The following is a 72,089-nucleotide window of genomic DNA, read 5'->3' as shown; positions in this document are numbered from 1 at the left end:
GGGTAGGTGTACAAATATCATCCGACAGTTGCGGAAGCTAACCCCTGTCCTCTCCCAATCAATGATGCGCTCAATCGTAGCAGCAACCGTCATCTCAAGGATAGATTACGGAAACGCTCTCTATCTTGGCCTACCTAAAACTCTCACTAACAGATTGCAGGTCGTGATGAATGATGCTGCACGACTAATTTTTAGACTCCCAAGGAGAACTAAGGCCTCTCCTTTGCTCCACAGTCTGCACTGGCTCCCCATCAAAGAGCGAGTGGAATTTAAGGACTTATGCACGGCTCATAAGGCAATATACGGTCAGGCACCAGCTTACATCACAGATCGTTTGGAGGTGTACAGCCCAGTGAGAACACTTAGATCCTCAGATTCTCAGTTATTGGCCTACCCCCGTTACAAACTTGTAACTAAGGGAGGAAGAGCCTTCTCTGTATTAGTCCCTCAACTATGGAACACGCTGCCTGAGGTGCTGCGCAGGGAGGGGAACCTCCTGCGGTTTAGAAGGATACTAAAAACACTACTGTTTAAAAGAACCCTGGGTGTAAACTAGACCAGGAAGTGCCTTTCATTTTGTGTTTGCCTAGTTTATTGTTACCTCCGATTTCCGAGCGCCTAGAGACCTGTAGGTGATTGGGCGCGATATAAATCTAATATAACAATAACAATAACAATAATTGAGAGCATCTGTCTTAGCTATAGATGCAGTCAGACGAATGCCCATGTACATGATGTCCGTGTGCATCCATTGGAAATCAAAGTCTTGTTGTAGATCCTGCACCTCAGTTGCCGGCACGGAAATATTAAGGATTTGCGACTTTGTAAAGTTGACCTTAAACCCCAATTCATTCTCAAAGGCAGTTTGCTCCTTGGTCAGATACCGTAGAGTTGACCGAGGCCGTGTAAGAGAGAGGATGCCATCATCAGCATACATGGTAATTTTGTGTGTGTCAGCACCGAATTTAAGGCCCACAATGTCAGGGTTTGACCGAATACGCTGGGCGAAAGGCTCCATATAGAGCGCAAATAAGAGTGGAGATAGGGGACAGCCTTGCCTCGTGCCCCGGGCAATGGGGAAAAGGGACGACTTACAACCATTTAACCGCACTGCCGCTGTGAGGGAGGCATATAAGCAACGGACCCACCGAATAGAGTTATCTCCAAACCCGAAGGTGCGCTATACCGCAAATAAGTACTACCAATCAACACGGTCAAAGGCCTTCTCCGCGTCGATCGAGAGCAGGAAGGCCTGCATGCGCGATCGGTGTGCAAGATCAATGAGGTGCAGTATGCGCTTAGTGTTATCCTCTCCTTGCCGCGTCGGAATAAAACCGGACTGATGCGGATCTACAATATCATCCATAAGAGGGCTAAGTCGTGCGGCCAAAACTCCCGCGAATAGCTTCGCATCAATGTTAAGGAGCGAGATTGGCCGGTACGACCCACACTCTGCAGGTTCTTTCCCAGGTTTGAGGATTACAGAGATTGCCGCCTCAGAGTCTAGGAAGGAGTAAAAAAGCCTTGTTAAAAGGGGAGCCAGCTCCACGTAAAATGTTTTATAAAACAAGGCCGGGAAGCCACCCGGGCCTGGAGATTTGGCAGTTTTTAGCCGCGCTATCGCCGAGATGACCTCTTCTACGTGAATGGCGGAGTCCAGCTTGGCTGCCGACGATTCAATTAAAGGAGTAATATCGCAAGAACGCAAGTATTCCCCTGGGTCTTGCATGTGAGCATCATCTTTCGCATAAAGGCGCTGGTAAAACTGTCGAAAGGTCTCGACAATAAGGGCATCTGTGGTATGCTCCACCGCATTCTGGTCCCGAATGGAGTGGATTGCAGACATCTGCGCTTGTGCCCGCAGCCTATGTGCAAGCATCCTCCCACATTTATCGCCACTGAGGGAGTAGTTTTGGCGTAGTCGCAGGAGAGCATGCTCAGCCCTATCCAGGTTCAGATGTTTTAGCATGCGCCGCCGCGTCTCCAACTCCCTCCACACTCTTGGCGCTCCGGTCCGTTTATGAACTGCTTCTAATTCTCCCACCTCCCTCTCCAGCTCTGCGCGCTTCTCTTTGCGTAGGTTCGTATAGGACGCTGCAATCGCAATGAATTCCCCGCGCACCACTAGTTTCAAAGTTTCCCACACCGACGCTAGGGGTGTACCCTTCTGGTCATTCTCAGAGAGATAATGCACAATAGTATCTTGGACCCACTTAGCGACTTCATCAGAGTGAAGAAGGGAATCGCGGAGTCGGCAGCCTGGGGGTGTTGAACGCGCGCATCGGGCAGGGAGCAGGACTGAAATAAGAGCATGATCTGAGAGGGAGCGGGGGGTAATATCCGTCGTGAGGGAGAAGAGACGAGAAGGCTAAAAAGTGATCGAGACGCGCATATGTTTTGTGTGCCGCCGAGAAGTAAGTGTAATCACGCACATTAGGGTGTTGTACTCGCCACACATCACATAACCCACAGTCGGACAACCACGGCTTCACCGCCTGCGACAGTGCCCCAGTCTGATTAGACCTCTGCTCCGACCTATCTAGTACTGGATCCATTACCACGTTGAGATCCCCTCCGATCAAAAGTGCCGTACCCGGGGAAGCAAGCACCTCGGACAAGGTAAGGCGTAAAAAGGACTCTTGACGCTCATTCGGGGCATTTAAGGACCCCACTGTCAAACATGCATCACCCCATTGTATCCTGACAGCCAACAGCCTGCCCCTTACGTCCGCCACCGTGGAAATTATTTTGCATTGCGACTTTGCACTAAAGAGAATCGCCACCCCGCATTTCTTAGACGGTCCCGAGGACCATATCTGCTGCGGTAACCGTCTATCCCTCATGCGCCTAGTATCCTTAGCTAGCAGGTGGGTTTCTTGGAGCAAACAGACATCACCCCCAGCATTCTCTAAAAGGGAGAGGATTTCAGATCGCTTTACAGGATTATTCAACCCACGTACATTCAAGCTAACAATTTTCAGGTCCTTACCCATCGCAGTAGTGGGGAGGCGCAGGGCTATTCATCCGCTCCAGACCGCCCGCCTCAGAGGTAGTGAGGACCAACTTACTCAAACTAGTGACCTGCCACTCTAACCCGTGAACTGATGCGGAGTCTCAAAATAATACCCAATAAGACCCTGTACTGAACCCAGAAAAAACCCTGAAAAAAACAAAACAGTGAGCAAACAAGGAAACATGACAAAAGTTTGTCTCAATGGTCAGCGTCTGGGGGAACGTGGCGCAGGTCCAGTCCGCAACAGGATGTACGCATCCGCCAACTCGATGACCAGGTCACAGGGAAACCGCACACAGTCGAAACTTCTCCCCCCTCCGGCGCCAGATCAAGCACCCAACTATCCGCCATGTTTAGTACCTCAAGGTGTCGCCAGGCTTTCTGTTGCATGCGTTGCCGACGTGAGTGCCGCCTCCCGTTCCAGCTTGCTAGCAGCTATGATGTCAGGGGCGGGGCTCGTTAGCGATTTCCCCACTCGCTGCCACCCCGAGGAGCGACGGCGCCTGCGAGGGGGTGAACCCCCCAGCCTCCACCCCATCGGGAGGCTTCTCAAGTCATACGCTTCCTCCAGAGACCGGAGCTGATGCAATGTGCCTTTGTGCTTGAAGATGAGATGGAACGGATGGCCCCAGGAGTAGGGAATTTTTTGGTCACAGAGGTGGTTAGTAATGGGCTTAATGTCTCTGCGCTTGCTCAGTGTGGAAGCGGCCAAATCCTGGAAAAGCATGGGCTGGTGGCCACGGAACTGCACTGATTTCATGTCTCGTGCCCTACGCAGGATGCGTTCCTTCAATTGAAAGTCATGGACGCAGACAAGGATATCGGGGGATATTTGGCACCACACGGCAGGCCCACTCGATGAACACGGTCCATCTGAATCTCCGTTATCTCCTCATCCCCAAGGATCTGCAGGAATAAGGCACTGACGTAGGCCCAGAGATCGTCACCTTCACCCTCCCAAGGAACCGCACGGATCCGAATGTTATTATGTCTCGAGTGATTCTCCAAATCTTCCACGTGGGCCTGCAGGTCCACGTTCTGATCACACAGACGTAGCATCTCCTGTTGAAGCTGATGGAAATCGTCTTCCCTGCTCAGATCGTGCTCCTCCAACGTCGCCACCCTTTCCCCAATGCCATCAACATCACGCCGCACCTCGCGCAGGTCTGCAGAGAGTTGCGAACGTAGGTCCTGAATGTCCTCCATGATAGCAGAGAAGAGTTCGATCATGAAGGCTTTAGTCACTGGCGCGTCCTCCTCGTCCACCGGCGGTGCCCCGGCTGCAGGCTGTGAGGCCGAGTGACCTGACGTCTTCTACAGAAGGTCCTTCAGAGATTTGTCTCTCCTCCCTCTGGACGTTGACATCTTAGCTCCGGGCTAGCTCCTCTGCCACTTTTCGTACAGCTTCTCACAAAACCTCCGCGGTGCGCCTGACCTCCCAATAACGCCTGGACCCTACTGTCAGGACCGGTCAAGCAAGCCCGCACTCCGCCGTGACGAAGGGAGAACCGCACTGTCCGCTCCCACCGCAGCTCCCTTTCAGCCTTATATCCGCTGCCTATCAGCTGAGGCTCACCTCTGAGATCGTCGTGGACCAGCAAGGCAGCGGGTTCCAGAGAACAATAAAACCAGCAGGTCCAAGGAGAACCAGGATCGATATGCGTGGCCACCCCTTTCCAGCTCACAGCAGAGATCAGCACCGGTAGGATATCAGGGCACCGCAGTCTCTAGGTCACTCTCCCGTGGCCTGCCCCACCACCGCCTGTTCGGGAAGGGATCCTTGCCTGTAAGCCTTGTCTGCCTTCAGCACGCGACCTGGCAGGGCAGCGGCAGTCACGCGTGCAGCCCCAGACACACCAGCCACTGCTTAATGGGATAATCACTTAGGCCGCAACAAGCAAGGCCTTGCAGTCACCGCCAGGTAGGCCCCTCCTTTAGCTCGTAGCGCAGGCCTTCCAAATGTCTCCTCCCCCTCACTGGGCCCAGGACTTAGGCCGGCAACTTTGCTGTCTTGACTTGCTGTTATCGCCCCACCAGCACTCTCAGCAGGGCAGCGTGCCCTTCCCCAGACCTCTGCCACACGCACCTGCGGCCTTCCCAGTCAGGCGCTGCTCCGTCCGCCGATCAGCGGACCGTGTCTCGTTGTCACAGGCAGCGCCCCCCTCTCCCTGGCCGATCCTCCTCACCTGCGAGTCTTCAGGGGGAAACGCCGCTTCAGCAGGCACCACCGGAGCATAGCCACACCGCCACCGCTTGCGGACCCAAGCAGGGAGCGCGGCCGCAGCTAAACCCCGGCTCTGTCACAGTCCCGCAACTGCGGCACCAACCGCAGACCTCCCTCGGACGCGGTCACGCCAGGCTCATGCAGGGTCCGCCACCAGTCGATCGGGGCTTCAGACAGCGGGTGCTTGTTCCTACCACCAAGCACTCCCGACGCCGATCACATCAGGAATGAAGGTCGGCTACTCAACAGCTCACCTCCCACCGGGCCGTAGCGATGCCAGGGCCGGGAGGGACTCACACAGCGGGAGCAGTCACAGGCAATGCAGAATGGGACGGGAGTCGCCACCAGCTCCAGGACAGCTTCAGTCTACCAATGCACCCTCCGGTAAGCATGGATGGGCGCCAGAAGGGATGGTATTACAAGGCTAAGAAACGGCGGCGCCGGAGGGATAGAGACTCACGTCCTATCTCGCCGCCATATTGGCCATGCCCCCAACACTTCTACTTTTAATGGTTCGCAGCCAATGAACATTCAGCTTGGGAAGGTCCTGCTTGGAACACGTCAGCCAATCAGATGTCCCTGCTACTCCGCGGACGGGGAGGAAATGGCTGGCAACACTTCTACATTTAATGGTTCGCAGCCAATGAACAGTAACCACTGGAAGGTCCTGCATGGAACATGTGAGCCAATCAGATGTCCTTGCTACTCCGCGCAGGGGGGGGGCGAATGGCTGGCAACGCTTCTACTTTTAATGGTGCGCAGCCAATGAACATTGACCTCGTTGTTGGAACACCTCAGCCAATTAAACGATAATTTTGTTCCGCGCCCAGGAACAGAACATGCCATCCCACATAATATTACATTTCATCTAAGAAAGTGACACTGTCCGTGATAAAAGTGTACACCGCATTATAAGTAAACATTACTGCGCAAGGAAGGCTGCAATATGGCGCATTGTTATTTTCCTGATATGATTTCCACAGCCTACTGAACATTGCCGCAATACCGCACATTCACACTACCTGTGTGTGCACCCTACACACTGCTTGCCACAATACGGCGCATTGTTTTCTAGGCGGGATTTCTAGACCCGACGCAACTTTGCCGCAATACCGCGCACCGTTGTTCTGCGGACGTGATTTCCACGGCCTACGCAACATTCAAACTCACTGCCTCTGCATCGTACAGACTGCTTAAACTAAGACCACAGTGTTCCTACTATACCCTCCTATACAATTATTCTCTTTTCTCCCCTAAGCCTTTCAACTTAGTCACAAAATGGCTGCCAACACTTCCTAGTTTCTACAGTTCGCAGCCAATGAGCCGCACACTCGTGCTCATAACGCCTCAGCCAATCAGATGTCAGAATTCTCAAATATCAATATCTGTAAATTTTGAAATCTCTCTAAAACTACTGAACGTACTTACCCCATTTAAACAAAAGCGTGCTTTCTGGACCAAGACCTTTCTCCCTGCCAAATTTGGCGTAATTCAGTTTGACCTGTAGCCTAATGTTTCCTATGGAAATTGCATGGAGAAAACACGTTTTGGGACCCCTCTTTTTTCTCAAAGCCCCCTTGACGAATCACCCCCAAATTTTCAACATAGGAGCTGATCTAAAAATAGACGTTTTTTGGAAACTTTCGTAAACACTCATAAAACGACGCCAAAGTTATAAGCAAATCAAAAAACGCTTTTCCTAAGGAAACATGGTCCTAACTATAACTATCTACTGGCGACCGCCAGTAGATTATATATATATATATATATCTTCACTTAAAAAACCATAGGTTTCACACATGTTATAGTTAGGTGGATATTTCACTCGTAAAAAAACAATGAAATTCCCCCATTATAGTTAGTTCAGATAACTATAACTCGCACGCCCGCAATCCACTGCTCATGACGTCACATATTACATCACTCATGACATGGTCAGTGGCATCACTCATGACATCACTGATGACATCATCCTTGTGATAGAGTGGCGGTCGCGTGAGTTATAGTTATCTGAACTAACTATAACGGGGGAATTTCATTGGTTTTTTACGAGTGAAATATCCACCTAACTATAACATGTGTGAAACCTATGGTTTTTTAAGTGAATTTGCAAGGTTTTTTAAATGCTAATTCCTAACTATAACGTGTGTGAAACCTATGGTTTTTTCAGTGAATTTGTACGGTTTTTTAAATGCTAATTTATTTATGTATTATTACTTTTTTTATATATTTATTTTACAATAAACTACGTATTAAAATTATTATTATTATTTTTTTTGGTTTTCACCGTGCCCGCACGGTGCGCGCACCCCCGCGATTTTTTAAAAAAAAATTGTTTTTTTTTCTGCTTTCGGGGTCCTTCAGGGACCCCCTGACAAAGGCTAGGGGGTCAGGAACTCTCTACCCTGCCCCCTTTTCACGTTCGCCACCTTCCTTTTTCACTCCTGCACTGAAAACAAACAAAATGGCGGCCGACACTTCCTGATTTCGACCGATTCGAACGTTGACTAAGATGTAACCACCAAGCAGAATCACGCTCGCGCACGTTAGGGTTGCTCGCACGGTGCGCGCGCGGTGCGCGCACCCTGCGCGCGCATAGATATTGATATGCTTTTAAATGCTATTTTCTCAGGAAATACTGAACAGATTTACACCAGACCTGCAAAAGGCACTTCCTTGACCTTATGGCTACCTCTCTGCCAAATTTCAAGTAATTCTGTTCAGCCGTTCGGGCTGTAGCTGTGTCTAAAGGTCCTATGGGAAAATGCATGGGGAAAACGCGTTTTGGGACCCCCTTTTTTCTTGGCCCCTACTTGACGAATCACCCCGAGACTTTCAGGGTAGGAGCTGAACGGAGCGCCCCATTAGTTTTGAAAATTTCGCGAGGATTCGTCAACCGGCGCAAAAGTTATTCAAAATAGATTTTTCAGATTTCCTATGGAAACACGATCCTAACTATAACTATCTACTGGCGACTGCCAGTAGATAATATATATATATATATATATATACACAATTTTATATATATATATATATATTCACTGAAAAAACCATAGGTTTCACACACGTTATAGTTAGGAATTAGCATTTAAAAAACCTTGCAAATTCAGTGAAAAAACCATAGGTTTCACACATGTTATAGTTAGCTGGACATTTTACTGATAAAAAACCAATGAAATTCCCCCGTTATAGTTAGTGCAGGCAACTATAACTCACGCGACCGCAATCCTCTGCTGATGCTAATACTGTATTTAGACACTTATTTGCCCATGTCTTCTTCCATTAAATTTTAGCTATACATATATTACAAATTTTTTTTTTTCATAAAGACACATATGTCATCAGCAGAGGATTGCGGTCACGTGAGTTATAGTTGCCTGCACTAACTATAACGGGGGAATTTCATTGGTTTTTGATCAGTAAAATGTCCAGCTAACTATAACATGTGTGAAACCTATGGTTTTTACCGCGCGCCCACTTTACGCAGTTAGTGCCGTGGATGGCCCATGTACGCACGATGCGCTTCGCGCACCGTGCGCACATGGAGGACATATTATGCGCTTCGTTGTGAAAGGTAAGCTTTTAAATTTTTTGATCTGTATATAAGCCATGCACAAATGGTGCCCTTCGGGCACAATTTGTCCACGGGGTGGGGAGAATGTGGATAATTTTTATTTTTTTATTTTTTTATACCGTACGCGTACGGTAAGCGTAATCGGCGATTTTTCGTAAAAAAATAAAAATGACTTTTTGACCTTGGGGGATCTTTAGGGACACATTAATCAAGGCTAGGTGGTTAGGAGCTGTTTAAACAGCCCCTTTATATGTTTTTTCCCTTTGTTTTTCCTCCCCCCCTCAGAGTGCGAGAGAGAAAATGGCGGCCGCCGCTTCCTGGTTTCGAACGATTCGAATGTTTACTAAGATCTAACAGCCAATCAGAATCGCGCTCGCGCACGGCACCGTACGCGTACGGTAAGCTTACCGTAAGCTTACCGTAAGCTGGCTCAGATATATATATTGATTTAAATGCTATTTTCTCAGGAACTACTGAACAGATTTATACCAGACCTACAAAAGGCACTTCCTTGACCTGAGGACTACCTCTCTGCCAAATTTCAAGTAACTCTGTTCAGCCGTTCGGGCTGTAGCTGTGTCTAAAGGTCCTATGGAAAAATGCATGGGAAAAACGCGTTTTGGGACCCCCCTTTTATCTCAGCCCCCGCTTGACGAATCCCCCCCGAGACTTTCAGGGTAGGAGCGGAGCGGAGCGCCCCACCTATTTTGAAAATTTCGCGAGGATTCATCGACCGGCGCCAAAGTTATTCCAAATAGAATGTTGCGGATTTCCTATGGAAACAGGGTCCTAACTATAACTATCTACTGGCGACCGCCAGTAGATAATATATATATATATATATATTCACTGAAAAAAACAAAGGTTCCAGAGACGTTATAGTTAGGTTCAAGTGTCACACATACAAGGCCAGAGAAATTCAGCCGTTATATTTAGTGAGCTAACTATAACTTGTGCCCCCGCAATGCACTGCTTACGACCTCACATATTACATCACTCATGACATGGTCAGTGACATCAATGATGACATCGCTGATGATATCTCAAATGACATCACTGATGACATCATCAGTGTTTTAAAAAAGTTTTAGTGTTAAATTATATACCAAGGTATATTGGTGAATCAGTGCCTGATTGGATGATTCAGTGGGTGCATGACTAACTGTGTAAGTGAGTGATTAGGTGTCTCAGTGAATGCATGGGTAAGTGACTGGTTGTGTGAATGTATCTGTCTGTCAGTTTGTGTCTAAGTGGTTGTATGGGTGTGTGAGTGGGTACGTGACTTTCTGTATGAGTAAGTGATTGGTTGTCCGAGTACCTCTATGGGTGTCTGAGTGTCTGTGTGGGTAGGTGATGTTTAGTGGGTGAGTCAGTGGCTATATGGGTTAGTGAGTGTGTGTGTGTGGGTGAATGAGTGTGTGTATGGGTTTGTCAGTGACTGAGTGCATGTGTCAGTGGCATATGGGTGAATAACTGGGTATGTGAAAGGCAGTATAGGTGGGTGATGGAGTATATGAGTGACTGTGCGGGTGAGTGAGTAAATGTGAGAATTGCTGTGTGCTTGTGCCAGTGACTGTATAGGTGTGTGAGTACAGGTTAGATTGTGTATAAGTAAGTGAGTGAGTGTGTGTGTAATGCATGGGTGACTGAGTGTCTGTGTGATTGACTATATGGGTGAGTAAGTAGGTGTGTAAGTAGCTCTATGGGTGACTGCCTCAGTGTGTGAGTGGCTGTATGAGTGGATATGTCAGTGGCTGTACTAGTGAGTGACTGGGTGTATGAGTGGCTGTATGGGTGAGTGAGTGGATGTGTGTGTTGATCTATGAATCAGTGAGTGGCTGTGGAATTACTAGTATGTGTGTGAATGGGTTTAAGAATGGTAGTGTGTAGTAGTTGAAGTGGGTGCATGGAAGGTTAAATGGGGTGTGAGTATGTGCGTCAGATATTCTGTGGGTGATGTCATCAGTGATATCATTAGTTCAGTTCAGAAAAAAATTATTTCGGTCTAGGCAACCATAAAAGTATACTCACAGTAAACAAAGCATTACAATTCACAACAGTTTAAAACAGTCTTCTTTACAAAATATATTTACATCACCTCAATAATTCGAGTTAAAAAAAAGAGGATCTACACCAACACATAACTAAGTCCAATAGGCTCGTTGAATTACATAGGCAAGGTGTGTGCAGAACAAGAGGCAATGGATTAGAAAGACAGACTCCTAGTAAAACCCATCAGCAATAGCAATAGGAATGCTGTTAATGTAAGTATCATTACAGATAGTCATGGAAGTAGCAATTCATTACAATTTCATTGCGGCAGCCATAGGAATAAAACGTTTTAAACATTTTAAAACAATAGAAACTCTATTGATTTTAAGGTTAAAAGTAAAATATTTTTTAAAAATGAGTTAAAGGAAAAACCCTAGAGATTCTGAAGCAGTATGCTATTTGTTACTGGACAGGCATATGTACAAATGACCAGCGCCTATGCCACATTGAGGTAAAAAATCTTGATACAGCAACTACAATCGGTTTGCAAGTATCGTGCTTTAAAACCCTAAATGCCTCTGTGCAGTGTACAAACCCTAAATTCCTACGTAGTGGGACAAGCCAATATTTCCTCGCTACTTTGGAAGCAGGGCAGAAAAAGATGACATGCAGCTCTGACTCTTCATCCCAATTACAGGTTGGACACCCTCGCCTTTCCATTTACAGGAGAAGACACGGAGCGGCAGGGTACCCAGTCTGAACTGGACATATACTTTTCTTGCCATTGATGGTTAGATGTCGTATAAAAAGTGCTCAAATAAATACTCGTCCTTCAGGGATAAAAATGTAGCTGTCAGATGTCCTATGGACAGGATTCCCTTGCACCTCTGCTAGCTTGCTCATTCGGTAGACTTTTACTACTTCGGAACGGGAGTCAGCAGAACACTCTTCCTCTGGGTTACTCCACATGCTTGGTTTACCGAGCCTGCTACATTCTTTTTTTATATAGGTAAACCAAGGGATTTTTGCTACTCCTGGAAAGCTCAGTATCTCCTTTAGTTCCGCTCTGTAGACTGTCAGTTCAGGCGTCACCCACAGTAGGGGTCTACGTCCTATCTCCTCCCTGATGGGTCTAATTCATAGATCCAGCCGTAGGAAGGGGTAAGGTGGGTACAGGGGGCGAGACCCAAAATCTGTCTCATAAAACTGTTTTCCACTTTACTCACGTCTTTACCACAACAGTGCCCCCATAATTCAGCCCCATACAATGTGGCACCCCTGGCTTGCATCTTCTAGATCTCCGCTATAGGCCCAGCAGGTTTGGTGGAAGAGTTTCTCAATAATTTAATAATTCCTCCAGTATTCTGGGCTAGCTTAAGCTTAGCTCTAGCAATTTGTGAGCCCCACTCCATATTTTCTGTCAGGGTGACCCCTAGGTATTCAAATACCGTCACCCTGTCCAGCATGATGCCATCTAAACAGAGGTTTGGACGCAAAGTTTTAGGTGGATTGAAGATCATGAACTTCGTCTTCTGAGTATTGATCTCCAACCCCCTATTTTTGCAAAAGGTGCAAAGCTGTCCAAGACCCTCTGGATACCCATGGGGGATTTCGACATTAGGAGAGTGTCAACAGCAAACATCATTGCCGGAACATTAGTACCTGCCAGTTTGGGGGCATCATTGTCCCTGACCTCGATGAGTTAGGCAATCAGTGCATTGACAAAGAGGCAGAACAGGGTCGGTGCGAGCACACAGCCCTGCCTTACTCCTCTGTCAACTGTAAACCGTGAGGTCAGGTCTCCGCTTTTCCCACACCTTACCGGGGCAAAATTGCCTTCATGCAGTCTTATGAGTATGCTCAACAGGTAAGGTGGGATCCCCATTTTTCTAAGTACCTCCCATAACTTTGCCCTGGGCACCAAGTCAAAGGCTGTCTTAAGATCCACGAAAATCAAATAGAGGCTGCCACCCTCCATTCCCACCGTTTTCCAAAATATAAGTTGAAGTCTATATATTTGGTCAACGGTGAAGGTGTTTCTCCTGAATCCAGTCTGGTATGGACTTAATATCTCGTGATCGTTCATCTACCCCTTAAGGCGATCAAGAATTACCCTAGCAAAGAGTTTTTGTGTAACATCAATCAGACTGATTGGTCTGTAGTTGGCTGGGAGGAGAGAACCTTTTTTAAAATTTGGGACAATTTCTACCCCTGCCCATGTTTCGTGGATCGGCATGCCCTTCAAAATGGCATTGAATAAAACCTTTAAATAGGGTCCCCAGATTTTCGGTTTGTGGCGGAAGAGGTCCCCCGGGATCTTGTCCAGTCCCGGTGCTTTACCGGGGGGGAGCTTATTTATCACATTTGTCACTTCTAACAAAGTAAACTCTGTAGCTTCTACATGATAAACCCTAAACAGTTACAGGTGGAGGGGCAGAGAAGCCCGGAATAGTGTATAGAACCTGGAAGTGCACTTCCCATGCTTCTGCTGCAATATTGGGTTCTACTGCTGGCTTACCCTCACTACTCCCTGTGCTGACTATAGACCAGAACTTCTTTGAGTCTTTGATGGATAGGGCAGTTTTTAAGGCCTCCCATCTGTCCAATTCCCATGTCTCTTTTGCTCGGCGTGTAAACTCTTTGGGCCCAATTCACAGAACTAACTTAAGACAAAACCCTAAACTTACTACTTTTGGTATTCACAGAAGGCATTTAGTAGTAGTAAAGTTAGGATTTTTTCTTAAGTCTGTATAACATTCCATGCTCTCAAGGAGTGAGTCAAAGTAAATGCATTGTTCTGGGTTGCCAGTGGAGACCAGGCCTTTATTGGGGGAATTTGCGGCTCAGGAATTAACCAGTATGCATCCTCCTCGGTATGGATTGTGTCAACCATATCTGGTAAGGGCTCAAATTGACAATTAAAATCTCCCCCTACTATCACCCATGTAGTAGGAGGGATTATGGGAATAAAAGCACTCATTTGTTCAAAAGTTAGAGATTCCTTGCTCACACTAACAGGGCGGGAGTAGATATTAATAAGAGCCAATTCCAGCTTGGAGGGGAAGCTAAGTACCACACATTGGATATTGTTGGACAGAGAGTCCAACTATTTGGCTGTACAGCCAAGGTGTGAGCCTACCCAAATACACAGACCCCCAGACGGTCTACCCCTCCCTCCCGAGGTGGCTCGGATGGTAAATGACGCAAACCCCACCCTGTGAGAATCTTGCCGTGCCCATGTTTCCTGATACAGGCAGATATCAAACTGGTTAACAAAAAGTCCCCAGTCAGAGCAAGACAGTTTACTTTTCAAACCGGCAACATTCCAGGACAGGACCTTTAGCTTCTTTCCTAGATTCTTTTGTCAATAGGGACGTCAAGAGCATGGCTGCCTACTATTTGTGTTCCCCTTGTTACAGCCATGGGGGAATTACCCATTATCCTAGCAGATTGTCTTATCGCCACTTCACTGGATTTTAGAGGAACAGGGGTTAAAGAGGCTGGTGGACCTCGGGACTTTGCCCTTTGCCTTGTCATGTCACCATTTACCTGCTGTGTTGTCATGGCCACATCCCATGAACCTGTCCCCGCCCCAGGGCCAATGGACTGGCCTAGTTGGTCCCCTGTGTGCTCCTCTGATTCACCATAATACATTAGTGATGTCATTTGAGATGTCATCAGTGATGTCATTAGAGATGTAACTGACCATGCACTGAGTGATGTAATATGTGAGGTCATAAGCAGTGCATTGCGGGGGCGTGAGTTATAGTTAGAATTTCTCTGGGTTTGTACAAGTGACAACTGAGCCTAACTATAACGTCCCTGTAACCTTTGGTTTTTTCAGTGAAATTTTAAGATTTTTGAAATGCTAATTCCTAACTATAAAGACCTTTGTGTTTTTCAGTCAATTTCTATGGTTTTTTAACTAGTAGTCGTGTTTGCAGAGTGGTGGAGTAAGGGGGCTGGGCCTCAGACTAGCTCTTGGGAATCCCGCTGTGTATTACTTACAGGAGGTACCAGGACGGCTTCTTGGCCCCCAAGGTCCCTCAGGAGTAAAGTGGACTTCATCTCCCAACCAGTAGTGCCCCAGGAGGCACGTTTGCAGAACTATGCGGAGGAGTATGGAACCTTAGTGTCTAGGGACTGAGTCTGGTGACTGAGTCATCCTACCACCTTAGTACCCATGAGCCCAGGACCGACCAGCTATAGCGTCTCACTTGCTCTCCTACTCACTCACAGAGAAACAAGTGATTAGACACCCCAGAATACAACACTCCCAAATCTCAGAGGAATCGCAGTGACAAGACACACCCTTTCGCTCGCACTCTTGTACTTGTCAACAGTAAGATTGGACAGAGACACGGACAAGTTTAAAATGTTTTTTCATCTAACATGCTCTAATATGCAATATACGTGCCTCAAAAAGCAGAAAAATGCATAATACAATAACTGTCAGCATAGCAGTTAGTCCGTAAATCATGAAAGGAGATGTCATTATGAAACGACTATAAAGCCTAACTTCCCTCCCCTTGCATAGTAGTAATATTATTATATATTAGAAGATCTCTGGGCGTTGTCTGCAGACCCCATACCTTAGCCTATAGCGGGTAGATCTACATCATATGTGCAGTCTTGCTCTTCTCCCTGGAAAGGTCCCTCTCTAAGTATGTGCTACCTGTATTCCAATAAGAACAAAGTACGTTGTCACAAACAACAGCTGCATTGGTATGTTTTGTCAAGGTGCTAAGGCCTGGCCAGAACAAATTAACAAGGGGCATTGTTGTTCGACCTTGCCCACATTGTTCAGACAAAATCTCAGGAACCTGCAGAGTGTGAACACAGCGATGGGTTCTCGTAAAAAAAGCAATAGAGACAGTTGCAAAAATAAAGTCTTATAGTAACGTGCACAAAGCAGAGTGCAATCTGCAGCGTGCTCATGCCAACTTAGAGAAGACAACAATGTCCCCATGGGCCATGTGACACCCTCCTCTTGGTCAGGTCGTTAGCTTCGGGCTAAAACAAAAGGTAAGCAGAGGCAAAGCATCTCGGTGGAAGGCCAAAGAGCCATTCAAATCCCAAGTAGAATCTTTAAGGACTAATAAAAAAAATTTAAATGCCGATTGGGTACACAAAACGATATCCATTCACAGCAAATCTTCAGAGCCAAAAGGTTTGCGGGAAACATAGAATGCCATATGTTCCAGTAGGTTGTCTGAACCTTCAATAGTAAAAAGGTATGCCATCCAATTAAGTAACTCGAATAAGCACACATGCTCCTCATATCCAGAGACCATTAGAAGTATATCAGGCCAACCTGCGTTAACTTCGAGGAAACTCCAATCCAAGAGGCACTGTGCACTAGCACAGGTACTCAAGCCTGCCGTTGGTCCAAGTAGAGGATCGTACACCAGGCGCCTACCCACAGAACAGTCCTGGTCATGGGCCATCAAAGGACCCATCAACAGTTCATAATCCAGGACAGCGTGTGATGTATTTGAGAGGCAGACATCCAGGGCCCATTGAAAGGCAGTAGAACACAGGTTGCATGCAGGTGAAGTAGGCAAGATGGAAGGTCAGCCAATAATCAATGTTGAGAGCTTATTATGGCATCAAACCGAAAAGCTGCCGCATCCGATCATGGTACAGCTGCAACTGGACCCGGCTTGGCAGCTCCACAGGTCAAGTAGCCATTGCCGAGCAGCAGTAGAAGTACACGTATGCCGCAAATCAAAATGAGCAATAGGGGAACCCCTCCGAAGGTGCTAGAAAAAATAGAATGGATAAAAGCTTGTATTACTCTAAAAATAGGCTGAAAGGAAGGGGCAAGGCTGGATCCCAAGTTTAAAAAAGTGTGCCAGGCCCCTCTGTATCAGACGCAAAAAAATATTTGGTAAATTTATTCTCCAAAATGGAGAGGGAGATTCATATTTAGCAGTGACTGAATCTCACTCGCGGTTCTCACCACCTGCAATTAGAAGGTCTCACAAGCTGATGTGAGAGTCACTTCTTGTTGAAACAAAAGCGCTTTGAGTCTGCTTAGCTTATTGAAATCTGTTACGAGATGCTTGCCCGTAAGCCGCAGCAGTTATTTAGGAAAAGATAAGTGCCATTAGAAAGCAAAGTCAGTGCGGGAATAATAGCTGAGACCGGCGTCCCTTTAAAAAAAAGCCAAATTAGGGGCCGAAATGTTGCAAGCACCGTGAAGTTTAACTTGTTTACAGACCAAGGAGTGTCCTACTGTAGAATCACAAGCCTCCCCTGTAAGGAAGACCTCCTTATCTGCTTGTTGACGTAAACATGTGAAAGGCAAGGACAATAATTCAGGAATATAGGTACTCCCAAGGGGTTCATATCTACCAACTGGATAGTGTTTCATGCAGGCTGTAAATGAGAAGAGTGAGATAGGTGATAAAATAACCCCATGTATTAACCACACAGCTGCATCAGTTTCTGCCACAGAAAATGGTAACTGTTCTAGTTATTCAATATGTAACATTGTATATGTTGCGTTTTTCATTGACATCAATTTCTCTTTATCTGTCAAATTAAATGGTACAAACAGTGCAGAAGCATTCAGGTAATCCCATGGTACTTTCCCACTTTTGAGTGTTAGCAAGGTCCATCCAAAGTGCATAACAGAACCCAGCTGATTTTGACCATGAAACAAAACAGACACTTCGTTTTGAACAATGGCAATTACCGATGCGACAATATTATCCAAAGTATATATACAAGAAGACAGTGTATTAATGCTGTTATCAACTACTGCAAGAACTTTTTATAAATTATCTTGGTCTATTTGACGTAGGCGCACCGCAGCTTCCATGTGCGACAGCTTCCAAATTCATTATATGCTGCATAAACAAAACGTTTAGTGTGAGGGGACTTTGACCCATAAGAAAATCAACAAGATCGATGTCACCTGATAAAAGGGAAAGATGTTGTTTCACAGATGACAGTGTGGAATGATCCAACCATTGTTGACATAATTTACCAACAGAATATGTGGTAACTGTATGAGAATGTGGAAAACAAGGATCAGGTCTACTTTGTGTAAGCCCCTTTGTGGTATTCAAAAAGCGTAATTGACATGCATTTGAGCTGGTTGGCCACAATAACCAACCCAAAGGGTTAATATTTGAAGAGTTTAGTGTACCGCTCTGAAACATGACAGTTAAATACTCAATTGTGTAGTTGGTATGTGTATGCCATGTGTCATAGGCAGCCAAGAACGGAATGGAAGGTGTATTAAATTTTTTTGCTGTGGCTAAACCAAAACAAGTAGTTTGCTGTACTGTCTGATTTAAAAATATGAGCTGAGACGGTAGTAAACATGCGCAGTGCAATGATTCAGTGCCCTGCACTTGCCAATCTTAGATACCCCAAACAGATTTTAAATCAACCGTGTCCCTCCAGTAATCATAACCTTACATGGGCAAATCAGTTATGAAGGAAGAGGAATAGACCAATTTAGTATGGGTCAGCATAATTTTGTTGCGGGTCGTCATACTCAATTTATAAAAATAGGACAAAGGGTGTGAGAGATTGTAACAAGTAAAGTACATACATTTGCTCATTTGGGTCTTTGAGCTCCCCTGTAATGGGGTTGGGCAATGCTCTCACTTTCTATAATTAAAATGTGGTCTCTGATTATTGGTTTTGTGTAAAAAATGATGGCCGTAATATATGTAACAAAATAAATCAGCAGAATTTGCAGAATTTAAATACAAATCATCAATGTCAAAAGCAGTATAATTCAAATCAGCAAATAATGAGTAAACAGCGTTAACATCCCAGTGTATCCCAGGCAAAACCACATCACCTAAAGAAACGCAGAACACGTATGGAATTTGCAAAGTTTCTGTTGGGTCATGGATATCAAATGTTACCTTATCCCAAACTAGGGCTTGATCACTTTTCATCTTATGAGATGAAGTGTGAGGGGCCAGAACTCCATCAACCAAGTCTACAGCAGAGCGTTCAGGTAAGTAATGGCCATTAATTAATAAGAAAAGCACAGTCACGAATCCAATCCACATGAAGAGGAACATCATCGTCAGCACAATCCAGACATATGTCCATGGCTGAACCAGGTGAGTTTGGGTGCCCTTTACACCAAGGACTAGGACCGGTGCACGGTATGATAGAGCAAATAATGTTTTGTTCTCCACCTTCTCTCGGACCAGATCTCCAACTTTAGGAAGCCAGACAGAAACCAGACAGAGCACCGCTGCATCCGTGGAAGAGGGCAAATGAGCTTTCTCCTGTAAGTCGCGAGCCATTTGTAGATCCTGAAACATAGCACAATGGTTATGTACGTCAAATATAGCGGCAGCCACCACAACGTCTGGAGCATCAAGGTCTGGCACAAACTTTTAATGCCAAAGAGCAACTCATATGGGGTCCACCCACCCAGAGATCTTTTAGGGAGATTATTACGTGCACGTTGGACTCCATAAAGATGAGCCAACCAGCCCCTACTAGTACCTAAAATCCTAGCTGTCAAAGATTGCTTTAAGTCATGGTTTATCCACTCCACAACAGAATTGCCCTCGGGCCAAAAGGGAGACGAGAATTGCTCCTGCACCCCGAGAGACTTCATCACATCCTGGTAAGCCTTTGAAGCAAAAGCCGAACCTTGGTCTGAATGGAAGGTGCCACAGGCAAATGTCCCTACAAAGACACGCAAATCTTATAAAAATAGGTACACCCTACAAATATAGGAGGCTAAGCCCCCCACCACGGACGTCTACGGGAATCGGTGAGAGAGTATTGTGGACAAGCACAAGCGCTCTTCACGGGTCCCGTGAATAAGTACCAGACCAAATGTTTGCTGCACCATGTTGCAGGAATTCTGCCCAAAAACAGAACTATGCTTAGGATGATGCGACCTTAGTATCTAGGGACCTTTTTCATCCTACGACCTTAGTACCCATAAGCCCAGGACTGATTACCTATAGTGTCTCACTTGCTCTCATACTCACACACAGAGAAACAAGTGATTAGGCACCCCAGAACACAACACTCCCAAATTTCACAGGAATCGTGGTGACAAGACACACCCTTTCGCTTGCACTCTTGTACTTGTCCACAATAAAATTTGACAGAGACACGCACAAGTTTAAAATGTTTATTTTAACTAATGTGCTCTAATATGCAGTATAAATGCCACAACAAGCAGAAAAATGCATAATACAAATACTGTCAGCATAGCAGTAAGTCTGTAAATCTTGAAAGGAGATGTCATTATGAAACAACTATAAAGCCTAACCTCCCTCCCCTTGCATAGAAGTAATGTTATTATATATTAGAAGGTCTCTGGGCATTGTCTGCAGACCCCATACCTTAGCCTATAGAGAGTAGATCTACATCATAGGTGCTGTCTTGCTCTTCTCCCTGGAAAGGTTCCTCTCCAAGTGTGTGCTACCTATTCTTGTATTCCAATAAGACCAAAGTATGTTGTCCCAAAATAACAAGGGGCATTGTTGTTCGACCTTGCCCACAATGTTCAGACAAAATCCCAGGAACCTGCAGAGTATGAACACAGCGATGGGTTCTCATATGAAAACGCCAATAAGACAGTTGCAAAAATAAAGTCTTAAAGTAACACGCGCAAAGCAGCAGGCAATCTGCAGTGTGCTCATGCCAACTTAGAGAAGAGGACAATGTCCCCATGGGCCATGTGATAAGGGATGAAGTTCCCTTGGCTATTGAAGGTCCTTGGGAGCCAACTACCCTCTTGTTACCTCCAGCAAGTCTACACAGCAGGTTTTCTGAAAGGTTTTTGGTGGCCACGCCCCCTTTCTCCACCTCTCTGCAAACACGCCTCCTGGCGCACTACTAGCTGGGAGACCTTTAGTCCTTCTGCTAAAGGTCTACTTTTCGGAGACGATTTTCTAAAGTCTATGTCAAAGTTTGTTGGTGCATATTCTTCCATTAAAAAACAACAAAGGGTTATTAATAGGGTCTTCGGTGACCATGTGTTTGGTTGGGCTGGAAGATCAAGAGGGTCGATTTCCCAGCCGAGGACAGGGAATTACAAGATCTTTTTTTTCCCGGGTATATGATCCCTCACAAGGACAAGGTGTTTGGAAAACTGGAAATATCTACCCACAAAGACAACGTTCTAGGGGACATATAGGCCGGAGTGAACGAAGGTTCAGAGGAACAGGTAAGGCTAGGCCCAATTTTATCACAATTGGTTTCAGGTAACAAGAGATCCATGGGTTTTGGAATCGGTGCAGGGTTATCACATCAAGTTCATAGAGGAACCGATTCAGAGTTGGGTGCCAGGTATGGTACAGTTCAGTGTAGATCAAGCGAAACTAGTGGACAAAGAGGTATTACAGCTGAAAGAAAAAGGAGCAATAGTGGAAAGTTTCCAAAAAAAGGGGGTTTTATAAGCATTATTTTCAGAGTGGAGAAAAAGGACAATGGGATGAGACCGGTTATAAACTTGAGAAATCTCCATGATTGGGTAGGATGTGGTTATGCGCAGACTTATGCGTAGCATCAGGATTGCGAAACCCCCAGTGTCTAGGTATAATTCAGTTTGGGACATTTCTAAGAAGTTGGAATTTTTGTTAAGTTGGGAGGGCAATGTCTTGTTGTCCTTCAGGGATTTGTCATTTAAATTGAGAAGTTGTGTTGTGTTTGATTTAGTTCAGAAGGGTGTCAGATGTGAAGGCTCTAGACATAACAAGCAGAGTTTTTTCACCTGAGGATGTATGTTTTCATTTAACACAAGAACAAAGACTAATTCATTTTCTATATTTTATCCATACTTTGATGATAAAGAGAAATTGTGTGTAGTAAGATATCTGAAGGAATATGTGAGGAGATCGGAGGAGGTGAGACCACATGGGGTGTATCAGCTGCTCATTTCCTTTAAGAAACCAAATAAGGCAATATCTTCACCAACGATTGCAAGATGGGTGTGAGAAATGATGTGCAGAGCAGAAGTCGATGTGACTATGTTTGGAGCTTATTCAGTGCGGAAGCGGCTGCATCTAAAGCGTACACGATGGGAGGATCTTTGCAGGACATTCTTTATTGTGCAGACTGGTCTAATGATGTGACTTTTCGTAAGTTTTATTTTAAACCAGTAGAAAATATTGCAAGTTGTTTGTTGTAAATGCTTTAAACTTGCATAATGTTAGGCTCCGGGTCTTGCCATAAAATATAGATTTTCCACTGCCTGGTGGGCAGAAAATTTGGATTTTGTTAAAGACACAGAGGCTAATATTATCTCTCCCCATTACCCAATCCTAGTAAATTGTGATTTTTCTTAACTCATAGCTTGTGGACAATCTCAAAAGTGCCAAGGACTGTGCTTCGCAAGAGTATGAAGGATCATTTATCATAGAATGATTCGTAGGGATTTCCTTGGAGATGGAAGAGTTTGAATACTAGGAATGGTTAAGACTACTTTACAGTTGTAGAGGCATATGCTGTCGCTAAAAAGAAGGCTGTGTTTTACGGATCCTGAGCTTTTGTTTATGCAGAATTCTAAAGTTCTATATTCTTTAAAGGAGCTGCTGGAGTAGTAGCAATAAAGATTGTTGCATAATATTAGCCTTGGTGCCCGATTTTCTGCCCACCAGGCTCTGGAAAATCTACATTTTCCATGCAAACACTGAGTGAGTGTCTATTTAAACCTGAATTGTATACACACATACACACACATATATATATATATATATATATATATATATATATATATATATATATATATATATATATATATATATATATATATATATATATATATATATATATATATATATATATATATATATATATTCACTATTGAGCACTGAGTCGTCCACACTGTATATATTGCACCTTGTTTCTATAAAGCATGTGGAAGTTCAAGGAAGAGAAAATTGCCAAGTACTTTTTATCATTTATTGATGAATGAATGAACTAATTACTTTAAATACCTCAGAATTACACAAGAGGTATTGTTATGAATGAGTCCCACGGGACAAGTGTTGCATTATAGTAGGAGTACCCTGGTCCTCGAGGGCAGATATGGCTGTCCTTGTATTATTGACACACTTTCTGACCAGGCTGAACCTCAACCAGAATGGCCTTCTAGTTATGCTAGAATGTCATGACTCTTTGGCTGGCTTCCAGGTTTTCAGTACCTTTCTTCCATGAGCGTTTCATCTGAGTCCAGAGAGCCAACATATAGCTGAATAGATCCTGGGGTTTTTTGGGCGCTTGCTCCCACCCATCCTTCACAAGGTTGCTAGGGCCTTTGACAGAGTGGCCATACAGAAGCTCAAAGGGATTGAACCATACCCCCTTCTGCGGCACCTCTCTGTAAGCAAACAACAGGCATGGCAAGAGGACATCCCACTTCTCCCTCAAGGGCTCTCACAGGTCCATTATCATTCCTTTCAGGGTCTTGTTGAATCTTTCAACAAGCCAATTGGTCTCACTCGTCCCATCACTCCCCTGGCCATTATGGGTGCAGTCAGTGTTCTCAGGGGTATAGTCTCTTGGTACCGGGTGGCCTGGTTATCAAGACTAGGATGAACCTGTTGCTTAGGGCAGTCTTTGGGTCCCAGGACCCAACGTCAATGCCCATCTTTTCGAAGGGGGTGCCGATGACAGGCAGGGGAACCAGGGGTACATTTCGCTTTCCCCCCGACTTCTCACTAGCCTGCTAGGTAGGACAAGACCTGCAGAATGCATCTGAGTTCACTCTAATCCAAGGCCAATAGAAGACGGTGACAAGCTTCGCAAAGGTCTTGTCTTGCCCTAGATGTCCGACCAGGGTACATCATGAGCCAATCGCTGTAGGAAGGCCCTGCAGCACTGGGGGACCACCTGTACACTGGTTTCCCCAGGTTCAGGAGCCTTAGGCTGCTATACAGGAGATCATTCTCCCATTAATTCAAGTCATCAGCAGAGGCGTCGCCAGCTTCTTGGGCCTCGACCTGTCACTATAGGCCCTCAAGAGTAAGGCACTCTCTCTGGGTGTTGCAGAACTCTGCACGGAATGGCCCTTCTTCTGCTTGCCAGCAGGCCAGGTCAGATTGGTCTCCCAGGACAGCAATGTCCTACCCTTTAGGTTTCAGGGCCGTCACCCTCAGGTACAGCCTCCTTCCAGACAATGGGAGCATCAGAGGCTGGTTTACCACCTCCCCTGTCCTCCCTCTTTTTGGCCGTAGCAGGGAAGTCAAGGCCTTGACTTCCTTCTGGGGCTGCCATTGACCATGGGGTCAGGTACACCCACATCTTCAGGTGGGACCGGAGCTCAACTTCCTTCCAGATGGTGTTCTCCATGTGGTTACCAAGCAGAGAATCCACAGACATGGGTGGACTCACAGCTACCCTTAGGGAACCTGAGATCCCTCCACCAAAATTCAAAGGGATCAAGAGCCACGAGATAGCTACTCTCATACTTGTCAGCTACCAAAACCTAGCGGAATAAGTTGGGCATTACGAGCTCTGAGGACACCACATGACACCTGACAGTAGTCATGCTGGCGCCTGTATCTCTCAGAGACTCCACCCGCTGCCCATTGATGATGATCCACTGCCTATACTTTGTAGTATTACTAGGTGTTAGAAAAACACTCCCACACCGGAAGGGTGGTGGTGTTCTCCCAGACATACACTGTGGTAGCTTGGCTCGAGTGGTCAGGGGTCAGGCACCGTGCTAAGCATACGTCATACCCACACAATAACCATGCGTGCATCCGTTCCAAAAACGACACTACACCTTAAAAATTATACTGAAAATATATCTCTTTATCTTCTTTTCTCTTAGTTGCTGATTAAATAAATAATAATACAATCACAGTACACAAGGCTTTTCCTGTGGAAGGGTAAGTCAAATAAATAATACTTCAACGATTCAATAAATAAGGTAGATCATAAATAATCAAGGCATAAATATAAGTGCATTACATAAAAGGCAATTAAATATTATGAGGCAATAAATACTGCGAGACAATAAATACTGTGCGACAATAAATACTGTGAAACAATAAATACTGTGAGGCAATAAATACTGTGAGGCAATAAATAGGATGAATACAATAAATACAGTGCTCTCAATAAATAATAAAAGCCAACAGTGACACTTGAAAATTAGTTCACATTCCTGAGGTACTATGGGATGATTTGGCCCAATCCCAGCTTGTAGAGTTTTGGATGACCTGCGGGGTGTACTACCTGGCTTGGACAAGGCTGAGGCCTAAACTGAGGTAGATCAAGGGGGAATCTAGAGATCTGGCTCTCCCACACTACACAACCCCTCTGTATTAGTCTCAGCTCACCCCTGGCACTATCAAACTGGTTCCAGCACCTCTCTAGCCTCTAGGATGGTCTCTTAGGGCTTCACAGGGCCTTAGGCGCCCTCTATTCCACTTACTGCCCTTTTTATGAAGTTCCGACGCCGCCGGAGTCGTGTCGACGCCGTGAGGCGGTTCCGGTTCGATGTCGGCGGCCTCGGCTCAATGACAGTTCTTGTCGACGCCGGGAGGCGGTTCCGGTTCGATGTCGGCGGCCTCGGTTCCATGACGTCGGGCGGTCTTGGCTCGATGTCGACTTCGGGCGGCTCCGGTTCGATGACGTCGGGCGGCCTTGGCTCGATGTCGATTTCCGGCGGCTCCGGAGTGCGATCTCCACTCCCGACCTCCGGTGCTCCTTTCCTCAGGTTCCGGCAACTCCGGAGTGCGACCTCCACTCCCGACCTCCGGCACGATTCTCTTCAGGTTCCGGTGACTCCGGAGTGCGATCTCCACTCCCGACCTCCGGCCCGCTTCACCTCGGTCTCCGGCGACTCCGGAGGGCGGACTTCACTCCCCCGTCGACGCCGCACACTCGACCTCAGGTGACTTCCTCCTCGACCTCTGGTGTCCCCACGACCTCCGTCGGCGCCCTCTCTCGACCTCTGGCGGCTCCGGGTACGACGTCTGCTTTCCAGTCAGCGCCGCTTCTCCACCTCGGGCTCCAGGTCTTCAGGCTTCTCGACGTCGGACTTCAGGAAGTTACCAGTAACCAGGTCAGGAACTTGCTGTTCTTTACTTTTAAGGCCTGTTCCGGCTGTCCAGGTCCTTAAGATGGTTTTTCTTGCTTTCTCCCACACAGGGCTCCAGGCTGGGCTCAGTCAGCAGGGACTAGTATCAAGGGTGGGTTTCTGGACCCCACTCCAGGCACAAGTTTCCACCCCTGTTGCCTCACTCCTTCCTCCTTCAGTTCTGTGCTCCTCTCTCTTCACCAGTCAGGTGCCAACTGCCAACTCCAACTGCCAACCTGGAGATGCCTTCCCAACATTCTAAACCTGCCTCACACTGTCACAGGGTTCTGGAATGTTCTGGAAGGTGCTGGTAGGTTCCAGTGATGTCACAGGTGACAATGGGTGGCCACCATTTTGTGTTTCAGGCCCTCAGACAGAAGTTCCAGGGGTAGATAAAATGGCTCCCTGAATCTGCATCAATACTAAAAAGTCTGGTGGTTCCCAAAAAGGAAAAAAAATACTAACAGGGTTTGAGGCAAAAGTGGGACAAAATAAATAATGATGAGGAGGGACCACCCAAAGGGCTGACAGGTCTAACACGTGTCCCCCCCAGCTGAAAGTGGGGAGAGCTACCCAACCCCTTGGGAGTTCTCATCACTAAGGCGGAAATACCTTGAGAGACCGTCTGCATTGGCGTGGTCCACTCCAGGCCGATGTTACACCTGAAAGTCCATTCCCTGTAGGGAGATAGACCACCTCAACAACTTGGGATTCTCCCCCTTCATCTGCATCAGCCAACGAAGGGGTCTGTGGTCGGTCTGAACTAGGAAGTGCGAGCCAAACAGGTATGGCCGCAACTTCTTCAGAGCCCATACCACTGCAAAGGCTTCTCGCTCTATTGCACTCCACTTCTGTTCCCTGGGAAGTAGTCTCCGGGATAGGAAGACCACGGGTTGATCCAGACCCTCTTCATTGAGTTGCGATAACACTGCCCCAATGCCATGTTCTGATGCATCTGTCTGGACAATGAACTCCTTGGAAAAGTCTGGGGCCCGTAGGACCGGGGCCTCGCACATGGCTTGCTTCAGTTTTACGAAGGCCTGCTGACAAGCCTCCGTCCAGACTACCCGTCGAGGTTGCTTCTTGGACGTAAGCTCCGTGAGGGGGGCCACGATGGTACCGTATCCCTTCACGAAGCGGCGGTAGTATCCGGTGAGGCCCAAAAATGCTCGGACCTCAGTCTGAGTCTTGGGGGGTTCCCAGGCCATGATGGCCTCGATCTTCGCCTGGAGGGATTGCACCGCTCCCCTACCCACCAAGTGTCCAAGGTACACTACCGACCCCTGCCCGATCTGGCACTTGCTGGCCTTGATCGTTAAACCAGCTTGTCTCAGGGCCTGGAGAACGGCTTGCAGGTGACGCAAGTGATCCTCCCAGCTGTTACTGAAGACGGCTATGTCATCCAGATAAGCAGCAGAGAAACTATCCATTCCAGTGAGGATCTGGTTCACCAGACGCTGAAACGTGGCAGGTGCGTTCTTGAGCCCATAGGGCATCACACAGAACTGGTAGTGGCCATTGGGCGTGGAGAAGGCTGACCTTTCCCTAGCTCCATCAGTCAAAGAGATCTGCCAGTACCCATAAGTAAGGTCAAAGGTACTTAGATATTGGGCAGCTCCCAGCCGGTCAATCAATTCATCCGCCCTTGGGATCGGATGAGCATCAGTTTTGGTTACTGAATTCAGTCCCCGGTAGTCCACACAGAACCTCAGTTCCGGTTGGCCACCCGGTGGTGCGGCTTTTGGTACTAACACCACCGGACTGGACCAGGGGCTGCTGGAAGGTTCGATCACTCCTAGCTCCAGCATCTTAGTGACTTCACTGTTAATGCTGGCCTTCACCTTGTCTGACATCCGGTAGATCTTGGACTTCACAGGTGGGCTGTCTCCTGTGTCCACGTCATGGACGCACAGGTGAGTCCTACCCGGAACAAGGGAGAACAACGAAGAGTACTGTCCCAGGACCTGGCGGCAGTCCTCCTGCTGTTCAGGAGTTAGAGATGGGGAAAGAATCACTCCCTCCACCGACCCATCCTTCTCTTGAGACGGAAAACAATTCGGGGAGAGGCTCGCTTTCCGCGTCCTCTGCTCCGTCAGTCACCATCATCAAAATGACTTCGGGCCTCTCGTGGTGGGGTTTGAGGCGGTTGGCATGCAGCACCCGTAGGGGCTGACGAGGGGTCTTAAGATCCACCAAGTAGGTAGCCTTACCCTTCTTCTCCAATACCTCAAAGGGTCCTGACCAGCGATCCTGGAGGGCGCTAATCTCTCCTGGTTCGATCACCCACACCTTCTGGCCAGGCTCCAACTCCACCGGGTGAGCGTTGTGGTCATACCACGCCTTCATTACTGCTTGGCTGGCCTCCAAGTTGTCAGAAGCTTGCTTCCACAACTTAGCCATCTGGCTTCGGAAGGCCAGCATGTAGCTCACCACGTCCTGGGGAAGCTTTCTGCGAGTTCTTTCCCATCCGTCTCTCACCAGGCTGAGAGGTCCACGCACAGGGTGCCCATACAAAAGCTCGAAGGGGCTGAAGCCCACTCCCTTCTGTGGCACTTCCCTGTAGGAAAACAATAGACAGGGTAGGAGGACGTCCCATTTCCTCCGCAGGCTTTCAGGCAGACTTCTGATCATGCCTTTCAAGGTTTTGTTAAACCTCTCCACCAGACCATTGGTCTGGGGGTGGTAAGGAGTTGTGAACCGGTAGGTCACTCCACACTCCTTCCACATCGCCCGCATGTATGCTGACATGAAGTTGGTCCCCCTGTCGGACACAACTTCCTTGGGAAAACCCACTCGGGTAAAGATTCCCATCAGGGCCCTAGCCACAACAGGTGCAGTAATGGTCCTCAGAGGTATAGCCTCTGGGTACCGTGTGGCATGATCCACCAAAACCAGGATAAACCTGTGACCAGCTGTAGTAGGCGGATCTAATGGACCCACAATGTCGATGCCCACCCTTTCAAAGGGGGTGCTAACGACAGGAAGTGGTTCCAGGGGAGCTTTCAGCTTCACCCCTGTTTTCCCACTGGCTTGGCAAGACACACATGTCCGGCAGTAGGTGTCGGACGTCACTTTCATATGAGGCCAATAAAAGTGTGGGACAAGACGGGCGAAGGTCTTGTCTTGCCCCAGGTGTCCTGCCAATGGGATCTCGTGAGCCAACTCCAGAAGGAAGGCTCGATAATGTTGAGGGACTACCAAGGCTCGTGACGATCCATGTAGGGGTGCCTTGGGTTCACTGTAGAGGAGGCCATCCTCCCAGTAAACACTGTAGTTCCCTTCAACGTTCCCTGCTGCCTGGGCTTCGGCCTGTCGCCTCAGTCCCTCAAGGGTAGGGCACTCCTCCTGGCCCTGGCAGAATTCCTCCCTGGTCGGGCCTCCCTCCACGTGCCACTCGGCCGGGATGGGTAGGTCCTCCAGTTTGGTAACATCCCCCACCGCGGACTCCTGGTCCACCACCTCCGGTGGCCTATCCGTCACACGGGGCGCGGATGCCGAGGCAGGCTCCTCCCGTCCTCGGTTCTTCCCTTGATCGGCAGCTGGCTGGGCCTTTGTTCCAGGCTCCAGCCTGAACGAACTCCCTCTCCGGGTAGTCGCGGACCTTGTGCTCACACAGGCCCAGTCAGGTGTACCCAGCATCTCAGTGTGAGTCCGGTATTCAACCTCTTTCCAAGCATTGTGCTCCATGTCATTCCCCAGCAGACAATCGACTGGCACGGCAGGGCTTACGGCAACTCGAAGTGAACCTGCAACCCCTTCCCATTCAAAGGGAACCTCGGCCACCGGATAGTGGCCCATTCTGCCGTCAGCCATCGCGGCAGGGTGGAGTACATCGGGAATCACCTACTCTGGAGACACCAGTTGGCTACGCACCATAGTCATACTGGCTCCTGTGTCTCTCAGAGCCTCCCCCTTTGGCCGTTGATGGTGACCCACTGCCCATACTTTATAGTATTTGCAGGCACCTGGATCTTAGGAACCATCTCCCGTTCTCCCAGGGACACTAAAGTGACACCCGCCCACTCCCTTCCCTTAATTAAAGGCATCTCCTCCCCGAGCACTACACTAGCTACTCCGGGGGCCTTTCCTCCAATGGGAGGGGGTGGTCGTTTTGGGCACTTCGCATCTCCCTTATAGTGTCCAACGCCACCGCACTCGAAGCAATGGACAACCCTTGGCTGCTGACTCTGGCCAGGAGTATGGTTTCGGGGTGGGTTAGCCCTAGGGGGGAATCCTGTTCCCTTACCTTGGAAATTATTTTGGGGGCCTTTGGAGAACTCCTTTTTCTTTTCCCCTCCCTCTTTCTTCTGGGGGGCGCCCTGTCCGGCCTTTTGAGTATCCCCTCCAGTCCCCCTTGTGGACACCCGGGTACTAGCCCAAATGTCCGCCTCCTCAGCAAGCTTCCGGGGATTGGTCAGCTTGCTATCCACCAGGTGTTGACGCAGTTCAGGGAAACATTTTTCGAGCAGGTGTTCCTTCAATACTAAATCAAACAACCCCTCGTAGTTCCTTACTTCACTGCCCTGAATCCAACCCTCTAATGCCTTCTTTGCATAATCCAGGAAGTCCACCCAATTCTGTGTGCCCAGTTTGTGGCTACCCCGGAACTTCTGTCTGTATTTCTCGGGTGTTAGTCCAAACTTTCATATGAGCGCCACTTTCATGATGGGGTAGTGGGTCTGCTCATCCTGCTCTAGGGCCAATAATGCATCCCTACCAGCTGGAGGCATGTACCTGTACAATCCCCCTCCCCAGTACTTCTCTGGAACCCCATGGGCCCTTAATGAGACCTCATAGGCCGCTAACCACTTGGCAATATCGTCGCCCACACCATAGCTAGCCACTAGGTCTTTCGGCAAATAGGGTTTGGGTTCCCTGGTGAACTCTCTTTCTTCGCTGCCACCATTAGGAATAGGGTGTGCCCCGGCTCGTAGGATCTGGAGATCTATCTCCCTTAACCTCAGCTCATGAGCCATCCTCTGTTCCTCCTTCTCTTTCTCCAGCCTTGCTAAGTCCCATGTGAGCTGTCTTTTCTCCCTCCGGTCTGTTAACTCCACTTCAGACAAGCCACCGCTAGAGGCACTGCTGCCCTTCCTAGAAAGTGTCCTGGGCCCCGCTAACAGGTTCCCCACCTCAGGTTGGTACAAACCAGCTCCCTCACTGTCGGGCTCTCTATCCCTGTCCTCCTCCTCAGCCTTGCTTTCTCGTCGTGCCTCCCCCCAAGCCCTTAAGCTGGTTTGGAGTGCACCCTTCTTTGCTCCTGGGGGACAATACACCCCCTCCCGCTGACAAAACTCCCTGAGTTGGGCCACAGTGTACGTTTCTAAATTCTCCAGTACAAACTCCATCTTGCCCACTCAGGTCAGAGGACAGTTATTTGCAGAAGCTATGCAGGGGGGTACCTTTTATAATACCTCCTCCCACCACCAGAGTAAATTTAGAAAAAACAAAAACTCACAATTAGGAAGTCCGCTTGGAGAAAACTCCCGGTGTAGGCCTATGGACTACTCACAGTTATTGTCGAGTATACGTAGGCACAGCTCTATCCCACCGCTGCCACCAATTATGTTAGAAAAACACTCCCACACCGGAAGGGTGGTGGTGTTCTCCCAGACATACACTGTGGTAGCTTGGCTCGAGGGGTCAGGCACCGTGCTAAGCATACGTCATACCCACACAATAACCATGCGTGCATCCGTTCCAAAAACGACACTACACCTTAAAAATTATACTGAAAATATATCTCTTTATCTTCTTTTCTCTTAGTTGCTGATTAAATAAATAATAATACAATCACAGTACACAAGGCTTTTCCTGTGGAAGGGTAAGTCAAATAAATAATACTTCAACGATTCAATAAATAAGGTAGATCATAAATAATCAAGGCATAAATATAAGTGCATTACATAAAAGGCAATTAAATATTATGAGGCAATAAATACTGCGAGACAATAAATACTGTGCAACAATAAATACTGTGAAACAATAAATACTGTGAGGCAATAAATACTGTGAGGCAATAAATAGGATGAATACAATAAATACAGTGCTCTCAATAAATAATAAAAGCCAACAGTGACACTTGAAAATTAGTTCACATTCCTGAGGTACTATGGGATGATTTGGCCCAATCCCAGCTTGTAGAGTTTTGGAGGACCTGCGGGGTGTACTACCTGGCTTGGACAAGGCTGAGGCCTAAACTGAGGTAGATCAAGGGGGAATCTAGAGATCTGGCTCTCCCACACTACACAACCCCTCTGTATTAGTCTCAGCTCACCCCTGGCACTATCAAACTGGTTCCAGCACCTCTCTAGCCTCTAGGATGGTCTCTTAGGGCTTCACAGGGCCTTAGGCGCCCTCTATTCCACTTACTGCCCTTTTTATGAAGTTCCGACGACGCCGGAGTCGTGTCGACGCCGTGAGGCGGTTCCGGTTCGATGTCGGCGGCCTCGGCTCAATGACAGTTCTTGTCGACGCCGGGAGGCGGTTCCGGTTCGATGTCGGCGGCCTCGGTTCGATGACGTCGGGCGGTCTTGGCTCGATGTCGACTTCGGGCGGCTCCGGTTCGATGACGTCGGGCGGCCTTGGCTCAATGTCGATTTCCGGCGGCTCCGGAGTGCGATCTCCACTCCCGACCTCCGGTGCTCCTTTCCTCAGGTTCCGGCGACTCCGGAGTGCGACCTCCACTCCCGACCTCCGGCACGATTCTCTTCAGGTTCCGGCGACTCCGGAGTGCGATCTCCACTCCCGACCTCCGGCACGCTTCACCTCGGTCTCCGGCGACTCCGGAGGGCGGACTTCACTCCCCCGTCTACGCCGCACACTCGACCTCAGGTAACTTCCTCCTCGACCTCTGGTGTCCCCACGACCTCCGTCGGCGCCCTCTCTCGACCTCTGGTGGCTCCGGGTACGACGTCTGCTTTCCAGTCAGCGCCGCTTCTCCACCTCGGGCTCCAGGTCTTCAGGCTTCTCGACGTCGGACTTCAGGAAGTTACCAGTAACCAGGTCAGGAACTTGCTGTTCTTTACTTTTAAGGCCTGTTCCGGCTGTCCAGGTCCTTAAGATGGTTTTTCTTGCTTTCTCCCACACAGGGCTCCAGGCTGGGTTCAGTCAGCAGGGACTAGTATCAAGGGTGGGTTTCTGGACCCCACTCCAGGCACAAGTTTCCACCCCTGTTGCCTCACTCCTTCCTCCTTCAGTTCTGTGCTCCTCTCTCTTCACCAGTCAGGTGCCAACTGCCAACTCCAACTGCCAACCTGGAGATGCCTTCCCAACATTCTAAACCTGCCTCACACTGTCACAGGGTTCTGGAATGTTCTGGAAGGTGCTGGTAGGTTCCAGTGATGTCACAGGTGACAATGGGTGGCCACCATTTTGTGTTTCAGGCCCTCAGACAGAAGTTCCAGGGGTAGATAAAATGGCTCCCTGAATCTGCATCAATACTAAAAAGTCTGGTGGTTCCCAAAAAGGAAAAAAAATACTAACAGGGTTTGAGGCAAAAGTGGGACAAAATAAATAATGATGAGGAGGGACCACCCAAAGGGCTGACAGGTCTAACACTAGGTATATGGGCCTTCTGTACCATCTTTCCTAGGGACACTAGGGTAACCTCTGCTCTTTCCTCCATACTGATTGGGGCAACCTCCTCCCAAAGTGCTACACTAGCCATCCCCGATGTCTGCCCACCAGTGGGAGGCTGCTGTCTATTAGGGCAGTAGGGCTCCCCTTTGACGTGCCTGTACCTGTAGCACTCATAGCATTCAGGGTAAAACGTCCTAAGGATTTATTCTCAGGATAACCCCCTTTCTTCTGGTCAGTTTGTGACTGGGAGTCCTTCCCATGAGAACTGTTTTGGGTGCCTTTTGAGATCGCTTTATTTTTATGTTCTTCTTGCCCTCTTTCTTTTGATGGGCACCTTGTTCACCCTTCTGGTGATCCCTCTCGCCTGCCTTCCCCCAACACCTTCTTGTGGACCCTGGTGCTGAGCCAGCGGTCAGCCTCCTTGGCAAGCTCCCAGGGGTCAGTGAGCTTTCTATCTATCAGGTGGTGTTGCAGTGCTGGAAAATAACTACGAACATGCACTTTACAGCAATCAAATCTGACAGCTAATTGTAATCACTCATATCATTGTCCTTCACCCAACCACCTAGTGCCTTGCAGAGCTTATCCACCCAAAACTGGGGGGGACAGCTTCTGGATGTTGCTGAACTTCAAACTATACTTCTCAGGGGTGAGACCGTATTTCCTAACAAAGGATTCCTTCACTAGTGGGTACTTTATCATGCCACCCTTCCCTAGGGCTGGCAGTGAATTCCTCCACTCATTAGGTATATGCCTCCAGCAACTGCCTCCATAATCCTCATCAGGAACCCAGTATATCTACAGAGCTACTTCATATGTCTCAAACCAGTTGTCTATGTCCTCCCCACAACAGATCCTTGTGGATATAGACTTTCCTGTCTCCACTAGACACTGGATTTTAGCTGCCACCATTAGTGCTGGACACTGAGATTTGTTTGGCTTTCAGGTCCACCTGCTTCAGACTCACTTAATGAGCCAACAGAAGTGTCTTTTCCTCCAAGGCCCTGTCAGCCTCCTTTGTAGTCAACCTCATTTCCTCCAAGGCCCTCTTTGCAGCAGCCTCTTCTTTGGTTGTTTCTATATTTTTTTTAGCTTGGCCAGCTACTGTTGTTACTCCCTCTTTGTCCTCCTGTTCTCCAGTTCCTCAGAAGACAGGTAGCGGGAGGACACGCTGCTCTAGAAGCATTAGGGAACCTCACTGGTGCCTCATTTATGTTGCTCCTCCTCAGAGGCCCTGGTCAGAGTGTTTTCATCCTCCTCCTCCATTACTCCCTCCTCCTGCTCCTCCACATCCTCATCCTCATCCTCAACTTGCTCCTGTGCTGTAGTTAGCAGCTGGCGGGCTTACTCCTAGGTGTTGAAGGCTTTCTTGAACTCCTGCTGCCTTGTAATCCTGGTTGCTGGTAACTCCTTATCTCGGCAAAATTATTTTAGCTCTGTCATAGTGTAGCTTTCCTGGTTCCTGAGATCCATCTCCATGCTTGCAGGTAAGGGTTATGCATGCATAAGTAAGTTGAAAGTGAATTCAATTAGGAAAAAGGAAAAATAACCAATCAAGGAGAATTTAAAAAGAGGTTCCATCTGATGTCAGATTATTTATATGGGATTTTTAGTTTTGCACAAATCACTGAGTGACACTGCACAAACACAAGTACTGGATTCCTCCACTGTACACCAATATAAGAAATGTGGTTATTGTTTGTGGTGGAGTGGAACCCCCACTCAGACAACAACCATAATGCTGGTTAGGGTGAACCACAAAAGTCACTAAATTAATCTGTGCTTAACCCTCCGGTAGCTTGGCACCCAGCAGTCAGGCTTAACTTGGAGCAATGTGTAAAGAATTTATTCAGAATACAAGCAGCAATAAAGTGAAAACACAACACAAGAAAAATTCCAAACCAATACAAAACAATAGAGTACATTTTAATAAATAAAATGTTAGCAGAATGACAAAATACAACCAGTAGAACCTGAGATATTCAAGGTTAAAGTTTTTAGTGAAAATAACACCCAAAAGTACAAAGTGCCACTTGCCGTCATCTGGTCACACTAGACCGGGGAAAGCCACAAGTTCAGGACAACTGCGATGGAGTGCAGGTTGGATACAGGGAGCAGGTTAGTCCAGCTGAAAAGTTACCTTCTCAAGTTCTGCTCAAAGAGTTCCATTTGTGTCGGCGAAGGCTGCGAGGAGCAGGCTGAGCATTGTGAACAGTCGTCGCAGTAGCGCAGCGAGCAGGCTGGGCATTGCGAATAATCATCGCTGTAGCGCGATGAGCCGGTCAAACGTCATGGGCGCTCGTTGCTCTAGCTGCATGTTGCTAGTTGACATAGGCCATCCTTGTGGTACCACAAAATGTAGGTTTCGCGCTGATGGTTGTCACTGGCTGTTGCTGGAAACGCGAAGAGCAGATCTCACTGGCATTCTTCACAGGCAGCAGAATCTTGGCGTAAATGGGCTAGTTTGCAGTCGTGAGGAGCCCAAACTTCAGAATGTTCACCTTGTTACTTAAGAGGAGCTCTCACTGATGCCAAGGATCCAGGACCTGGGGAAGTACCTCTTGGGGATCAGGAGCTCACTCCAGCAGAGGCCAGCATGGCTCAAGAAGGTCCAGTTGCAGCAGGTCAGCTGGGCAATTGCAATGAGGCCTCTAAAGCATGTTGTGTCCCGTTAACTCACACAGGACCGCATAGGACACAAGGATCACCAACTGACCCTTGTCGTAACTCTGGTTAGCCTTGGATAAAGGCAAACAGGTCCAGTCTTCCTTCTTACACAGCAAGGCAGTCTTCCTTCTGTAACTTCTACAGGTCCAGGAGTGTTCCACAGATTGGCTCAGGAGGTCCAATAATTATACCTGGTGACAGCCTTTGGGTGGGGGTGGGTCCTTCTCCTACACCCACTTCTGGTTCTGGAAAGTTCTTCCCTTATCCCTGTCAAGGTTCCAAACTGTCTGGGGTGACAAAAGGCAGGACAGGTCTGGTATCAGATTCCTTTTTGTGAGCAGGAGGCAAAGCCCTGTGAAGAGTATGTGGGGCTGTGTTCTGCAGGATGGCCCACCATGTCCACACATAAGCTTCCTTGTATTACCTACGTACTACCTCAATGCTGCTCGACACACTTGGACTGCCAAACCTATATGTAGAATACTGGTTATTGTATGAATCTTACTCAAAAACTGTTGTGAAGCGCTCTGATACTCGGGTCAGGCTAGCGCTATATAAAACTCCTTAATAAATAAATAATAAATATTACGGACTGGAAGCAATACACAAACCTTATCAGCAGAGCCATTCACATCCAAGTGACCCAGGACACTGGCAGAAGGCACACATGGTTGGGAAAATAAACTGTTAATTTTCTAAAAGTGGCATTTTCAGAATTGTCACTTGTGTACCATTAAAGAGGATTTTAAATTATAATTTATTTGAGTGTAAATAGTATATTTCTATCTGCTCGGAATTCCAAGTTAGAACATATTAAATGTAATAAGGTAACCCAGTGTTAGTAGATGGAAGAGATAGGCCTTACAACAGTGAAAAACAACTTTAGGAATTTTTCACTGTTAGGACATGTAAAATTAAGTACATGTCCTACTATTTTTTAATACACTGCACCCTGTCCAATAAGCCTATAGGGCTACGTTAGAGCTGACTTGTGTGTATTAAAAAGGAAGGTTTCGGCCTGGCAAACGGATGAAGTTGCCAGGTGGAAATGGCAGTTTAAAACTAGACTGCAAGCTGCAGTGGTAGGCATGTTTTAAAAGATAATTAGTGTGTGGCAGAATAAGTGCTGCAGGTTCACAAGTGCAATAAGAAAAAAGGAAAATTGATGGACAGAATGCAGAACAATGCCACACATTCACCCCAGTACAGAGATCTGGGCTTAAACCCATTGTTTTTTTGCTTCCCATGCCAATCCAGTTTGAACCCAGCCATATGCAAATCAGTCTTGACCCTGCGCCCAATGGGAGCAGTCCAGACCGAACTTCCAGGCCAGGTCTTCCCTGGAGTGGAAACAAGCATCCTAGGACCGGTTTCAGGGTTTCACAACTCACCAACCAGGATAGCTTGACTCCAGTGGCACGAAGATCACGGGACCCACGTCTAGGCATACCCGTCACACTCGGGGTGACAAATGCAAAAGGAAAAATTGATGGACAGAATGCAGAACAATGCCATACCTTCACCCCAGGTACAGAAATCTAGGCCTAGATCCATTGTTTTTGTTCTAACCATGCCATTCCAGTCTGAACCCAGACATATGCAAATCAGTCTTGACCCTGCTCCCAATGGGTGCAGTCCAGCCCTAACTTCCAGGCCAGGTCCTCCCTGGACTGGAAACAAGCATCCTAGGACCGGTTTCGGGGTTTCATCCCTCATCAGCCAGGATAGCTTGGCTCCAGTGGCATGGAGAGCACTGGACCCATGTCTGGGCATACCTGTCACACTCGGGGTGCCAAATGTAAAACGAAAAATGGAGGACCTGGCTTGGCAGTTTAGGCTGGACTGTTCCCATGAGGCACAGGTTCAAGACTGATTTGCATATGGCCAGGTCTAAACTGGGGTGACATGGTGAGCAAAAGAATTATGGATTTAACCCAGATCTCTTGACTGGGGTTAATGTTCTGATATGTTCTGCATGCTGCCCATCAATTGTGTGTCTTTTGCTTCCTCACCCTAAGTGCACCGGGACTGCCCAGACGTGGGTCCCAGGCTCACTGTGCCACTGAATTCAAGCTATCCTGGCTGATAAGGGGAAAACCCTGAAACCGGTCCTAGGATGCTTGTTTACGGTCCAGGGAGGACCTGGCTTGGCAGTTCAGGCTGGACTGTTACCATGAGGCACAGGGTCAAGGCTGATTTGCATATGGCCTGGTCTAAACTGGGGCGGCATGGTGAGCAAAAGAATGATGGATTTAACCCAGATCTCTTGACTAGGGATGGATGTTTTGATTTGTTCTGCATTCCGTTCATCAAAAGTGTGACTTTTGCAGGTCCACAAGTATCATTTAATTTACAGGGACTGGGTACATGTAGTACCATTTACTAGGGACTTACAAGTAAATTATATGTGCCAATTAGGTCCAGGCCAATTTTAACATGTTTGAAGGAGAGAGCACAAGCACTTTAGCACTTGTTAGCAGTGGTACAGTGTAGAGTCCTAAATCCAACAAAAACGTATTTAGCTAAGCAGGAGGGGTGAAGGCAAAAGGTTTGGGGGACTACCACACCAAGGATTCTAACAATGGCTTTTTGATTTTACTAAAATTATTTGTTTAATTTACTTATAGGTGCTTTCAGTCAGCTCTCTTCATCCATTGGTCTGTTAGTGTGTTATTCACTTATTTGTTCTGGTCACTACAGCTTACAGCAGGGGGCAGTGGCTTACTTCACCACGAGTAACAGCATTTTGCCCTTTCACAAGAAAGTCATCCACATACAAAGTTGTTCCCCTAAGAACCAGGGACTAATAATGCAATGTGTGCTTTTTGAGACAAAAAATATATTATTTTAGTCAATGTGTTTTTTTTAGATTGATAGGGCCCCCTACCTTTCCCAATAATAAAGTGTTACAACAACCATTACAAAACAAGCATTGATAAAGACAAAAAGCTACCAGTCAATACCAGACCTATTAACTTTACCTATGCATTTTGCATATTTGAATAGAACCCAGTTATTTCTTAGTGGCAATTAACAACTGTAAATCAGTTGTTTTGTAGATGTCTCTGCTCCTATAGGAAATAAAATATGAAAAATATGTTTTCACCTAGCTATATGTTAAAAATCTCATCATATGTCAACATTTGGGGAATTACAAAGCAAATACACAGAAGACATCCATAGTTTGTGTTGTGTGTTCCTTCCTCTTCATACTAATCAGCCCCGAGTAAAGCGTGTGTGGCCTTAGGCGGTGTGGACAGCCGCGCACGAAGATGACCACAATCTTTCTGTGTGCTTCGATGGCTGCCTCCAGTCCTGGCACATTCTGCCGCCCAGGGGTAGCCAGAGCTGCTGACAAACATAATCTCTTTGGCCACTGGACTGGCGAGGACGCCCATCAATGTCCAACGAGGGCCCTGCCCCCTCCAGCCGGGCAAGGAGATGATGGGGTTGCTCATCGCCTGAATCCAAGATGGCGCCTGCTGTCCGCGAGTGCTGCACACCACCTGGGTGATCCCGGGCACCTGTCTGGAGGTGTGAGCAGCAGACTGGGTGAAGTTTCTGGTGTGCCACCCCTGGACCACAGGCCAGGTGCAGATTGACACAGCCCCTTCGCTCATAGCAGACAGAGACTGTGATATCGGCACATAAGGTAGCGAAAGTTGGGGTGGAAGCCTTTCCCCCCGATCAGTGTGCAGCACATGGAGTTCTCGCCTGGGCAACAATGGCTCGGTGCCCTGCAGGACACATGCTGAAAGCAACGGGCTCTAAGAGAAAGGCCCGAGTCCCCGTTTTGGGCCACTTTGGCTACAATCACAGGATTGGAAGACTGCAACCCTGGGAAAGGCACCAGTGGAAGCCCTGCCATCTTGGGAACCACCATTGTTCACCACTGCCTGCTCACTGATGCTGAGAGCCAGGGACATATCGGGTCCCCCCATTCTACGGCAGGGGACTCACCGCTCGCAGTGACGATGGAAGAGAAGGAATGAACCGAGACTGTGTGGATGTCCTTTGGAACCCCCCAAACATCATATGGAAGTGGATATGGGTGCACAAGATCCACAAGGGGCATCCAGCCAGGGGGGACATTCTGGCACCAAGGGTGCCTCCCTATGGTGAGGGTACACACTGGTCAGTGTCTCCTGCCCAACGGTCACAGGATGCCATCCCTGCTGACAAACTAGACCAGATCCTAAATGCTGCTTACTCCACCCGGGTGGTATTGGAGCACAAAATTGACCAGCTCTCACTGGACCCTGGTATCCTGCGGGACAACCAGAGCATGCTAGCAAAGTCAAGCGCAACGAAGAGTCCCTCAAGGAGATGGGCCTGAGCATGTCCAAGATGCAGGAACAGCCGTCCAAGCGCACCAGAAACATGGGTTTCTATCCCGCAAGGCAAAGATGTGGAAGGCAGCAGCCGCCAAAATAATATCAGAGAAAAAGTGGAAGGTAAGGCTTGCTGTCGAGGGAGGTGGCCTCACATGGTCTCTTGCCATTCTGTGCACTGGAAAGGTGCCTGCGAGACCACCACCCAGTCCAAGGTGCTTCACCATAGAGAGAAAGATCTCATCTTGCAAGACTTCCGCATGCCTGGCCGCATCCAGGTTGACAATGCTGCTGTGGTGATCTTTCGATATTACACCGTCACTGCCCAGCAACAACGGACTTATTACCTAGCTGTGAAGAGGGAGCCTTGCGATGCTGGCCTAAAGTGTTTGCGAGTCTTCCCTGCCCGCCTGAAGGTGATTGTCAACGTCTGTGCCCTGTTTTGTGACGATCCTGCAAGTGCATAGGACTGGCTGGAACACTACAAGGCTGGAAAGAATGCAGGGATATGGAGCAAATCACCCTGCCCGGAATAACGTCGTAGAAGGAAGAGAGAGGATGGCAGACAAGCCCTGTAGGGCCCAGGTAGAACATGATCAAGCAGTTGCGCTTGAAACGGCAAATACATTTGTCGCACTGGTGCAATCATCCTCCAGTGACCACAACACAAACTCATCATCGGAGTGTGAGGACACTGAGGAACTCAGGGAGGTGCAAGACCTGGGGCCTCACATAACACCCAGGAAGGCAGACGATCTATAAGGGGGAGAGGTGAGAGTTGGAGAAATTTCATACAAAAAGGGACAGGCTGAGATCCCCCAAGCGAATTGGGGCATCTGAGACTGTTATGCTTGGCAAGAGGGAGCCGCAGCACCACAGAGACATATCACAATTCTCATACTTCTGAGTTTGGGCTCTGGGCTAGTGTATACTGCTATGTTGGTTTAACAAGGGATTGTACTTGGGGATATGCGCCTCGGCCTCCCTTCAGTTGCCATCTTCTGTAACCGATCCCCAACTAGTGTCCTGTAGGCGAATGGTTTGAGTTAAGGTTTGAATTTGAGTTCACTGGACGGGGGTAGCGACTCCAACCTGTGACAGGGGAGCTGGAGACAGTTGTTTTGAACCTATCCATGTTGCATTGTCATGCACCACTACACCGGGGACATCTCGGAAGACGGGAGAGGCAAGACGCCAGGTATAGACGAGGGAAGAGACCCCCTACAGGCCATAAAAGTGGGGTTCAGACGCCCTCCTAATGCGAAGCGCGAGTATGGCTGCAGGTGAAACTAGGTACACCTTCATCACATGGAATGTTTGTGGGCTGGGGTTCTGCCAGCAAACGCTACAAAATACTGCCATTCTTGATGCGGTGGGGAGTGTGTGTGGCTTTTCTGCAAGAAACACACCTAGCTGATGGAGAAATATCCAAATTGAGATGTGGTGAAGGGGGCTGATAAATGCAACAGGCTACTCGTCCTTCGCGAGGGGAGCGCTAATAATGGTTCGATCTGGATCGCTATCTGAGCCCTTAAGGGTCAATATCGACAAGGAGGGCAGATACACATTTGTACAGGGAAGACTCAACAGCATGTATCCGGCGCTGGGTAGCATTTATGCCCTGAACAGGCCTAGTTTCTAGACTCCCTGAACCCTATACTTTCTCTGAATGTGTGGACCCCGGGGAACATAGGCAGGGATTATAAGTCTGCAATAGTGACATCTTAAGGATTTTGGGGGCACTGGGCCAAACATATTTTGGGGGCCCCTGTTTGGAACAGCTTTGAATTTATGATCCAATTTCAGCTTTTTTAAGCCCTCTTTGGCCAGGTCACTGACAGTACACAGGCACACTCGTCCAAATTATAAATGTGTTTATATCTAATATTCAAGGATACTAACGTGTGTTTTCGCTACTGTAACATAGCAGCAGCTCACTAACATTACTGCAAATAATCTCTGTGACACCCTACCATTTCTCATATGTAAGGTCCTGTTTTGATTTAAAAAAAAATATATATATATATGGATATTGCATGAAACAGAAACACAACATTTCTCTGCAAAATGTGTGTAATTGACTCTCAAACATCACCTGCAATAAAAATAAATTAAAGGAAAACTTTCTTTATGAATTATTCAAGGTCATCTGCAGATAAGAGCTGGCTCTATCAGGTGGCCCCCTGAAAGGCTGGGGCCCTAGGTGAGAGCCCACGTTGCCCATGCCTTAAAGCATCTCTGGTCTGCAATAGATACTGACTTGGACAGATCGGTGCCTCCACTGGAAGACTCCACGAGTGTTCGAATAGTCTGTGATTTCCGAGACTGACTGGGCCACTGGGATTTAGGTGACAGCTGGAGCATGAAGTATGACATTAAAAGATAATATTCCTAATATTCTGTGGTACATGAGCTCCATGTCATCCTAGATAGGCTGATATGCTCCCTAGAGATTGATGAACACATCACACACATAATACTTGGGCTTCACAATTTCGGTCTATAGCCAACTACTCATGAGCATCAGCTGGAAGAGACAGTTTCCCCCTATCCCTACTTGGAGGCTTCACATTTCCCACCTGCATGAGCCCATGTTTGGAGACCCTCTGGCCGACATGATCACAGACTACTTCCAACACAACTGGCACACGTCTATGCACACTAATATAGAGTGGGATGCATTCACAGGTCTGGCGCGGGGCTACTGCATAGGACAGTCAGTGGGGGTTAGAAGGTCACTAGAGGGAAACCTATCCCACCTGAAGGACAGCATTGGGCGATATGGAGAGAACAGAGGCGGTGGACCTAGCAATCTGGTATAGATGCTGGAAGAGAAGAAGTATGCCTCCATGCTAGAAAAACTATGAGCCTTTGACAGACGTGAGTACCTAACTACCATACATGCGGTGGTGGGAGGGACAGGCAGACTGCTCTCCTGGCTAACTCAACTAGCCAAGAGAAGCCGCCCTATCACCTGCATTGTGGGACAGGGCAGCTGCATCTGTATACACTCAGTGGGAGATCCAAGGGGTGTTCACCCGACCATACCAAGACAGGGCTTGAAAAATCTACAGGCCCGCTCGCAGTTGCAAACCAGATTTAATTAGGACAAGCTGTTTTTAGGTCCTACTCGCCCTTTTTGGCGAGTAGAAAGACAAACTGACTTTTGACCTCTGTTTCTGAAAGCAGAGCAAATGTGACAAGCGGCAGAGTGGTATGCGGGGGCACTAGACTGAGGGTCCCTCACAGACACAGCAAGAGAGGCTCTAATAGAATTGGTGCCTAAACTATCTGGAGACGCACTTTAAGAGTTCTACAGACTGCTCTCTATGCTGAATCTAAATTAAAAGCTTCTAAGCAAAGAGCTGGCCAACCGCTTGCTGCCTCACTTGCACCATCTAATATACTCTGACAAAAATGGCTTCATCCCGCAATGTAACACCTCAAATAACATTAGGAGACTGTATTGAGTACTCAAGATGAAAAACTGTTATTACCAAGACACTCCTGGGCTGTCCGTTGACATTGTGGATACCTGAGGGCCATAATGTGCAAAATTAACTTGGGTGCAGGAAGGGATAGATGGATGGCACTGCTGTACTCGAGTGCACAGACAAAGGTTTCGGTCGAGCCAGAGCATATCGAAGCATTCAAGATACACTGTGGAACCAGACAGCGCTGTCTTCTATCCCTACTGCTATTTGCCCTTGCGGTGGATCCATTGACCAATATACTCTGCACTGAGGGGCATACCACTACTGGATGGTAAACATATAATCTCCTCATATGGGGCTCATATGTTGCTCTATCTTAGAGATGTAGGGGGGAATGGAGTGTTGGTGTGACTTGAAAAGCTGGGAGGGTCTCGGGTTTGTACACCAACTGGCAGAAGACAGGTGGATTCACGGTAAGCTGTGAGCAGAAGGAGCCCCTGCAGGAGATACAGCATGCAGGGATAAATGGGAGCTGTGGGTCCTTAAATACCTGGGAGTTAAGATCTATCATTCAGACATGGACATGTTGGATGGCCATATTAGGGGCATATTGCGAGCACTCTGCAGCAGTGTAGCATTTTGGCGTTCGCTGTAGCTGCCTATTATAGCCAGGATTGCCCTGTCCAAAATCATTGTGCTCCCCATAGAACATTACTATTTTGCTAACCTCCAGGAGTGGTTCTCTCGGAAATATTATAATAGAGCGCATGGCATCCCTTGGGCATCCCAGCGCTAACAGCTAAGTAGACAACTGATAAAATGAAGGAGCTATTTGTTGGAATAGCCAGGTTTTTAAAAGCTTCCGGAATAGTAGGATGTGCGTTTCAGAGTGGCGGTGTAAGGGTAGCGTGTTCCACAGTTTCGCCATATTATAGGCAAAGGATCTTCCTCCGCTTCTTGTCCTCCTGATTCTGGGAACAACTGCGAGGTTAAGGTTAACCAATTGCAGATTCCTCTTAGGATGATAGGGAGTGATAAGAGGTTTTTTATTGCCGGGCCCGTTCCCCACATAATCTTGTGGGCAATTCACAGGGCCTTAAATTTTATTCTTTCAAGGATTGGCAGCCAGTGAAGGATTTTTAAAGCTGGTTTGGCTGACTGGGTTTTTGAAATTCCAAGTAACATCCTTGCTGCGCAATTCTGGACAACTTGAAGTTTCCTTAGTGTTGCCATGGGAGCTCCCAAGTAGAGGGAGTTACCATAGTCCAGGCGTGACAGAACCAAAGCCTGGATCAGAATTCTGTTTGCGGCCATTGGGAAAAGTGGGAGGATTTTCCGGAGAGATCTGAGTGTACCAAATCAGGCCCCTGTCACCTTCAATGCTTGATGGTCAAACTTGAGCGAGTTGTCTAACCAAACACCCAGACTCCTTATCCTGGTTTTAGGAGTGGGGGAGGGGCTAGGCACTTAGGCCAGGTCTGGCTGAGGCCTACGCTAGGGTGGTTACCTAGGAACATCAACTCAGTTTTGCCTCCGTTGAGTCTGAGGCAGAAGTGCTCCATCCAAGAGGCAACTATCTCTACACATATTTCGAAGTCCGACGGGAGGTTGCCGGCCCCATTAAGAGTTATGACCAGCTGTGTGTCATCCGCATAGGTCACAATCTTAATCCTGTGAGGCAGAATGATATCGGCCAGTGGCCGCATATACACATTAAAGAGTGTAGGGCTTAATGAGGATCCCTGCGGGACTCCACAGTTGAGGTCCAGTCTCTTAGAGGTGGCATCCCCTGAAAATACTTGAAAGGTTCTTTTATCTAGGTACGATTGTACCCAGGAGATCGCCTCATCTTGAATCCCCAGTCTCCTAAGTCTCTCTACTAGAATGGAAAGGTTAACTGTGTCATAGGATGAGCTTAGATCAAGGAGGATGATGGCAACTGCTCCTCCCTGCTCCAGGATCGGTTTAGCATTCTCGACCACAGCAAGAAGGGCAGTCTTGGTACCGTGGTTAGGACGAAACCCAGTCTGGGTGGCATGTAGAAGATCATGGCTTTCCAAGAAATTGAAAAGCAGAGTGTTCACATATTTTTCCAAACTTTTTACAATTACCGGTAGCAGTGAAATGGGCGGTAGTTGCCTAGGTCACTTGGGTCTAGGCTAGGTTTTTTCAATAAGGCCTTGACCATCGCATGCTTCTAGGGGCCTGGAACAGATCCTGTGGACAAGGAAAGATTTATCATTTCCAAAAGACTCGGAAGAATCACCTTCCCTACCTTATGTAAAATATATGGAGGGGCGGGCTCTAAAGGGGAGCCTGATTTTATTTGTAGAAAAATTTCTGTCAGCTTATCCAAATTCATAGCTGCAAATTCTTTAAGTATGTGCTCTGTATGGTATATGGGCACCTCAGTGTCTGCGAGATCATCAGGACAAGGGGGCCTTGGGAATGTGGTATAGAGCTTATTAACTTTTCCCTGAAAGAACTCTGCAAGTGAATTACAACATTCTGGGGTGGCCTCAAGGGATAGATCATTTGTTGGGAGCTATAAGAGATCCTGTGCAACCCGGAAAATTTCCCTAGCGGTATTACTGGCTGATGTAATGATCCTTTCATAGCAGGTCGCTTGAACTACTTTTGTTTCTTTTTGATAGATTTTTATAGCTTCTTTATATTTCCGTTTACTCATATCCTGGAAATCCTTCCTCCATTCCCTCTCAAGTCTTTTAGATGTCTGTTTTAGTCCTTGCAATTCGGGGGAATACCATGGGATCTTTTTGGCTCTGGCTTTGTGGCTGGATTTAATTGGGGCGACCGTGTCCAATGAAGATTCGATCCAGCGTGTGAAATTTTCCGAAGCTTCGGTCAAATTTGAGTTGATTCGGGTTTGAAGTTGTCAACTGCTAAGGTCCAGGATTCTACAGGAAGTTTAGCCCCTGGGCGTCCTTTCCTCTCCCTGATTTTAATGCTGGGAGCTTGCGCTACAGATGTTATACAAAAAGGATCAGAAAGTGGTCCGACCAAGGGATGGGTCTAGGCTCGCTGGCCAGTATTTAAAGGTGGTTGCTAAAGATAGGATCTAAAGTATGGCCTTTTGTGTGTGTGGGACCTGACACTTTTTGAGAGAGTTAGATCGCCAAAAGATCCTGAATGAGCTCCACTGCATCCACCTTATTAGGTTCATCAAAGTGGAGGTTGAAGTCCCTCATAAGAGTGGTGTTAGGGGAGGTGGCTACTAATGTTTCAGCGACCTCCGGGAGGGATTTGATAAATTGCCCGCACCCTCCTGGGCTGCGGGAGATGAGGACTCCACCAAAGGAATGGGTAGGGGAAAGTACCATATTGAAAGAAAGGCTTTCACAGTCCAAAATAATATAGGTTTCAACCCTGCACTTAATCGAGTTTTTATGAATTATGGCAATACCTCCTCCTTTCTTTACATCGCGGTAATTCTGCTTTATGGTAAAGCCAATGGGCAAAGTTTGTAGCAGGTCAGGTTCAGATGCACTGTGTAGCCAAGTTTCCATAAGGAATAGTGCATCTGGGTTCTCGTCTTCGAGGAGCATCTGGATCTCCAAGAAATGTTTAGGCAAGGATCTACAGTTGAGGAGAAACATTTTAAATGTATGATGCTGCTGGACCTCAGAGCATATATCCAGCTACGGACAGAAAGTAAACATGTGCTGAGGGCATCCTTGCTCTTTACTAACTGGAAGCAGTGAGTTTTGGTAGCACTTGTTAATAGGTGTATTTAGCCTTAGAATCTCCTGGCAAGTGTAGACAATTCTACCTAATGTTGGGGGAGAAGGGGTTCTGGCCCCTGGTCCTGGCGAGTGCGGACGGGCGAAGACAGGCTTGCCTTAGGTGCGGCTTTGGCGCGCCAGCAGTACGCCTGTTGTGTGCGGCCGCTGCGTGGCCCCGCTGCCATCCGGCCTATGTAGCGGGAGACCCGGAAGCTTGCTGTGGCTCCTCCTCCGACCCACCTCCACTCCCTTCACTTAATCGGAAAACCGTGGTGGACTGGGGAGCGAGAGGGTACGGTGTCACCAACTAAGGCAAGTCAAATAGCAGCAGTGAGTCAAATCAGAATACTTAAAATAGCAGCGAATACCAATTTTCAAAAAGGCATAGTCAAAACTGTTAAAAAAACTTTTTGGAAAGACTGTAGCTCTGGCAGATATTGGTGCGAGCGTTCTACTCAGCCGTTCAGGTCACTTCAGGTCAATTCGCGTAGCGCTCAGAGAGCTGATCTGGGGTGGGGGAGACGTAGGGTTGCGCTCCACCCCCTTCAACGCCTAACGCAGCACAGGGAACTGGGTGGGCCTGATGATTACAAATTGTATTAGCTGCACAATTACAGTAGCTCGCCAAATGGTTCACAGACCAGAACACGCAGGAAATTGAAGAATTTGGAGAACTACAAATGGAGCTAGCCTTGGTGGCGCTCTTGATAGGGGTGAAAATAAGCCCAGCTTGGAAGCAAAAACTCTTAGCCATTGGTTCACACTGCTGGAAAGGAGCAGTGCGTAGGTGCTGAGAAGACCCGCTGTATGTGCCAACGATACCCCTGGTGGGACTGCCCCCACCGAGAGGGGGATTCTTCACAGCCCGACGCATGAAAGACTGGACAGAGGCAGGGATTGAGACTCTTGGGGACCTCTAAAGTGAGGGAACACTTACAAGCTTGGACAGCCTAGTAGAAAATAGCAGACTACCTAATGCACAATTTTTGATGTACAACATGTTAGTGTGGGTGCTATGCAATTTGCTGGGGGAGACAGGACTTGAATCGCGATTAGACAAATGCCACACTGCAAATCTTACCTCTGGCTGATATTCTCGTGGTACAAGGTGCTAAACTGCACTGTAAGAAGATGGCTCTATATATACTATACCAAAGTAAGGTATATTGTGCAGAGAGTTCAGGGAGTCCCCAGAGGTATAGCAGAGGCTGATTTAGATAAGTACTAACAGGTCTCTTTGTGGTAGTGTGGGCAAGAAGTTAGGCTTATCAGGAGTTAGCTTGACGCAGAACATTTTTAGGAATAAAAAATCACAACATTGGTTCCTATAGGGAAAAGAAGGTTATCAGATTGTAGGTAAATAAATGACCTGCAAGAATAGTTTTAGGGGGTTAGAGCCAAGGTTCCCCAAGGTTCAGGGGGGCACTCAAATTGCACCACCAGCGGCACTAGGGTGGCCAGGTGCAGAGTGCAGGGACCTAACGTTAGCCAATGGGGCTAAGAGGGCATTCGGTCAGGGCTGCTTAAGAGCAGGCCACTTGGGTGTGGAAGGAAAGCTCCTGGGGTAAGATCAGCACTGCAGGGGCCAACAATCAGCACAGGAACCGCACCACCAGCGGCACAGGGGTGGCTGGGTGCAGACTGCCAAGGAGACTTCGGGGACCAAGTGGATTCCAATATAGATCTTCAGTTTAGAAATGAAGCTGCAGGCTCGGGCAGTGAGGCTTCCTGAAGGTGACCACTGGCTGGAGAGGTAAGTTGTTTTCGTGGGAGATGCCTGGACACTGTCGATTGGGCCACCCAAGGCCGTGGGGTGTCGGGTGACGTGTGTCTTTTGGCGTCGGGTCTTCTTACCAGCTCCAGTCGCAGTCGGGGGGGACCCTTCAGGTTGAGGCTGCAGGCATCGACTTGAAGCTTGAGGGAGGTCAGGGATCACCAGATCCAAGGTCAGGATTGCCAAGGATGCCTCCTCTTGGTGTTGGGCCACTCGAACTCGGGCCGTGGGTATCGTGTGCAGAGTGGTGCAGAACCACAGAGGTGCCTGGATCAGGGTTCAAGTGTGGGAAATCTTTGCTTGAGCAAATCTGGGGTCTTTAAGATGATTGCAGGGCAGGTCCTTCGGGCTCTGGGGGTCTGTTGGACATACAGGGGCTCTTGCTGTAGACAGGTCGAAGTCAGGACAGGCCAGTAGGACTGGGGCCAAAGCAATTGGTGTCCTCTTCTTCCTGGGTCAGCCCGGCTCTTTGGTCCTTTTTCTTTTCTCCTCGAATCTTAGGAGGCAAGGTTTGGGGTGGCCCTAAATTCTAAATTTAGGGGAGTTATAGGAGTGTGCAGGTTGGGACCAATGGTTTGTTTCTTTGGGGTGAGCACACCATCTATTATTCCACCCTCCAGTGGGAGGGGGGCATAAGATTCTTTCTAATTGGTTGAGTCCCCTCATCTCCAAGATGTAGGGGACTAAGATGTGTGCTTCACCTTGCCTCTCCCACCTGAGGGATTGGGTTGGTAAAGGTGAGCACACCTCTTTTCCTAGCTTGGTTTTCCCACCAATTCTCCCACCCAAAGTGGGGGTGAGGACCGGTGGGACAGCAAAGGGCAGTGACAGCTTACAAAGATGGCAGGCCTTTGAAGCTTCCCCTTTCATGGACCCAGCCCATCCTGGGTGAGGAGACATGGCTCCTCTGCCCAGGATGGGCTTTGTTTCTGGACTCAGAGAGTGGAGACTCTCTACCCAGGAGTCCATAAACCTGTCTGATGGTGGCAAATGGTGGGCTGCCATTCAGGAAAAATGCCAGGGCTGGTCGTTTTTCAGTGGATATCTCTAAGATGCCCTATGTGTGCATTTTACACTAAATCCCACCCTGGCATCAGTGTGGGTTTAATGTGCTGAGAGGTTTGCTACCAAACTTCCCAGTTTTCAGTAAAGCCATTATGGAGCTGTGGAGTTTGTAATGACCAACTCCCAGACTCCCAGATGGCTTTACTGCACTTACAATGTCTAAGAATGGGCTTAGACATTGTAGAGGTACAGTTCTCATGCAACTGTACTCTTACCTGTGGTCTAGTGCACCCTGCTAGAGAGGTACCTTACCTAGGCCACAGGCAGTGATTGCAGGCATGGCACACAGGGATGCCATGTTGACTCTTCACTTTTCTCTGCACCAAAACAGGCAGCCTGCAATGGCAGTGTGTGAGTGTTTAGGTAGAGGGCCCCTAAGGGTGGCACAATATGTGCTGCAGCCCTAAGAAGCCTTCCCTGGTCAGAGTGCCCTTAGTACCTATGTTACCTTTTGCAAGAGGCTTACCTGTGGCCAGATGTATGCCAATTATGGGTACAAAGGTACAGCTTTGGAAAGAACACAGGCCCTGGGAACCTGATTGGCGGGGAACCCAGGGGCACACCAAGTCTAAGTGCATCATGTGTGAGGCAAAACATGGGTGGTAACCATGCAAAAAGGAGCACGACTTGCAATAACCTACCAGACACCCGTGCCCGGTGAGAGGGCATACTGGATAGGTGTCGTAGATTCAAGCAGTGGGAACAGACACTGGAGTTTACGTACACGATGTCCAGCAACACATGGTTCAAATATATGCCGTTCGATTATTTCAGCATGTTGTTTCTTACACCCCATAGGCTTAATGTGATCATGCAAACGCAAGCACACTTTTGTCCTAAATGTACCCTTGCTAACGCCGCACCGATTTTGCACATATAGTGTGGAACTGCTCTGTAATTACCCAATTCTGGATATGGGTCACGTATGAGCTAGAACAAACCCTCAATAGACAAGATATGTACATGGTAGAGATCAGCCTGCTGGGCCTGTATACCTGACAGACAGAGTAGAAGGCAGAAAATACATTTACAGATCTAGCCATGAGCATAGCCCGCAAAGATATAGCGCTTCATTTGAAGTCCCAGGAGGGTCTGACACACATCAGGAGGAAGAAATAGTGAGAAAACTGGGGGCTGCTAATGCAGCGGCCCTCTAAAATGAGGAGGACACAGGACAGCATAAAAAGCCACTTGCTGCACACTGGATGGCTGTACTGTTATTGTATTTATTTTTGCACCTACATATATATGGCACGGACATGGTCAGAAGGTATGAGAGCGCTTTTCAGCAGTTGCATGATACAAGGGTACAGCAAGTTACAGTTACAAGAATGACGTAGACATATTGCATTGGTAGCTGTAACCAGGACAAATGTAGCCGTTGGACAAAAGATGTACAAGGTTCAAGCATTGATTAAGATGGTGGGGGACACAATGAAGGTAATGTTTCTCCTGGATAAATAATTAAAAAATAATACCAGATTTGTACAGCGCAACTGATCACCTCTTAGGGTATCCAGGCGCTGGAGGACATTGGGGAGATTAAGGGGCACATGCATCAAGCATTTTTGCCTTCGCAAACGGGCCGATTCGCAGAATTGGCCCATCTGCGAACTGAAAAAATGCTTTTCAGATGCAGCAAATCCTATTTTGTGATTTGGTAACCTGTTACCAAATCGCAAAATGGGTTTGCAATTTGTTATTAGGAGGGGGCGTGTTTACGGCGTCCCTTCCTAATACTGAACCGCATCGGTATGTAGGAATGTTTTGTGACCGAAATGCAGTCGCAAAACATTTGCATTTTACCACCTACTTTAAGTAGGTGGTAATCCATTCGCAAATGGGAATGGGTTCCCAAGGGTGATCAAGCGCAAATGTCATCTTACACCAACCATAGATGACATCATTGGGGAGCAGTCGAGCTCTAAATGGATCTCCGAAATGGACCTCAGATCGGGCTACCACCAAATCCCGCTGCACCTGGACTCCCGTCCCATTACCAACTTCTTGACATACACTGGCCAGGCTCAATTTCGGCATCTCCAGCACAGCCAAAGTCTTCCAGAACATTGTGAAGAACGTCCTCCATGGCCTGCCCGGAGTGCTCAAAGAGTGTCTTCCTGCGTAAGGACATCAGCTTCTTTGGGTATCGCTTCCCGGACAGAGGCATCGCCCCCTACCCTGACAAGGTCAGAGACATCCAGGAGGCCCCCACCCCGTCATCAGTGTCAGGTGTCCGCAGCTTCCTGGGCATGGTGTTGTATTGCGGGAGCTTCTAGAAAAATCTGTTGGACATCACTGGCCCACTCCGAGAACTCGCCAAATTGTCCAGTCCTTGGGTGTGGGGACCAGAGCAGGAAGAAGCGTTCTGACAGACCAAGGCTGCCCTGCCAGCTAATACCACTCTAGTTTACTTCAACCCCCAGAGAGAGTCACAACTAGTGGTTAATGCAAGTCTCACAGGCCTGGGAGCTGTGTTGGTTCAACAGCAAAATTGCGGAGAATGGGTATATGCCAGTCACACACTCACACCCACGGAGCAGCTCTATTCTCAAATAGAGCGCGAAGCAATTGCCATCTTGTTGTGCTACAGGCACTTCTACATCTACCTATATGGCCATCCCTTCTCCGTCATCACGGATCACAAGCTGCTGATCCTGCTCTTCCAAGGATCCTCGTCTAGACCTCCCCCTAGGATTGAAAAGTGGATCCTGCAGTTGCAGAAGTTTCATTTCAGCATGGAATACCGACCTGGCACCCGGAACTTGGCTGATTTCTCGTTCAGACATGCTCGACCAGCTACTCTCCCCAGAGCAGCCAAAGCTGCGGAAACATAGAATACGTACGGATGAATGTGGATCACTCCAAACAACTCCTGATGTCCCTTGCAGAAGTTGTGGAATCCACCCAACGTGATGACTGCTTACAAATTGCTATCACTGCAGCAGCAACCGGTGACTGGCAGCTGCTTCAAAACCTGATGTCCTTCTGCACAGAGGCGGCCCAGTCATTCCTCAAAGCATTATACCACGTCCGCCAGGAGCTGTCGGTCACTAGCAAGGGGTGCCTACTGAGAGGTCCGCGGCATGAATTGCCAGAAAGTCTGACTCATAAGGCAGCACTCCTGGTACACTGAACGCATCAAGGCATTGTGAAATCCAAGAACAGATTCAAGAGCAAGGTCTGGTTCCTGGATTTGGACCACAAGATGAAAGCAGTTGTGAAAAATTGTCAGGTCTGCCTTGCAACAAGCCTGCCTGACCACCCAGCACCAGTCATCACCGAGGCTGGCCCTAGTGCCCCGTGGCAGAGGGTAAGCGCAGATTTCCGCAGCCTTCCCAGAGGAACACAGATGCTAGTTGTGATCTAAATTGCAGTGGTCAAAGGCACCAGTACTGAACATGCCTTGTACCAATTCCTACGGGAGTACAGACTCACACCCGATTCCATGTCTCCACAAGCAAAATGTGTTTTCTCAGGTCCGTAATGGATACCATCCCTCATCACCCTGTATGTGGAGAGGTGTGGCTCACTGGGTAGAGGCGGCAGATCCGTAAGCAGAGAATCGGCCAGGGACCAGGGTTCAATTCCCGACGCGGCAGGGTCGTGGACCAGGGTCAAAAAACGGACTCGATAATTCTCGCCTCGGTACCTACTCTAACCAGGAACACACTCAGCAACTCTGGGCATTAGCTTGCCTCATCTCCACAACGGCCCCCCACATTCGCCGGGGATGCCTGGTTTCACCTTGGAGATACCCTGGAGGGACCATCTCACAGGGATAGCCAGGACGGGTTCCCCAGCGGTCTACAGCGCCAGGACGCCTCAGGGCAGCAGTGCGCTTTACAAGACACATACATTTACATTTACATTTATTTGGGAAGAGGCGCCTAACCCCTTTGAATCAGTCAGACTCCCGGAGAACCTGTGAGAGCTCACCTGGGTTTACTGCAGGGACGGCATGGATGAACACGAGGCTAGACCCCAACTTCCCTCACCCAACTCCTTCGCCCAACTTAGTCAAAGTAAACGAGGGAAGGTGGGGAAGAAGGGAAACAAAACAGGGAAAGGAAGAAGGGATAGACGTCCTCTGAATCTTCCGAGAGAGAGAGTCTTCTAGAATCCTAAAAGAGAAAGAACAAGATGAGTACTAAGTATTCACACAAGCAAGCTAGCTAAATATCTCACCTATTCTTAAGGGATACCATGGATGGAAGAAGCTAACTTGCACGCAGAGACAGCTCATAGGGACGCCAGAATGCCCCACTACCTAGAAGGACAGACACGGGTCAAGTAAGTAATATGACTGCAGCAGTTAGCATATAAAACCAAGAAGACAAAATATTGAGCACTAACCTAGGTGAGAATCACCATATGTATGGAAGACCCCAAGTAAGACAAAAATACATTCGTACTCCAATAGGCAGGTAAAAACCAAACAACTAATTTCCCTTGGCAGGAGGAGGTACGGGAACATAAAATAAGAATAAATAAAACAGGGGTCCAATAATGCTAATTACATTAATGAAGATATGGACTCTTTTATAATGCCAATATCTCTTCCTTTCTTTTATAGTGACTGGCAATTAAAAGAATCACCAGAAATGCTCAAGGGAATGCAGGACCATCAGTTAAGTACTGTTCCTAAATAAAGTTTTGAAATTCAAAAAACAAAACAAATATATTGATGCTTTAAACCCCATGCTGTTTTCTATGTCTTGCAGTCAAGACTGTCAAGGGTTAACACAACTGTGTCTCACTAGCACCTTTGTAGCAACACCAGAGAAGAGCAGCAAGCTCTGGAAAAAAAACCCAGAGGACCCAGGAAGCGGAAGAGACCTTCCAGAGACCAACAACAGGTAAACGACCAACACGAAAACCAGAGGTCCAGGACAGAAGCAGGTAAATAGGGAAAAGAAATGCTGCGGGCGGTGGGAGGCCAGGCGGGATCTGAAGTGGAACGCGAAGCACGTTTCCAGCATGGATCCCGTCCTTAAGTATCCCTTAAGCGCCACCCACGGCTGCTGACAGGGAATGGCGGGATGGGCTCGAGGCTCCATGTGTGAGCGTGGGTGCCGTTAAAGTCAACGCGCACCACGGAGCCTGACAGAACCTGCAACAATGAATATAACCTCCCAAAGACGGCGGGCTGAGGAAAGCCCCATCAGGATAAGTGATCACGTCTTAGTGAGAGATCGCCAGCCAGGCGGAAAGTTCAGACTACCCTTCGAGCTCCAGCCATGGGCTGTCACAGACATCAAAGGCACCCAAGTAATGGCCAGAAGAGGCCAGGAGTGCTTCACACAGAATATATTCCAGTTCAAAAGAGTCCCTCAGAGGAGAAAAAGGTTTACATTTATATAGTGCTTGCTACCCCTGACGAGGTGTTGAAGCGCTTTTAGGTGCTTAGCAGGCTACTTTGGAACCCAAAAAGGATTGGTGGTGAATTAGTGTAGGGATATATGAAATTAATACCCATACCCATGTCTGCTGACCCGAAAGAAGATGCTGCAGTGGACAACCCACCTGACAGCGAAGACAACAACAGCAAGACCAGGATCAGGGCACACGGATGGTAAAACTGTTCTCAGCGCCTTTGCCTGGTCCTTCCCTGGATACTGCGGGACTATTCGACTAGGGGTGGGCAAGGGTGGTATCTGCTGTGACCCCACCTGAGCCCTCTCAGAAGTAGAGTGACTTTGTGTGCAACTAACCTGGGACTGATGGCGGTGTTGCATTCATGAGTAGTTGTATTTGTTCCACAGCACAAACTAAGTGATGATGTTGAAACACATATTGTGATCTGGGCTATCATAAGGTGCCATTGCAATTTTTGTTGATAAGTTTAATGTCAAATCTTTGAAATGTTTTGTATCTCCTGGTAAAGGAGGAATGTAGTGTTGCCGGGTAATGGGCAACACCATACTACATGTTGCACACGGGGAAGGGGACCTGTATCCCTCTGCTTGCGAAAGCTTAGTGGCCTGGAGATTGTTTTGGGAGAGAACTTCTTTGAGTTTGACGGGCAGTTATACCAACAAGTGCAAGGTGTTAGCATGGGTGCAGCCTGCGCACCGAGCATTGCCTGCCTATATATGGGTGACTATGAGAAATCTAATATCTTCAATGAGGTCGCACCATTTTTTGAGAATGTGCGACACTGGTCGCGATACATCGATGATGTCTTTTTTATTTGGGCCGGCGACCAGGACTCCTTGAAGGAATATATTGAATGGCTTAATGCGGCTGACTGTAACATCAAGCTCACTGCCCATTTCAGCACTACTAGGCTCGAATTTCTGGATGTCTGGGTGGAACACCATGATTCTAAACTTATGGTGTCCCTCTACACGAAACCGACTGCCAGAAACACCCTCCTGCATGTTGAAAGCTTCCACCCAAGGAGCCAGAAGGATGGGATTCCTTTCAGTCAGTTTCTGCGTTTACGCAGAAACTGTACCTCCATCAAGGATTATCTCAGTAATGCAGAAAATATGAAACAAAAATTCATTGATAGAGGATACCCTCCGAGGCTAGTTAGGAATGCCATGAAACGGGCTCGTTTCTACAACCGAGATTCCATGTTTCAAAGTAAATGCCAGGAATCTATGGACAAACTTGTCTGTGTCACTAAACACTCTCCCTTCAACAACAAGATCAGACAGATTGTCAATTCTGAGTGGCATCTTCTGAACCTGGGCGAACAATCATCGGCTATGCCCAAACCAGTTTTTGCTTTCCGCAGGAATAAGAACCTTAGGAATCTTCTGGTTAAAGCTAAGATCCCTGACCAGAAAACATGGCTACAAAAGTCGATCGAAGGAACCTCCCCTGTGAGGGGCAACCACAAATGTGGCACATGCCATGCTTGTGCCAATGCCATAGTTGACATTTCTTTTTGTGCAAATGGTTTCACTGCTGTCCGCAAAGAGATGACCAACTGCAGGACACCTAACTGTGTCTATGCGATCCAGTGTCCCTGCTCATTGACCTATGTCGGCGAAACCTCGAGAGAGGTTAGAGTTCGCATTGGTGAGCATAAATCTAATATCAGACGACTCAAGCATGCTGCTCCTTTGGTGGGACACTGGGCGGAAAAGAACCACAAAGAGGAAGATCTACGGTGGACTATCTTGGAGAGAGTACAGCCTCAAAAAGGCACGAATCCAGATAACCTGCGTAAAAAACGCGAGGTTTTTTGGATTTTTGTCCTTGACACGAAGAACAGAGGCCTCAATGAATCCCTTCCATGGGAAAATGCCATCCTATAGGAGCTCTTTGATTGCTTGCGTCCCTGAACTCTACAGCTGATGACCTTTTTATTTCATTTTATTTTATTCTATTTTATTCTACTCTGCTTGTCGTTTTCTTTTCTCACCTTTTTCATCCTTTCTTTTTTCTTATCTATATTTCTGCTCTTTAATGGTTTCAATTTTTCTCTTATTAAGGAATGTCTATTTCTCTATTTCTCTTCCTTGGTCTTTTTTCGTCTTTTTCTGTGGTACATCGTATCTGCCTTTGGCCATTTGGAGCTTCTTTTATTCTTTTCTGCCTCGGCATTTCCATACTTTTTAGGACCGCTATTTTGGCCCTTTGTTTAGCTGATTCCTGCGTTATATATACATATTAAAAATTTTTGACTTGTCATTAGTTATATGTTACAGTTTTGTCTTCCGTACACCAATAGATGTCTCCTTATTCCGTCTTGGTCCGCGTACAGCCTTCCCTATTGGTTTATATATTCTGGCATTTTTGATTGGTCTAAATTTGCCTCGCCTCGCGCTTTGATTCGCTGACAATCTGGGAGGATCCTACCTGGAGGATTTAAATTTTTGCTCTCCAACATGGTTTTCCCCTGCGATCATCTTTGCGATATTCGTGCTATTTGGACCTTGGCTATTCGAGCTCTGACATCGGACCTTATTATAAAGGTAATTTTCGAGAGACTCGAGTGCGGCTCTTTGCATCTATTCTATGCTTGCAATTTTTGTGGCTCTGTGTATCAGGTTGCCGCTCTGGGTGTCATTCTATTTTTAGTTTTTTATTCTTTCTCTATTTTTCTTTAGCGATCTGACCACCTTGGTCTTGCTGCATTGAAAACGCCTCTGAGAACCTGATTTTGCTTGTCTGTTGGAGTGTGCTCCACGGGAAGGTCCTCTGGACCCAGGTGAGCTGACCTCTCTCTATCAGGCGTTATCTTTATCAACACCGGCTGTGAATTGCAAGTCCCGCAGTGTATCAGCGTGCTGTTTGGGAGTGAACTTGAAGCCACCCTTAACACACTGCTTTGTTTCCCGTTTTTGAATTACATCACATTCTTCTGAAGGGACTTGCAGTGCTTTCTACCCTCTCTAACATTTCCACCTCGTGTGCTTTCTGGTTTTAGGTTCTACGAGAACCGCTTTTGGAACCTTTCCTTGATGATTAAACCGGAAATATAAACGGGAGAAATAGGGACAGAACCCAATCGCTTTTCTGTTTATATCTAGCGGGTGGATGTATTCCCGCTCTGTTTTAGCCCCCGTGGAATCTAGGTAAACTATTCCGATATATTATTTACCTATATTGTTCTCTCCAGCAGAGTTGTGAGGATAAACTAAGCTATTAATTCTTGAATAGCATCCCCTGATCCACTCTTGTGGAATTTGAGTGGCTGGCGCTCATTTCTTTTATCTCTCTACTCTGTCTTAGGTATCAAATCTGTTTTTGTCTTTCCTCAACTCGGATTTGGAGGAATCTGCTCTAGAATATTACCGCTAGGAAATCTTGCCTCCTCTTCTCGTGATCTCAACGCAGGTAAGCGCTTATCTGTGTACCTTTCTGCGTGTTTTTGTCTTTTTATCTTTTTGTCCTATTGTTTTTCTATTGGTGCGTATATTTTCTGCAGAAGGTTTACTGATGTGTTGTTTGATTTATTTGCGCTTTCTGGGTATTTCTTCATCTTTCCCTTTCTTGTTGGCAGTTCTCCTTATTGTTGTTCCAGGTGCCTGTGTGTATGTATGTATATATGTATATTTGTATTTTTGCATATCTGTTAGTCTACGTTTGAATTAAATAGCTCTAAAAAGAAAATTACAGCTATTCATTTTAAGGCTTTTGGCACTCAGGTTGGAGTTTATTTATTCCTTGTTTTTGTGCTATGTGGCATACACTTTGCATTATGTCCGTGAGTGAATATTTTTTCTTCTCTGCCTTTTCTCTTTTTGTCTATGCAAACATCTGATTTATTTATTTTTCTGTCTATTTGTACAGTTTATTTTATTTTTTTATTTTTTCTTATCTCTACAGGTCCCAGCCTGTGGGGGTCGGTCTGTTACGCCCTGAAGAAGGTGGTACTCCTGATTAGGAGTTGTCTCACCGAAACGCGCGTCGGCGTTGTTTATTGGGCCTGTCATACCCCCATTGATTCTATCTGTATACTTTGATAAGTGTTTCTACATCTATCTCGATCAACCATCAAAGTATCCTGGGATCATCCATTCCATGCTTTTGAATTGGGCCCACGAGTGTCTTTGGTCTTTTTTGAATGAATTATGTAATGTTGTATGAATGTGAGCTGTTTGAATTTGAGTGTATGTATGTTTGATCAAAAACAGTCCCCTCTTCCTCTCTCCCCTGGTTTGGGAACCTGTTATTTATTCATTCCTTTCATTTCATTTTGTGTCATATCCCTTTCTGTACTAATTTTTAGTATTTTCTGTGCGCTATTGAATTTTTCCATTTCTGTATTATTGTATTACATGATTTATTTAATGTGATTGTTTTCGGTGGAAGCATCCACTAAAAAGATTTTTCATCTATGTTTTATAAAGTGACATGAATAAATGAAACAAATTTATATTCCCAAATAAAAGGAAATAATATTTTTGCTATATTGATCGTTTTGTGTCTTGCTGTCTCTACATCCTTCTCTATGGTGACTTTATGTGTTTGTATGCCACATTTTCTTTTTCCAATTTGAGTGTCATCCTTTTTGGAGTTAGATAGATGATACTTTGTACATTTTTCAATCATAGGGGTAGAGTATATTTTGTTGTTTTGCTTGGCGTGTGGCGTACAGCCAGATGCATTAATAAATAGCCTGAGGAGCCAGGCGTGGTTTAGTTTTGGGACCACCACTATATTACTTGTGTGTATGTGATCTTTTGTAGAGCTTACCTGGGGCCTCCACTACCACACTACAAAGAGTAGGGCATCTTCTACCCCTTACCCCAACCAACATGACAACATAATCGAGGCAAAGACACACCGTAGATCTGGGCACATGAGTTGTGGGGGGCACAACATAAACCCGATATGCCCAGTAGGCGAAAAACAGATGCTTCTGCTACAGGGTGAATAACGTTTAGAGAGATTTCCGGCAATTTGCATTTAATTTGTGAGGGACAGGACCATTTAGAAGTTATGTAAGTTGTTTACCTGTTCAAGACACACCTCTGTGTATCGATTGCTCTTACACTGTTATGCAGTGGACTGATGCGGAAGCTACACTGTGTACTAATGCTGATAATCTGCTAAATTACTGCTGTCTGAATATGGCTGATGTTCTGTAAGAGAATGCAAAAGATCATGCTATATTGTAATTGCACTTAAATAGCGCTTACTACCCCAGACGAGGCGTTAAAGTGCTTTTTTGACAAGTAGCATACTACTCTTGAACCCAAAAAGGATTAGTGGTGAATTAGTATAGTGAAATATGAAATTAATTTAAGCAGTGGAGTCTTTTATTTGGATTGCGAAGGATAGTGGAGGGATAGAATAGGAAAAGGTTTGCATTTATATAGCGCTTGCTACCCCTGACGAGGTGTTGAAGCGCTTTTAGTTGCTTAGCAGGCTACTTTGGAACCCCAAAAATGATTGGTGGTGAATTAGTGTAGGGAAATATGAAATTAATTGGATTTGAGCAATGGACATGTTAGTCTGTTATTTGGATTGTAAAACAAATAGTGGAGGGATAGAAGAAGGAAGGGTCTAGACAGTTTTTTTTGGGGGGGGAGCTCATAGCAGTAGAAGTGGGTTTGGGATGAGTAAAGGGCAGGTGGAGGGGAACAAATCAGAGGGAAGGGTTTAGAAAGGGTTGTTTAGGAGATCTGAATAGTTAAAGAGGTATGAGATGATGCAAGGAGAGGTAGAGGAAGGCCAAGTCTATAAAGGGTTATTTTGGAGTAATAGTAGGGGTATGGGGTTTGGGATGAATGGGAGAGTTAAGGTAGAGGATATATTGAGAGAGGTATAGAGTGAGAAATAGGGTAGTGCATTGGAAAGAGTAGTAGAATGAGGCTTGAGATGAGTCAGAGAGTTGAGGTAGAGGATATATTGAGAGTGGTATAGGGTGAGAAATAGAGTAGTGCGTGAGAGAGTTGTGTAGTGGAATGAGGTTTGCGCTGAGTCAGAGTGGAGGTCGGTGATTTATTGTGAGAGATATAGGGTAGTGTATTGGATATGCTGAATTAGAAGCAAAGTAATTAATATAAAGATATATAAGTACATGGAAGGTATATCATAAGTACATGGAAGGTATATATGTATGAGGAAGGTAATATATGTAGATTAAAGTTGAATTTAATAAGCTCAGACTTTCAAGCTTTACTCATTTTTTTCTGTAATTTAATATTGAAGCAATAGTAAATAAATAGTTATGATAAAAGATTTACTTAATTATTCAGTCACTTATATACATGTTAGACATAGAATAATGTAACTAAACGTACTATGTCCATTTGTTAAGCAAAACTAACCAATATCTATATCTTTAAAAACAATATTATATATGTTTATACAAAGCAATACACATGTAGGTACACATATATAGTCCAAACACATGCTTATATACAGAGGGATTTGATGTATAATTTGTTTGAGTATGGTGGTTATGTGGGGAAGAGCCAACTCTTGAGTAGTCCTCTGAAGATAAGGTGGTTATCCATGGATCTTATGTTTGGGGATAAAGAGTTCTATAGTTTGGCTGCTATAACAGAGAAGGATGTGCCACTCATGGTTTCTTTCTTGTACAGTGGGATTTTGAGGCGAGGTGCCACTCTAGAGTGAAGGTTCCTTTGTTTAATGTATTTTGTGATTTTATTCCTGATGAAGAGCGGTCCAGTTCCATGTATTGCTTTGTAGGTAATACAAATCAGCTTGAATGTGGATCTTCTGGCGACCGGTAACCAATTAGGGCTTTCAAGGCAGGGGAGATGTGGCCTTGCGGTTTTATATGTAAGAATAGTCTGGCAGCAGAGTTCTGAATCCGTTGTAGTGTTTTCATAGTTGTTAAAGGTGATCCATGGTAGAGGCTATTGGTGTAATTGAGTTTGGACAGGACAAGAGAGATGTTAGCCTGGACCTTGTTTAGGAATCCCAGGTAGGGGAAGATGTGTTGCAGAGTTTTTATAGTAACAACGCTAGATCTTGCTAGTTTGCCCAGTTTGACAAGTTTGCTAGTTTCTTACTTCCTTTGATACTTTAGGCAGTATTCCCAGATCATTAGGCCATGCAACAGGTGGGTCATCTCGTTTTCAATAACACACGTGAGTATTTCCGTTTTGGAAGCAATACATTTGAGATTGCTTCATGTCATCCATTGACCCACGAGGCTTTGAGACAACTGAAAATTGGTGAGTTTCCAGTATCTTTGGGGCATTGCACTTGAAGGAGTACTTGCGTGTCGTTTGCATATTTATAGCATGTGAGGTGAAATTGATTGACCAGTGCCGGTAATTACTTCATGCAGATTTTGAAAAGCATGGGTGAGTGATAGAGCCTTGGGGGACTTGCTTTTGTGAAGTACGGTTTGGAAGAGAAAGTGAGGGTATGGATGACATTAGTTCTATTGTGAAGGTAGGATGTGATCCACTCAAGAGCAGTCCCCTCTATGATGGCTTCGTAGAGTCTTTGTGTCATGATCAACAGGGTCAAAGGCAGCTGAGGGGTCCCGTTCCGGTGAACAGTGAACTGTGAATATCATTTATATAGTGCTTACTACCCCTGAGGAGGCGTTTGCACTGACAAAAGGCAACATTGTTGTATGTGTACCTTACAACAGTGTGAATCTTCTGCCTAAATCAGGCGGGTTTCCCTGTATACTCGAATTGTGCTCCAATGTACTCATGATAAACATGTTAAACATATATGCGAGGGCTTAAGATCTGATATCACGTCTTATGATGCCACTTCCTGTGATGTCACGCACCGTGATGTCACTTGCATACTGATTAACTAGGTTAGTCCCCCCCATTTATTTTTTTAGGACTTGTGCCCTGGATGGCAGGCCCTCTCTCACGGCGGCGTCTGACACTTCCGAAAATAACAAGAAATGTCGAGAGTATCAAGTTGGCAACAATGTGTTGAATCAGCAGATGCTAGTGGGATTACAGCCTAAAGTAAGAAGAGCGACATCGACTGCATTCAGTTGGAAACAAGACAGCATTTTCCTCCTAGAAAACGGAATATTTAAAGAAAACGATCGGAACAGCGATTGAAACAAATAAAAGACACGTTTTATCCCTCAGAAGACACACATAATACTCAGGCAACCACTGGGTTCTAGATCGGCTGATCTATTCATCACTAGACTGAGTCTACAGGTCCTGATGAGAGCCCCGGTACTGGAAGGGGTTCGAAACGCGTAGACCTTGTTTTTGGCCATAAGAATTAGAAATTGTTTTGAAAGTATCATACATAGTGACGACTTTGTTTAGGATTATTCTATGGTCTTTATGAAAAAAGAACTTTTTTAGAATTGGTGAAATGCAATTTGTGATTGATGAGAGTATGTTTGTCTGAGACTGTACAGTTTGGTGTGAGTAGTGAATGAATGAAGATATGAAACGAATGACAAGAATGGACGGAGTATGGTATGAATAAGAATGTAATTTATACATGTTTGCAGTCATATATTTTTGTATATATGTTTGAAGTTTTGAAAAATCAAAAAACTTATGGTGTATATAAAAAAGAATCAAGAATTGATTGATTAAATTGACGGAAACAGTGGTCAACAGGTTCATGTTGTTTTCATTCAATATGCTACCTCGCAATTAGTAGCGCATAGAAAGATAAGTATCAGTATTGGCATCTTTGTTGTTTTTTATCTCTCTCACGGCCCTGCATGGTGATTTATATAATTTTTGTTCATGAAAACCCCCCCCAAAAAAACAAAAAACGAAAAAAAACGGTGTGAGCCACTCATAGAATATCATGTTCCTGATGTCCCTCCCCAATACTCCCTCCCTTTCCTCGGGCTCTCCTCCCGTCAGCATTAAACAGTACCTGCTGTCCTGCCAGCCTGCGCTGCCGCCCTCAAGGTTCTGTTATCCTTCCCAACGCAGAGCGCGCGCTGCTCTAATTACAGAAGTGCGCAGAGCAGCCTCTGTGTCGAGCAGCAGCTGACCAGGCTGAGCTGCCTGTGTACTGCGCCTCCGTGGCACGCACCTGTCTTTCTTACCCAGAGCTCAGCTCCTTGAGACTCGTGGGAGGGCAGGGGGCGGGGCTCGGGAGGTGGGGTCGTGTGGCAGCTGCAGCGGGCAGCTGCAGGCTGAAGACAGGAAAGGGCGGTTCTTGGTATCGGGATGGTGCGCAATGGCTTTTGTAAGTGTAATGTTCCAGCAGGGCGCGAGGACATTTAGTTGTCACCGATGTATCCTACCCGTAAGACAGGAGTCCTATTTAAAATATAATTATTGACCTTCGCTACCTTAAAAAAAACGCGTGGTTCCAGCAAAAATATTTTACATTTTTAGTGAGTGCTCACATGCACGTCATATATATGCCAGGTGGAATCTGCTGCTAGGCGGAGGTGTGATACAAATTGGTTTTTGAATTTTTATTTAATTCTTCACGGGACAAGCTTGTCCCGGGGAGAGATAGATCTCCGTTAAACGTGAGCGTGTACCGGCCCCACTCCCTCCCACCTTATAAGCATACGTGCCCCTGACTGGAAACGTGCGGAGGTGCACCTAAAATGTATGTGATTATAATATATTTAACATGTACCTCAGGGCTCAAGGTCTAAAAAAAGAAGTTGAGGGGCTCCCCAAATTAGGCAGAATGTGTGTGACATTACTGCGCGTGACATCACAACACATGACCCTACACGAAGTGACATCAGAATCAGATCTTAGGATCTCATATATGTTTAGCAGTTCTATCATGAGTACGTTTGAGCTCATTACAATATTTAACAAATTTGATTTTGTGCTGGAGTTGTGCCAAAACATTGACAAAACCCGGACACAGAATCTGGGTCTCAATTTATACATTTATTTGTTTAACTCTGTTTTTTAATCCTGTCACAGAGAAATTGACAACAAGCAGCAATGTGGCAGTAAACCTGTTATGCTTAATTGATTGCAATGTCTGAATTTTAAAATATCTTATGGATTTAAGGCACCTTCTTCAGAGATCTTTGTGTGCCAGCTAAATCTCAGGTAATAATAATGATGGTTAGATAACTCTGGAGGATAACACATTTACTGGAGAGATCTGTCTTTTACCTAGTCCTAGTTTTAAATCAAAGTAGCATAGAGGGTATAGAGAGTAGCATTAGTATGTCTCCTGCAAAGCACATAATGTAACACCCAGATGACCAATTTTTATTTTATGGAAATGGGTAAGACGGTTACTGCTTTCAAGACAGAGATCCTTTTGTTACTTGCAGTTCATAAATTGTAATCTTACTAATATAGTAGCACCGTGATGTATGAAGGACATAATTCTCCTCTACACCTTGCAACCCTCGCTGTCGTATGTAACTCATCCTGTACTTTGATTAACACGCATATGATTTATCATCAATGTATAATCTGTACATGTGATGTAAAGTGGTCTTCACACCTTGCATTGGGATGTGTAGTGCTAAAGTGCTGTAAAAGAAATACAACAAAATAGTGGGATTTAAATTGTTATTTGTGTAAATACAGGGGCAACCAACACATCTGACATTCTTACAGTGTATGCATATCTCTTATATACAGGGACTGAACAAAGTCAAAAGCATTTCTCTTTTTAGTACCTGTGAAGTTATAACAAGTTGTGAGTCTTTGTTTCCACTTCATTGCATCTAGGTGTGAGGCTCCCTATAGCTCACAGCCAGGATACTCACATAAAAAGAGGCCCAATGGCCCCTTTACTCTGCCTTTTGTTATGGGTGAAGCTGGAATCTGATAAGCCCCTTCTCTGCCTGCATGTTCCCGCTCAGAAATAAATCAGACAACATGCAGGCACTGCTGAAAGTGGCCTGGTGTCATAGAATTACACCAGGACGAGTTCAGCATATTTCTGTGAATTCCGAGAGAAGTAGGAAAGGAATGTGGCACTCCGCCGAAGGTGGCCAGCGTTGCAGCAGGGTAGTCGACATATACCCTCTGAAAATAGTGATAGACGTCGTCTACCACTGACTCGAGCTCTGATGTACCTTATGCCACATAAGTCAATAAAATGGTAGAGAGCTGCTCAATATTTGATGAACTTCATGCAGACTTCTAAAATATATTTGATAGAGTGGGATTTATCAGTGTTGACCGTGTGTTTAATAGGGTAACGGAACCAGAGAATCACCACAAAGAGATTGGAAAAGTAGATAAGCTTTGGCATGTCCCTGAAGAAGTTTGCAGCCTACAAAATATAATAACAAGGAGATATCATTTTTATTGTTTATTTTATAATCTGAAAGCAAACATTTGTTATACATAGTCAGAGTGTCATAGCAGTAGGTCACACAGAGGCATCATGAACCACACACACAAGAGTGACAACCATGAAACTTAAGGCAAAGGAGCACAGTGACTATGGCATTTTGAACATTTGCAATTGAGAACTCACAAAGTTCTTCAAGTTTTACAATGCTAGGGTCTTGAACATTGGGTCTCTCTAAATTTAAATAATTTGGAAAAAATATCTGCATCAACAGCAATAGTATGCCATCAACAGCAATACAGGGGTGTTGGACCCTTTTTGCATTGTCTTCAGCAGATGTTTTGCTTTCTGTTGTTGAACCCGTTTTTGTTAGCATTAGGACTCGGCCCTTTCTCCCTAACAACCAATGGTAAAGTGCTTGTGCTCTCTCCCTAAAACATGGTACAATTAGCATCTACCAGATTGGTATATTTTATTTACTTGTAAGTCCCTAGTAAATGGTAGTAGATGTACGAGGGTCTGCAAATTAAATGCTACTACTGGGCCTGCAGCACTCATTGTGCCTCCCACTAAAGTATCCTTTTTAAAGCATGTCTCAGGCCTGCCACTGCAGCCTGTAGTGGTATTAAACTGCCTTTTTGACGTGGCAAAATAAACCTTTTGTCAGGACTAAACGTTTCTTTTTAATACTTATAAACCGCCAGGACTCTGGCAACGACTGGTGCCAGGGAAGACAAAGTAGGCAGAATACTAGGTGCAGAGCTGCCCAAGATCACACAGCGAGTTAAAGGAGAAAAGGAATCCAAAGAGGAAGCTCTGTATAAGAGAATAAGGGCCATATGTAGGAAGCCTAATACCGGTCGGTAACGGCCGATTTTCGGTAAATATCCCGTTACCGACCGGTATTTAGGCTTTTGCTATGTAGGGGGCACATTTCAGGATTCGGTAATTTACCGAATCGGTACAGTTACCGAATCGGTAATTTTACCGATTCGGTAAATACCGAACCCTGAAATGATATGTAGGTGACACTCAAATGAGTGATGTGTAGGGAAAATAATTCGGTATTTAGCACCAAATATATGTTGGTGCTAAATACCGAATACATTGCAAAAAGCAATATTGTGCTGGACTAACAGTGCCATGTGGCAGACATACATGCCCATAGGTAAATGTTAGGCTACCTACATATGGCCCTAAGAGAGGTAAGACTCAGAAAGGACATGCCCTCAGAGGTGAAGTGCAAGGACATATATAATACAACATTAACAATAAAGGGAATGTGGGGTAAAGCACTCAGGAGCTCCACACGGTAAGACTGAAGCTCAGTAAGTTCCTCACCCACAATTGCTGTTACAGATACTGACTGAAAATACCCACATATAGGATATGTATGCAAAGGCAGGGTCTGTGGAGCTTATACCTTTGGTGATGTTATAACTGTAACTCAAAGACAATACTCACAGTGAACAAGAAACATCACCTAGGTAGTCAGCTGTGCCCACGGATCCTGCCGATCAAACAGGAAGACGCACGGCAGTAATAGCAAAGGGGTAGAACTAAACACAAGCACAATAGACAAGGATCTAGCAAGGAGGCGTGCTTAACAGGAAAGGAAGGAAATCACAGGGCACACTTGGCAGAAAGCAGGTAACAAACATATAAGGTAACAGAAGCAAGACAGCAGAATAGAAAGACAGCAAACTAGAACTGGAACCAAGGAAATGGGAAGAAAGGTAGGGACTGGAAAAGAAGATACAGAAAGGGAGACTACAAGGGTATACTAGAATAGTGCAGGTTCAGGAAGCAAGAAAACGAAGTAGTATTGAAGGCAGTGCTGGGGCAGGAACAAGAATTAAGCTAAGGCTCAGGAGTCAAGGTAGCACTGCAGGAAGTGCTAGTTCAGGACCCCCAGGGTCTTGGGCCCTTGGTTGGCATCAGAGTGTACTCTTCCCTGCCCAAATATGGTTTGCAGCAAATCTGACACAGTGCAACACAACTTGACGCAGGACTTCACATCGCAGCACTGCGAGGCTCCAGATCGGAGCCGAGGTCGAGCAATGCACAGCCTTGCATCAAGGATATAAAGTACAACTCTCAGCGTGACTAACCTCGTCCACGCTCCATTGCGGTAGGCCTGAACTTGTGACTTTGTCTCCGGTGTGACTAGATAACCTCAGTTGGTGCTTTGTGCTTCTAGGTGCTATTTTAACTTAAAATTTAAAAACTGAATATCTCATGTTCGCTGATTGGATTTTTATCATTCTTTTTTTTTTTAAATTCTTTTTATTTGCAAATAAAACCAAGGCCACAAAATGGTCAGTACTTAAACAGTAGAGAGATTTTTATCATTCTTGTATCAATTTATTGATTGAAATGAACTCTAGTTTTCAAAATTGGTTTGGAATTTCTGTTGTATTGTGTTTTCAGTTGATTAATGTTTGTGTGCTGCAAAAATACTTTACACATTGCATCACATCTAAGTTAAGACTGAGTGCTTTGTGCACAAACTCATTTAGTGACTTTTGTGGTTCAGCCTGACAAGGATTGTGGTTGTTGCCTGAGTGGGGCTTCCCCCTCCAACCAATAACCCAATTTCTTAGAAGTAGTTGTTTATGTGGAGAGGCCATTTGCTGTGTGAACCTAGAAATAAGACCAAAGGATACAAGTTAAAAGCCCAGCAAGATTCAACTACTCTGTTCTTGAGCCTAAAAATAGTACTAAAGATCATTACAGCTATAGTTATGAAAAAGGTGGGAGCTCATAGCTGCATTAGGGGAGTTGCTTATATAGGACTGGTCTCAGAAGATATAAACACAGAAGGTGCAAGCTAGAAATAAGAAGCCATGTTAATGGTGAGTGAGTTCTATGTAAATTTCCCCTCAGTCAGGAGACAAACTATGTTAATTAAAATACATATAAGAATGTTTGCCATGTGTTTTGTATGATTTACATCGTTCCCCACCATATAATGCACATGGCCCTCATTGTTTAAGGGACTTCGGGCCTCACATGTGGTTTCCAAACCACTGAGTGTTTCCTATTTTTCTCATATTTATGATTATTATCTTATGGCCCTCATTGTTTAAGGTACTTCGGGCCTCATATGTGGTTTCCAAACCACTGAGTGTTTCCTATTTTTCTCATATTTATGATTATTATCTTATGACAATGTGTGTTGTGGGTATTATTAGGGTTGTATTTAGATTCCATATTGTTATATTTGTGTAATAGTAGTGTTATATCAGCATAGAGAGACTTCACTTGTTAAACGGTGAAACAGTTCTAATGAGTTTTCATCTCTCGTTACATCATCAATCACAAGGGCATTGTCTCACAATGTAAAAGGAGTGCTTTTTGCAACTTCCAGGAGAGAATAATATTTACAACTTTTATGAAACTTGCTGTTTTTCTATCAAGGTTGCAGACTGAGTTTGGCTTCTTAGAAACACAAACTAGCCTTCTGGTTGTGGTGGTCTGGCTGCCTTCAGCTTTCAGGTATGTGATAAATCGTTCAGTGCTACTGATTATTAGCCAGGTTTTATCAAAAAGGGCATTCATAAAATGTAGCATGTTGTCTGCTTTTATAATTCTTACCCTCTGCGTGTTTATAATGGTTACATATCTTTTGATATTTACTGCAATGATTGTATATGTGCTTTGAATCAGATTCGCTTCAAGTAAACTCGTCGAAGATTTCTTGTGTGTGTTCTCTTGGGGGGAAAGGGTTATAGAACCCAATGAAATCCCTGTGTTTCTGCGAGGTCGGACTCCACCTGTTAATTTTTCCTGCTCCGAAGGTAAGTTGGTATACCTGTTCTTGCCACAGGACCAAGGAAATCTACCGGGTGGGGTCGGGATTGAGCAGCTGGAAACATGGGTATTGCCAAAATAAAACAGAGCGATTTTGGCTGTGTGTGGCAAGGGGAACTAATGCCCCCAGCACACTCCTCTCAAAACGGAATTTCCTTAGATGCCATATTTAGACTGATTACAGCCTCAAGGCACTCTAAATGGGGCAACAGGTTATCTATCACTGTTTGGGTGAAGCCCTGCATCCACCAAACTCTCAGTGAGGCTCTTAGTAAATGCGATAACTCAAGGGACCTTGAGATCAGATGGGCTTTCCAATCCCGCACTGAAAAATGTTCCCGAATTCTGGTCCCCTCTATGCTATCATTGTTTCAAACCATCAATTCGAATAAGCATGTACATGACATGACATTTGGATTGGGAGTATGATATGTTCAATCCTAAAGAAAGTGGAGGCAGGGTTTGCATCAAATTATCACGTGATTACCTAACTAAGCGTTCTGTCTGAGGTATTTACTAAACTCCTAGTGATCTGTCTGGGGTAATAGGTGGAGTTAATTGTCTGGCATACTATTTTATTATTTTTACAGACATAAGCGTGTTAGATGTAACAAAGCACATTGGTCAGTGCTCAAGTTTTTGAACTATTGGGCAATAAAATTAAATCACCAACATATCACTGGCACTTTATTGACTATTAAACAGCCTTTGACTGTATGGAATAAAATGTGCTCTGGATCAATCTGGTGCGATGTGGAGTTTACAAGGACCTTACTGTAACCCAGTTTCACTCTACCTACACATGCATTAAAGTGAGATTGGGGCACATGGCATACACAAAATACATCCTAGCTGAAAATAGTCTACAGCAGGAGCTTATTGCTGCCTTGTTTCTTTTTAACTTAACTTACACTTATCAGACGTGCACTAGCACTGAAATGTAGACAGCATTATGACCCCAAAACTGGCTTAGTTGATATTACCTTTGCTTACGTTTTCTAACAGCACAGTAGTTTCAGCTTAGACAACCAGTATCATGCAATGTACCCCTGGTGCAGTGTTCTCAAATGTTCACAACCAAAAATGATTCTCAACAAAATGCAACTCTGAAGGTCAGTAAGTCTGTAATACCTTACACTGGGTTGTTGGTGGGACCATGTTATACAAAGTGAATCATTACATCTATCTGGACTCTCTATGGACTCAAAC

At 46.3% G+C, this 72,089-nt stretch overlaps 1 long non-coding RNA gene across 1 annotated transcript; it reads right to left on the bottom strand.

Moving 5' to 3' along the window:
* Nucleotides 1-15,187: 15,187 nt before the first annotated feature.
* LOC146829149 (uncharacterized) lies at nucleotides 15,188-64,876 on the bottom strand. Its single transcript, XR_014961919.1, has 3 exons — nucleotides 64,704-64,876; nucleotides 54,375-54,559; nucleotides 15,188-19,094 (listed from the first exon to the last, which is right to left on the bottom strand). It is a non-coding gene; the product is annotated as an uncharacterized LOC146829149 (long non-coding RNA).
* Nucleotides 64,877-72,089: the final 7,213 nt, after the last annotated feature.

This window comes from Triturus cristatus, chromosome 5_2 (genome assembly GCF_964204655.1).
Source record: "Triturus cristatus chromosome 5_2, aTriCri1.1, whole genome shotgun sequence".
NCBI classification, from domain to species: domain Eukaryota; kingdom Metazoa; phylum Chordata; class Amphibia; order Caudata; family Salamandridae; genus Triturus; species Triturus cristatus.
This window is presented reverse-complemented; position numbering and strand designations above follow the sequence as displayed.